Source organism: Cajanus cajan, chromosome 11 (genome assembly GCF_000230855.2).
Source record: "Cajanus cajan strain Asha chromosome 11, NIPB_CcT2T_4, whole genome shotgun sequence".
Taxonomy (NCBI): domain Eukaryota; kingdom Viridiplantae; phylum Streptophyta; class Magnoliopsida; order Fabales; family Fabaceae; genus Cajanus; species Cajanus cajan.
Window position 1 is genome coordinate 14,808,117 of NC_138527.1, and position 60,016 is coordinate 14,868,132.

A 60,016-nucleotide genomic window follows, 5' to 3' on the forward strand; every position below is an offset into this window, starting at 1 on the left:
TCTGCGTTGAGCGTGAGAGTGAGTTGTGCCTTTGGAAGGCTAATGTTGAACATGGGATTTTGCACTTCATGTAAGAGCTGAGTTGTACTTCTAGAAGGTTGAGGCTGAGTGAGAGTTTCTACATTGAGCACAGGGACTTAGTTTAATAAATTTCTTTTCTAATTAAGTTGGTTGCTTACATGATGGATGAGTTCTATGTTGAAAGCTTGTTGTTTGAGTTGTATTATCGTTAAATGATATTGAATAAGTTGTAGAGATGTGGTAGGATGAGGAACATTATGTGTTGAACACGTTGCGTGTTGTTGGAGTTGTTTATATGTTGTATGTTGTTGAAGTTGTTTACGAGTTATGTGTTGATCAATTATATGTTGAAAATATGATATTGTTGAAGCATATTGAAATTAAGTTGTTAAAGTTGTTATATGTTGAGTGTTCACTATGTATATGTTGTGAAATATGATGAGATGATCTAGTTAAGAGTTGTGAAGTGTATGATGATAATGTTGCTAAGTTGTTAGATGAAAGTTATGTTGTTATAAAGTTGTATGTTGTATTATATGTTGAAAAGATGTTACATTGTGATGGTTAAGTTGTAAGTTATGAGTTGAGTTGTTGAGCTATTGTGTAACACCCTAGTTTTCAAAATGGTTATTATTACTATTATTATTATTATTATGTGGTATTTGGTCATAAATTGGTGGTTATATTTTACTTCAATTGTAGATAATTTACACTCCATTTATGCTTAGAAAGATATGTGTGTTGTTGGACCTAATTAGATAGTTGTGAATTTTTTTAGAACCATTTCTCGCTGGGCTGACTGACAAGTATCGGTTTTTGGGGTATAACTTGGGCTGTGGTGGTCCAAATGATGCAAAATTGGTGTCAATGGAAATCTAAGAGAAAAACGCACAACTTTTACAGAAATAGCCATTTGCAAAATCGGTCGTTTAGGAGGTCAAAATTGGAATTTGATTGATACAATTGTTTCTCGCTGGACTGATTGGCAAGCCTCGGTTTGTGGGGTATAACTTGGTCGGTGGTTGTTCAAATGATACAAACTTGGTGGCTATGGAAAGATAAGAGAAAATCCTACAACTTTCATGAAGGAAATATTTTCAGATTCGGCTGTCTATAAGGTCCAAATCAGTAGCTAAAGTCGGTGAGGAAAAGAACATGGCACCCTCCATTAATTCACACCAACTCCATTAATTCATCCCACCAACTTTAATAATTCATCTCACTAATTCATTCCACTTAGTTTTGTCTAAGATTTTTTCATTATTTTCCATTTTTTTAATGTGTCTTGAAGGCTATAAATAGCCATTCACTTCTCCATTGCAAACCATCCCTCAATTCTCATTCTCTCTTCTCTTATACTCTCTTCTTCTCCTCTTCTTCTCTTTGAAGACCTAGAGGAATCCATAGGAGGTGGTTCTACCCTAGTAGAAGGAGCCTAGAGGAGGAAGCTCTTCTTTAGTTTCAGTGCCTGTTATCCAGGTAAGGGGGGGAGTGAGAAATATCGCTCTGGGTGTGGGATTGTATGCTGGGTAGTGGGATTGGCCCCCAATCCTGTGTTTGTTGTATGTTATATTGTTTGTATGTTCTAATTGCTTGGTTAATATGTGTGTATGAATAGAAATTCTGTTGAGATTATGATTGTGAAAGTTATGAATATGATATGATAATGTGAATGTGATGTTTCTAATGATATGATGTGATGATGAAATATGATGTGAAATGACATGAGATATGATTGACCATGAGATAGATAATGTGATAATGTGACAATGAGATATGAAATGTGATAAAGAGAAATGACCATGGAAAGTGATAAAGTGATATGAGAATGCATAGAGTCTTGTTTGACATGCATCATTTGCATAAAGTGATAAGGGTACGATATGGAATACGCCGCCAGAGAAGGCCCCCTAGTGTAAAAGCTGTGGGGATCAGTCCTTGGGGATGGCTCGGTTTGGAAGTCCCAGTCTCGCCCATTGTGTGCATGGGATGTATCTTGCGCGGCTTAGCTATCCCGACGAGACTCTGGTAGTATGTCCTTCTAGTGAGAGTGCGCAGAGGTTGTGTCCCGGCATGTACTCCTAGACTACTCTTTGTGTATTGCTAGCGGCAATATACTACGTGATAAGTGACTGGCGCCACATGCATGATAAAATGTAGTCCGTGTCCATACATGTGTCTTTTGATATTATATGACAAATGGATATGCCTTGAATGAGTAAGATGTGATATTGTTAATCTATGTTATATATGTTTTGTTTGTGTTTGGCTATCTAGTATATATATTCCTACACTGTGAGCCGAGTGAGATGTTTTCTCACTCCCTTTTTCTTTGTGTTGTTTTTCTTTAACCGTTATACAGGTGATTATCAGCATGAGGCTGAGGATGTTGGTGGTGAAGCTTAGGCTTCTTTATGGGCTATGCTCTGATAGGACATGTGACATCGGGGTATAGATAAGATTAGATTAGGTTGTTAATGTTATTTTAAATTACTTTGAAAACTTTGAGATTTATTTCTTTGTAATTTCCGCTGATTATGTTTGTTAAAAATGTGATACTCTTTAAACATGTTTGATTATTAAAGTTATATTATTTAAATTTATTGATTTATGATATGCGGGGTAGAGGGTGTCACATTTAGTGGTATCAGAGCCAGGTTGATCTAATCGACCGTGAGTTATGAGTCTACTATGCTTGTTTGGTAGATTAATAATGTGATGAGTTGATTGATGTGCTAATATGATGATTGATTATGTTGTGTGCATTGTGTTCTCAGGATTTGTTTGATAGACATGATATAATTTGATGATGCTATTTTTGATTGCTCTTTTCATAATTGCTTATTTGTTTGATACTTCTTGCTTACGTAAGAAGTAGTGGTTGAGTAGTATCACTCGTATGGTGAGCTTATGTACCAATAGTACGGATAAAGCCTATTGAGACCTTAGAATTAGGAGAGACATTAATTTGTCAAAAGTTTACGATTAATGAAATTTAGGAATCTATAGTAGTAGCGATTGAATCCAAGGAGGTTGTATATGAGAATTGGAGTTTTGATATTTTGATGAGAGGTTGAAACGTTCCTTGAGTATTGGTGCTTCATGTTAACTTTTATGGTTTAGGTAATATGTGAATATTATTCTCTAAGTCCTTTGCACTAAATATGTGAGCTGTTTTGGTCTAGGATTGTAATGGAAAGCTTGAATATGAGTTTAAGGTGGAAAGGAGTGAGTTTGGAATGGTTGAGGTATTTTGTGAAATGTTAGTACACTATTGCTGTATAATATGGGGATTATTTTCGTTAAAATTTTGTTGTGCCTGTATGAGTATCATATTGACAGAATCAGATTTTATGGTCTTCACAAAAGTAGTAGCTTTGGACGTTATCTTTCTAATGGAACTGGAATCAGGTAAAACGGAGGTATAGAACTCTAGTTATAGCTACTTTGGTGATCAAAGGTCTAGTTATAAGCGCTGAATATATCTGCTGCGGTTTTTGAAATTTGTAGCTAAGAAGATGATCTTTTTAGAATTCTATGTCTTCGTAGGAGTTGTAGCTTATTCTCTTATCTTTATTTTGAGATAGGTTTGAGATCATTTGAATAAGTATAACTCTCTAGGTATCATTTTCTTTAAACATTGTTGAAGGGATATGTATGGTTTCATGATATTTTTGAATCGTTAGGCAATGCAAGGATAAGAATTGATTTTGTTTTGGGGTGTTTGCATAAGGATTGAGAGGTTGTTTAAAGGTTGTATAATGCTATGTGATAAAGTTTGTTCATGTACATGCTTATCGATGGTATATTTGAAGGTTTAAAGTTGGTATTCTAATATGATTTAGTAAGCATGTATGTTGATATGTGGATAGATTACCTTAGGGATCAATTGGTGAATGTCGTGTGGTTAGTGAGATTGATCTTAGGGTGTGATATGATCATATTGTAGTTGAAGGTGGAGATATATTCAAGACGGTTGTATGTTAAGTATTACTATTTTATTTTATCTTATTTATTGATTGATTGATTGATTTATTTATTATTTTTATTGTATAAGATAAGTTTTCTAGTTCTTGTAAATTCCAGTTAAGGTAAACATGGATATGTCTCAGGTAGAAGTTGTATTTAAGTGGGGAGATATCTAAGCCAATTAGTGAAGATAAGAGTTTTATGATGTTAGCTTATTATTATTGGAGATTTATTGAAGGAATTTCTAAGATAGCTTTGCCCTTAACTACATTCACTAAGAGGAGTATTGTCTTTATGTGGGATAGTAAGTACGAGAGTAGTTCCAACTCTTAAGGCAAGATTGACTAGTGTTAATACTACTAGATTTTAGTAAGTCTTTTGTGGAACATAGTTATGTTTCTAAGATAAGATTGGATAGAGTGTGGATGCAAGAAGGAACAGATAAGTAGCTTATGATTCTAGAAAATTGAGAATTTATGAGAAGGAATTACCTTACCCATGACCTTGATTTGAAGACATTACCTATATGATTCTAAGCTTGAGGTATTTAGCGATCATAAGAGTTTTAAATATCTATTGACCAAAAGAGATAGTTAGAAATTTTTAAGGAATAAGATTTTGATCTTACTGGTTATTTGGCCAAAGCCATTGTGGTAACCAATGTTTTGAGTAGGAAACCTTTATATTTTTCCTTATGATTAGAAAGAAGGATCTTTTTAGGGATTTAAGTCTGACTTGTGAGATTACTCCTAGTGGTGAAAAACTAGGTGTGACTCGAGTAACAAGTGGATCATTGAGATAAATTGGAGAAATACAATTAGTTGATTCATATTGGTAACAAGATATGAGACTATAGAATAAGGTGATGGATAGGGGTTTGAATTGGTTGAAGATGGAGCAGTAAAATTAGTGATTTGATATGTATAACATGCTTAGGTGCTTGATCTTTACAGATGGTCATAGAAGTAATATCAATATTATGACAGATGCCTTGATTACGATGATCACTAATATATTTAAGGATTGGATTTGATTGGAGAATTTAGGGACTTATGATTGATGTGTGAGACTACCTTTAGGAACATTGAATTGACTATGGTTGAAAATAACTAGTGAATTAATGGATGAGATTAGAATCTTTTCTAGTGAACCAAGTGGAAAAGATTAGTAGGAATATGATTAAAATTTATAAAAAAAAAAAAAAAATTGGAATTGATGTTGTTTTGAGGTGCAAGAATAAATTTGGGTGCTTAGTAATCTTGAAATTAGAAAGATGATCTTAAAGGGAGGACACAAGAGTACTCTTAGCATCCATTTAAGAGCCACTAAGATGTACCAAGACCTTAGGAAAATATTCCAGTGGCCTAAGATAGAAGAATTTGTGTATGCTTGCTTAGTATGTTAGAAGGCTAAGGGAGAACATCAGAAACCTTCAGGTTTACTGCAACCTTTAGATGTGTCTGTGTGGAAATGAGATAGCATCTCGATGGATTTTGTAGTAGGATTAGCTAGGACATGGAAGAACTTGGATGATTATATGGGTCATTGTGGATAGATTAACTAAGTCTGCCCATTTTATTCCCATTAACATTAGATACCCTTTGGAAAGGTTAACCAAGTTGTACATAGGTGAGATTGTAAGGTTGCATGGGGTTCCTACTAGTATAGTTTCGGATAGAGATCCTAGGTTCACCTCTAGATTTTGGGATGGCACCCTATGAGGCTTTGTATGGTAGGAGATGTAGAACACCTTTGTGTTGGGCAGAATCTGGAGAGAGTGCCATATTAGGAATTGAAATAGTTCAACAAACTACTGAAAAGGTTAGGACAATCCAAAAGAAAATGAGAGCATCACAGAGTAGGCAGAAGAGCTACCATGATAAAAGAAGGAAAGACCTTGAGTTTAAAGAAGGAGATCATGTATTCCTTAAAGTAACTCCTTGGACTGGAATTGGTAGAGCACTTAAATCTCGCAAGCTTACTCTACGATTCATTGGTCCCTACCAGATCCTTAAGAGAATTGGTGATGTAGCTTTCCAAATTGCGTTACCTCCATCCCTATCAAATCTTCATGATGTCTTTCATGTTTCTCAACCTAGAAAATACATTCATCTCATATTGTGGAATCCGACAACATTCAGTTAAAGGATAACCTCACCTATGAGACTATACCTTTGAGGATTGAGGATAAGAGGGTAAAGAAACTAAGAGGTAAGGAAATTCTTTTAGTCAAGGCTATTTGGGGAGGAAACTTTGAAGAAGGCGCTATATGGAAACTAGAAAGCAAGGGGAGAGAAGATTATCCATTCCTGTTTTCAGGTAAATTTCGAGGACGAAATTTCTTAAAGGAGGGGAGAATTGTAACACCCTAGTTTTCAAAATGGTTATTATTACTATTATTATTATTATTATGTGGTATTTGGTCATAAATTGGTGGTTATATTTTACTTCAATTGTAGATAATTTACACTCCATTTATGCTTAGAAAGATATGTGTGTTGTTGGACCTAATTAGATAGTTGTGAATTTTTTTAGAACCATTTCTCGCTGGGCTGACTGACAAGTATCGGTTTTTGGGGTATAACTTGGGCTGTGGTGGTCCAAATGATGCAAAATTGGTGTCAATGGAAATCTAAGAGAAAAACGCACAACTTTTACAGAAATAGCCATTTGCAAAATCGGTCGTTTAGGAGGTCAAAATTGGAATTTGATTGATACAATTGTTTCTCGCTGGACTGATTGGCAAGCCTCGGTTTGTGGGGTATAACTTGGTCGGTGGTTGTTCAAATGATACAAACTTGGTGGCTATGGAAAGATAAGAGAAAATCCTACAACTTTCATGAAGGAAATATTTTCAGATTCGGCTGTCTATAAGGTCCAAATCAGTAGCTAAAGTCGGTGAGGAAAAGAACATGGCACCCTCCATTAATTCACACCAACTCCATTAATTCATCCCACCAACTTTAATAATTCATCTCACTAATTCATTCCACTTAGTTTTGTCTAAGATTTTTTCATTATTTTCCATTTTTTTAATGTGTCTTGAAGGCTATAAATAGCCATTCACTTCTCCATTGCAAACCATCCCTCAATTCTCATTCTCTCTTCTCTTATACTCTCTTCTTCTCCTCTTCTTCTCTTTGAAGACCTAGAGGAATCCATAGGAGGTGGTTCTACCCTAGTAGAAGGAGCCTAGAGGAGGAAGCTCTTCTTTAGTTTCAGTGCCTGTTATCCAGGTAAGGGGGGGAGTGAGAAATATCGCTCTGGGTGTGGGATTGTATGCTGGGTAGTGGGATTGGCCCCCAATCCTGTGTTTGTTGTATGTTATATTGTTTGTATGTTCTAATTGCTTGGTTAATATGTGTGTATGAATAGAAATTCTGTTGAGATTATGATTGTGAAAGTTATGAATATGATATGATAATGTGAATGTGATGTTTCTAATGATATGATGTGATGATGAAATATGATGTGAAATGACATGAGATATGATTGACCATGAGATAGATAATGTGATAATGTGACAATGAGATATGAAATGTGATAAAGAGAAATGACCATGGAAAGTGATAAAGTGATATGAGAATGCATAGAGTCTTGTTTGACATGCATCATTTGCATAAAGTGATAAGGGTACGATATGGAATACGCCGCCAGAGAAGGCCCCCTAGTGTAAAAGCTGTGGGGATCAGTCCTTGGGGATGGCTCGGTTTGGAAGTCCCAGTCTCGCCCATTGTGTGCATGGGATGTATCTTGCGCGGCTTAGCTATCCCGACGAGACTCTGGTAGTATGTCCTTCTAGTGAGAGTGCGCAGAGGTTGTGTCCCGGCATGTACTCCTAGACTACTCTTTGTGTATTGCTAGCGGCAATATACTACGTGATAAGTGACTGGCGCCACATGCATGATAAAATGTAGTCCGTGTCCATACATGTGTCTTTTGATATTATATGACAAATGGATATGCCTTGAATGAGTAAGATGTGATATTGTTAATCTATGTTATATATGTTTTGTTTGTGTTTGGCTATCTAGTATATATATTCCTACACTGTGAGCCGAGTGAGATGTTTTCTCACTCCCTTTTTCTTTGTGTTGTTTTTCTTTAACCGTTATACAGGTGATTATCAGCATGAGGCTGAGGATGTTGGTGGTGAAGCTTAGGCTTCTTTATGGGCTATGCTCTGATAGGACATGTGACATCGGGGTATAGATAAGATTAGATTAGGTTGTTAATGTTATTTTAAATTACTTTGAAAACTTTGAGATTTATTTCTTTGTAATTTCCGCTGATTATGTTTGTTAAAAATGTGATACTCTTTAAACATGTTTGATTATTAAAGTTATATTATTTAAATTTATTGATTTATGATATGCGGGGTAGAGGGTGTCACATATTGAGTTGACTGTGTTGTTTAAAGTTGAAATGAGTTGATAGTTGAGTTGATGAGATGATAACTATATTGTTGTACTGTGATGATGAGTTGTTGATCATTAGGACTAAGGGAGATGTTTTCGAAGGTTCTCATCCCATTGTGCATATTGAGATAGTTGTGGTGCTCTAAGAGCCAAATTTGTTAAAAAACCCTCCTCTGGAAGTTGTCTCTTGGAGTGGATGATGTTGTTCTCCTCTAGGACTTAGTTGATCCTATGTGTGGACAAGGTCAAAACACATGTGTATGAAGCGACTACGATATAAGGGTCAAGTCGAGATATATCGATTACAAGTGGTCAATTCGAGTAAAGTACGAAGTTAGAAACTTAGTTCCTAACCGAGAGGGTTAGAGTATTTGGAGGATAGTCAGTAGGCTAATCCCATAGATGGCTTAATTGAGCTAGCTAATGTTATGGTAAGCCTAAACCCAACTGTCCTATCCTAACATAGTACTATACTTTCTTATTTAAGTGGTAAAGTCTGAGAAACCGTTATCGTGTTGTGGACTTTTATCCAAATTTTTTGTTTACCTAACAAGCTCAAAAAGGTTCTGTGTTGTCAGGTCGGTAGGACCTAGCCACTTAAACTGCTCACCTTATATTGTAAGAGATCTTTAAGTTGAAATACATGATGATGCATATGTTTGATATGTGTTGATGTAATGATAATGTGTTGTTATGTGATGATGCATGTGTTGTAAGTTGTAGAAAATGTGAGTAGATATTGAACATGGAGGCCACGTAATGGTGGGAGCTAGAGATGTTTGTATTTTGTAGACTACACTTGGGGGTAGAATATTTTATAATTAGTTGTGTCTGTGTGTGCATATATATATATATATATATATATATATATATATATATATATATTTGTGGTATGTTGGGCCACCTGTGCTATATATATGTTTATATATTTGTATTATACTATTTTAGTATATATTTTCATTTGTTTAGTTGTTGTTCCGCAATGTGACGGCCAAGGCGGATCATTACATATCCAAAAATTATGGAGTTCAAAAATAATTATGAAAAGAAGTGTTTTCTTTGTATATTTGTATAAATAAGTTAAATTTTAATTTTTAAATAAATTATTAGTCATTAAAATAATTTTGTACTATAATATAAATTATTATTTATTATAAATATAAAATATAATTTACATGTTTAAAATATTTATCTATATAAATTTTAACTATAATTTATATATAAATATAATACTAATATATATAACTTATTACAAATTTTAGTTATATATAATATAATAATACATATTTATCATGTGTATTGCACAAACAAGTTAAATATGAATATTTGTCTTGCACATATTCATTTTAGGAATTTCACTTTAAAGAAAGTTTATAAGTTTTATATTTTGATAAGATGATATTTACAAATTTTTAATTTTATATCAGTTTCAATTTATATTTATTATATAGATTTCAAAATTAAATTAAATTATGCTAAAAATTTATGAATAATTAAAAATAATGTGTCATAATATAAATTTTCTTTTACACATATAAATATAATTTATTTATATAATTTTAAATTAGTAGAATTTATATATTGAAATATATAATATTTTTTATATGCATAATTTTTTGTAAATTTTATTTATATATAATAAATATTTAGTGTGGGCATTAAACTAAATAAATTTCTATTAATTTAAACCATTTTAAAAATATACTTCATTTCATTGATGGTTTAGTTTTAATAATCTTTTTTTTTTCATTAAAAATAATATTTATTTTTAATATCAAATTTCAATTAAATATAATTATTATTTTTCAATAAAATTAATATGATTAAATTTTATTAACTAATTTTTAATTAATGTAAATTAGTCTTAATGTAGTCAAGGTTGCGATTGAAACTAGTTTTTGACAAACTTGATAGATACTTATTAGAAATTTACCCTTTTCCAAAAATTTGATTTACAAAAATACAATTTTAAATAACTTATATATTAGGTTATTATTTATAATTTGAATGGTTTTACATGATGCTTTGAAGGCGAAGTTGGTTGCCAATATGTTAACATTAAATACGTGTTTTCAACAAGATGACATAGGTTGTGGTTAAAATTTGATTATGGAAAGGTTTTACATGCCTTTTATAGTCCTAATTTCGTATATTGGTATGTTCGTAGTTGATGAAAGCATTATTGGATTTTGTATTTTAAGATGTAGTTTTAGACTTCTCATATTTTTAAAGAGAATAATGTGCTAATAAATTTGTGGTATATGATTTAACACATATAAATAGTTTTGTTTGGTGGGACACTTTAATATATTTTATTTAGTCATAGTTTTTCTTAACTATTGCAATCTACCTTCTTTTGGTTTTTATTAATTTTTCTTGGGTAAGGTCTAGTTCCCCAAGTTCTTTTTTTTTTTCTTTCCTCTTTTATTATATTCAAATGTGTTGCAAATGAATGGTAGATTTTAAGATGTCAATATTGTTGGAATGTCTTTATATTATAATGATGCTTAGTATGTCAGACTTTTTATTTAGAAAAAAAAAATTGAAGGGGTTTTTTAGAAAAGTCATTTTTATGTTGTTAATTTATTAGATAATTATTTTTTAATCTCTTAATAGAAGTCACTATTATTTATTTTAAAATGAAAATTCAATATACTTGACAAACACGTGAATGGAATAAACTATGAGACACAAAATAGGCTAGAAATGACATCTAGCTAAAAGTGCTTTTTGTAAGCTATAACGATTGAAATCAGAGTTCATTTGTAAATAAATAAATATGGTAGGGAAAGGACCAAGGGAGAATATCTAAATTTCTATATTATTATTAATTATTGTAAAAAAAAATATTTTATATCTTTGTGCATTTTATTTTAAAAATAAAATAAAAAATAATTGAATTTAAATATTCACGAGTGATTAAACAGTTATTTAAAGGATATAAAAAGTTAAAAAAAAAAAATTTATTGAGAGAAAAAAAAAAGAAAGAAAGAGAAAACTAAATAAAAAAATATATGAAAGACAGAGTGACAAGGGGTAGAATGATTGTCAAAATGTGTACAATTAAAATAATATATGACCTTTATTAATAGTATATATAAAGGAGATTATTCCTTTTAGTGTACATATTTTTGATAATTTTATCCTTATAATTACTTCTCAAACCACTCTTTCTCTTTACATCATTTTTTAAAAACTACCTTCACAACTATACCTATTCAAAAACTTACTATTAATTGCTCACTTAGAACTATGGTCCTAGGACTAACCCATCCCACCTCCTATAATACCCTCATTTATTTTAGTTTCACCTAATGGAGAGATTTAAAACTTCTAACCCAAATAAAAGGAAGTTACAACCAAGGCCAAACGAGTTTTGACCCCTTACTTGCCACATTAAAAAATTAATATTGGTTTACATACTCAATATAAAATAAGAAACATATTTTTTATGTTTATTCTTTCTTAATCAATGTTCTTATCTTAATTTTATAGAAAATATGGTTATTTTAATATTTTCAATATCACAAATTTTAAGATAATTGTAGCTTAAGTTATCACATTTTTTTTTATAACAATGATGAACACAGGAGATTATCTTTTCTATCATGATCAATGAGCTTACATTAAAGCTAACTTTCATCAAGATAGGAGTTGATTTTGATCTTTATGCTAGAGACAACAATTGTAGATCTTTCATCAAACTTATCAATAATGCAAATAACACCTCAAAATAAGGCATTGTAAACTTATGATATTTAACATGAAACTTCAATTTGTTTGAGTTATTTACTTGGACAATAGTGCACATACATCTCACTTTTTATTTTATCACATCTTATTATATTATTTTTTTAATTTTCTCTTGTTGTCAATTTTCATTTTTATTTTGTATTATGTTTTTATTTTTATTTTTTTCATCTTAAATTTATGTTTATATATATTTTTAAAAATATTTTTGCCTATGATTTTTTTTGTGTTTTATTTTTAATTTCCTAGACAAAATAAAGTATTAACCGTTAGGATAATTTTTTAATAATTGAATTTATTATTTCTATTTAAAAAATATTGGCCCATGGATTGGCACTAGGTGAACTTTTTGGCCTTTTATTATAAGTGGGCTTTTTTCTCTCACTCACATGAACCAAGACTTTAGGGTTCGATGCGTCTTTTTAACAAACGTTGAAAGGGTTAGAAGTCTCACAGTGGACACCTATTCGTAACCTTGCAGAAGATATATTACATGCCCTTAGAGATCGCACTTATGCTTCTTGTATATACTGGTAATGGAATGTTTTATTCACTGTAACTTTAGATCACATATATATGGTTTATATTTCACCTATTTCTTTCTTTCATGATTTTTAGTTTGAGTTCAAACTCTTTTGTTAAAAAAAAAAAAAAACTTTATCATTAACAAAATATACCATTACTTATTAAAACCTACATACACCTTTATTTTTACATAGTCTAAAAAAAGTGTAAAAAAGAGTGTGTAAATAATCGTTTAGTAATTGTAGTTATAAAGATAATTTATAAAAATATGGGTGAGAAATAAAAATTAATTTGAGAGAATTTTACAGACAAAATTGTTCAAAAAAAAATGTGAGCATTCCTTCATTAATAACTAAGGAAAAAAGAGATACCCTATGTCTATAATTAAAAAATAAAAATAAAAAATGAGAAATTATGTAAAACCAGGATTTTTTTTTAAAATAAAATAAAATGAATAAAAGATGATGAAAGAGAAAGTAGTTTAGAGATAATTATAAAAATAAATATTAAATTATAGTTTTAATTTCTTTATTCATTTTTAATATTTAATTTAGTCTCACTATTTTTAAATAACTCAATTTAGTCCAGTATTATTTTTTCATTTAAATTGACATTAACAATATTAATGAAACTCAATAGAAGAAAATATTAAATAGTATTTGAAAATTAATGATTAAATTAAATCATTTAAAATAAATAGAAATATTTCCCTAATAATATATAGATATTAATTTTCAGTTTTAACCTTTTATGATGTAAATTTTAATGCATCTTTCTTGTTAATATAATAAACACTTGTCTATAATCAAATATGCATTACATATTAATCTGTCACTATAAATTATGAATTTATTTTATATGGATTTATACTTAGATGTAACAAATAAATAAGATAAAACCAATCACTAACAAAATGATATTTTTTAATCACGTTTTAATTTAAATAAAAAATATGACATGACATGAAACAATGATTTCAATCTACTTGCTATACAACTATATTTTAAATAAAATAGGCTACTTCTAACTTTGGACAAAGGGTCATGACACCTCCAGACGCAGTATACAAGTAGAAAAACTCAAAATTACTTTTCCTTCTATAACAATAAATTCTTCTTTCTTCCATTTGTTTTTTAGAATTCAAGAAAGGGCATTGAAATTCCTAAAAATGTGTTTCCAACTTTTATCTAAAGATAGGGGGAAATTCTATAACCATAGAGCTGACACTTCTCTTAAATGATAATATCTTCTTCTTAACTTTTTCAAAAGTAGACTTGCGCAGATCCCAACGGGGTGAGAAACTTGCCACCTTCAAGACTTGAGCATATTCCATTACAAATTTAGCAGATCGTAACTCTTGTTCAATGTCATAAAGTTTTCCAAACTTAAATACTTCAAGGTTAGATATAATACAAGAAGACACATTTTCAGGATTCGAATGTTCTGCATCAAATTGAAGTAGTTCTTAATGATCAAAAGATAACAATTATATTTCTCAATAAAAATAAAAAATGGAATTAAAAAAACTTTATAAATCTAATCAGTAGTATCACAAAATTCTTTTGTGAAAATTTTGATGATCTACAAAAGTATTTTGCAAAGTTTAGTGATTATTGGATTACCTGGGTAGACTCAATGAATCAATTACTAACCTGTAAAAGAAGAGTCTTCAAAAATGGTGTGTTTTGAAGGAAGTTCATCAAAATTTTACCAGTGATATTCCCTAGTTCGGGACGAGTCAACATTCCAAATCAGGAAGATCATCTTGTACTAGTGCAAGAACCTGAGTGACAATGGGAGCCAAAACCATTTATATCGGGGCAATCCAAATGCTATGTATAAAATGTAATGAAACAAAAACTATTCTAATAACAATAAACATCTCATAAAATAAAATGTCTCATTAGAAGTCACAACTATATATGTTATAAAGATTGGACTTCAACATAACATTAGCAAAGTAAAATGCTACTATTCAAGCAAGGAAATGTTGATGTCATTATCAAATTTCATTGTTGTTGATAATTCATTGCAAACACAGGGTGAAGCAAGGAAACATACCTTGGACCGCTCAAACTTCAGACATTTCACATTATTATTGAATTGTTTCAGAAGCTGAGAAGTTAAAAACGCGGCATTTTCCTCACTCTCCTGTAGATACTCCCGTGGATAAATATTAGCAGAGGCAATACGTGCTCTAGATAGGTCTATGTCTAACAAAATTGTGTCTGATATTGGTGAAACATAACCACTATAAGAGAATTTTGTAAGACGCGGGGCACAAAACTTCATTATAGTGTGTGAGTCAACAGATTCATATGCAGGAGTTATTGAAAGCACTTCAAGTAGAGGCACTTCAAAAGTGATATCCTTTACATTTAACCAACTGCAATTTTCTGCCTCATATTCTCTAAGAACTGGCAACTTGATGATCAGATTTTTGGGGTCATTAGAAGGTTGGCAAGTAAACGTGATTCTGGTCAACTTGAGGACAGTGAGAGTTGAAAGACAAACAAAGCTGGGAACTCCAATAGCACAACCATTCATATTCAGCACCAATTTCTCCAAGGACTGGGATTTCCAATGGGAATATGAGGAAATGTCGAGGTTTTTGTTTGATTCAATTAAAAGCTCTTTGACTCCCCGGTTTAAAATAGCTGATATCCACTGATTAATATGGTAAGAATGGTAATTCTTTGTAAGAGAAAGGGTGAAACTGTGGACGCTTGAAGCATCAAGGTTAAGTAGTACTCTATACACAGAATTTAAAAAGTGGGTTCTGCTTATAGATCCTTGGCATTTTCGATGTAGATAATGCTTTGTGCTATTTGCATTGATAGTTTTCTTGTGATCCATGATATCACCATCATATTGCATATTTCCTATGCTTCAAAGATCTCATCACTTTTATTTTTCGACCCCAACGTGCTCTCTTCATCACACGATTCCATGAATGATAGTTTGCACCGTTCAATGGAGGTGTAACAAGAACCATACCTGGATTTTTTTCTAGGTACGTAATAGATAGCAAGGGCTTGAAGGATTCAAAGATTGATCAATGAAGTCTCTATTTTGATGAGATACTGATTATGACATCGCAAAGAAGCATGAACAAGAAATAGAAGAAATGAAACTTCAAGAACAAGACGACGATGCAAAAGCAAAGCGGGTTGAACCCTCTTTGATACCATATTGGGAAAAATGAATGAGTTTAGTCATTAATTTAGATAATCGAAGTACATCTTATTTATTTATACAAGAGGCTAACTCAAAGCTAACCATAAGTGACTCATGGCCATTCAATGGCTAACAATAACAAGACTAATAATCCTAAATATCTTATCATATATAGATAGACCATATTTTGAGTTTGATCAAAGGGAAAGGAGTATTTGAATAAACTTCCATAAAAACACTTTTAAAAGAAACAAATAAGAAAAAAAATGTCTTTTACAAGTTAATTTATAAAGGTTAGCTAGCTCTGTCATATTAAGTTTTTCATAAACTTATTTTTAATTTATATACAAACTAGTTTAATTTATGAACAAGTTAATTTTATTATTTTCTTTTTGTTCGTTTCTCCTAAAAATATTTTTTATAAATTTATTCAAATATAATCTAAAAGAAAATTGTTTGAATAAAGTATTATCCTTTATAAAATCTCTATTAACAATTTCTTTCAATATCTTCTTAATTTTCCCCTTTTTATGTGACCATATATCTATTTCATCATTATTAATTATTTCTAAATCTATCGTGTTTAAAGTCTAACATTCACTGCCATCCAGTATGACTGGACGAATAGCAATATATATAATAACATTTTCTAAGTTTGGTAGTCTCCATTTCAACTATATATCCAACTTTATATAATGTGTGACAATGTGACATCTTTATTAATATCTTTATTATTTTGTAATTAATTTTAAATATTTAAAGTTAGAAATATATGGTATAACATTCTCTATTTTTTACTTTCAAATCATTTTCATTTAATTGGTTTTTTTTTGCCAAAATTGTAATGTATATACATTTTTTAGATAAACTTCTTACTTCTAATAGAGAAAATAAGGAGAAAAAGTGAAGTAAGTTTCTTCATAAGATAAAGTTAATTTATATATTATAACTTATTTTAATTTTTCTTTCTATTTTTATCCCTTAAAAATACTTTTAGAGAAATTTATCTAAACAAATCATTATACTTATTCAAGTAAAAAAATTCTTGACTGATTTTTCAATCATAATTATATCATTCACCAAAAAAAAATATATATAATTTGGAATATTGTTTTGTACATCAATGGCAACACATCGAAGACTAATAAGGAAGCCTTTTATATCATCTCTCGGATCGAGTTCAGAGGCTAATAGTTACTTCATAGTTAGTTCATCATATATGTCTTATATAAGGTAATTAAACATAATTGTTCTTTTTAAAAACTTTATGCAATATTTCTCTTTTCCTGGATCACGTTTTTAAAAGGTGATAAAAATTAGATGTAATATTATCATTCATATATTCAATAAATACAATAAAGAAATCATAAATTTAGTAGTATTTTAACATGTACAATGTACATGTTAAATGTTAATTATATATAATTAAAATTTAAAATAAATTATGCATATAAATAAGTATTATATTTAAATATATAAATAATTTTAAATATATAAATTATATTTTATATTTATGATAAATAATTTATATTATAATATAAGATTATTTTTTATTTATTTGATAATTTATTTTAAAAATATTAAAATTTAATTACAAATAATTATAATAAATAAAATTGAATTAGATATGAAGTTAAAGAATATCTAAATTAAAACCCCTCTTATTAATTAAATAAAAATATTTAAAAATGTTTCAAACAACATAATTATTTGTGTTTTATATATAAAAATTTATTTTTCTCATAATATTTTTATTTTATTTTATATAAAATAATGTTGGTCTTCCAAATTTTGCTTTTAAATTTTGTAAAAATATTTTCTTTGATTTTTACCGCTTCAAAATTTAAAGTCATTATTTTTTAATCTCTAATATTTATTTTAAGATAAATAAATAATATTAATTTAGAAATCAAAATTTTCTTAAGGAGTTAAATATTCTTTTCCTTGAAAATATTTTCTTTAATTTTCATGTCTCTAAAATTTAAAATTATTATTTTTAATTCATTACATTTATGTTATATAGGAATGATAAATGACACATAATTTAGAGGTGATTTTTTTTTTTCTTAAGGAGCATGTCCGCATGAAACCACATCTGTGTTATTGGGTGTTACATGAGATGGTCATATAATTACCATTTTCTTGAGGCATAAGCAGTTAACCAATGCCATATGAAGATAAAGTTAAAAATTATTGATTTTGAATTTTAGATGATGATACTAGTACAAAAATGACTTTTAAAATCGGGGTTTTAAAATCGGTCATCAGATAGCTGATTTTAAAAGTTATGCAGTGACAATTTTGTAAATAATGACATTACTTTTAAAATCGGCTACGTTATGATCGATTTTAAAAATCTCTGACGCTATTTTTAAAATCGGCTCCTGAACAGCCGATTTTAAAAATAGGACTTTTAAAATCGGCTCTTAAACAGCCAATTTTAAAAGTGGGACTTTTAAAATCGGTTCTAAACAGCCGATTTTAAAAGTTCACTTTTAAAATCGGCCCTAAACAGCTGATTTTAATAGTCTACTTTTAAAATCGGCTATTGAGTAGCCGATTTTAAAAGTATCACTTTTAAAATCGGTTATTGAACAACCGATTTTAAAAGTAACATCAGAGAGTTAATTATACTATCTCTGCTCCCATTGCTTCAATATCATATATTCTTCTCTTTTACTCTCTCGGAATCTCATCTGAAGTGTGCAACTTCTCATTTTCTCGGACGAATACAACAGCGAGGTAACATTCTTGTCTCATGTGTCTTATTCCGTTGTTGCTGGGCGAACCTTTAGTCTGGAACGGCCCCAGAACGGGCTGTTTTGCAAGCAGAACGGTCTGTACCACTTGCAGTACGGCCCATTTTGCAAGCAAAACGACCTGTACTGCTTGTAGAATGGGCCGTTCTGAAAGCAGTACAGGCCGTGCTGCTAGCAGAATGAGCCGTTCTGAAAGCAGTACAGGTCGTGCTGCTAGCAGAACGGGCCGTACTGCTTGCAGTACAGGCCACTCTGCTGGCATTAATATTCCTTTTTTTCATCTACAATGGCAGAGCCTGATGATAAATGACACTCTCAGCTCTGTTACTTGGAAATTGGAAATTCGTCTAGCACACTCAAGAAATTCACTTGCACATTATAAAACAGTACCACATCCGAATCGAGAGAAACAAGAAAATGAGTAAAAATAAAGAAAGATCAATAGAAGTTTGATGGTATTAACTTCAGAAAGTTCTTGTTTGCAGCAAAGATAGACCAGGACAATATGAAAGTCATGCTGCATTTACACTCCCAGGACTGTGTAGAGTTATTTCAGGGATAAATGTATTTGATCCCAAGTTCAACATAGCTGCACCCGGAGCTGATCAGTCAGTCTATTTCCCTTATACAGACAAAGAAAAAAGACTCACTCAATTTCATCCTGCCATTGAAGACCTATTGTATGGTAAAGTGGATACCAATGAGCATATGTAAGTGAAATAGTTGCTACTTTTTTGTGGTTAATGTTCATATAAGAATTACTATATTTATCCGAATAGTTAAATTTCTCTCTTGAATATACCATTGAAACAGTGGATATCTAGAAAATAGAAGAAAACCCATCATCTTCTCAATGGCAAGGCTTGATGTTGTGAAGGACTTAACCGGATTAGTTGAGTGGTATGGGAAGAACCAAAGATTGAGAAACATGGTGAACCTTGTCATAGTTGGAGGCTTCTTTGACCCTTTGAAATCCAAGGACAGAGAAGAAATGGCATAGATAAGGAAGATGCATGAAATTTCAACAGAAATCATTGTTGATGGGATCTCTGGCTTTCACATTGATCCCCACAATGGAGAAGAATCAAGCAATAAAATTGCTGATTTCTTTGAGAAATGCTTAGAAGATTCGACACATTGGAATGGAATTTCAACAGCCGGATTGCAGCGCATAAATGAATGGTTCAAATGCAACTTTTATTTCTTAGCTTTTAACATCGGTCATGTATGACCGATTTTAAAAGTCTCACTTTTAACATCGATCACTGTTGATCGATTTTAAAAGTGAGACTTTTAAAATCGGTCAGCGACCGATGTTAAAAGTCCTACTTTTCAAAATCGACTCTTTTAAAATCAGTCAAAAAACCGATTTTAAAAGTAAAAAATGACCGATTTTAAAAGTATTTTTTCCACTAGTGTGAAAACCCAAAAAAAAAAATAAACATTTACAAGCACTAAAATCCAAAAAATTACTGAATTTATTATGAAAGTCAAAATCATATTTAACTTATTTATTGGAGGCATTAATAGGCTGATAAGTTGCTATACATGATCACAGGTGGTCTATCATTGCAGGAAGGTTGCCTGGACGCACTGAGAATGAGATCGAGAACTTTTGGAATACACATTTTAGTAAGAAAGAAGGAGAGAAGACCAACATCAATGAAAAACCAAGCACAAGTGTAGCCACAATTAGTAAAATGCCTAGTTTTCAATCTTTCAAGTGCACCAAATTGTGTAGTGATTCTACAGAATCTACCCACTCTGTGATTAAACCTAAAGTTGTGAGGTTAACCAAGTCAGTCATGCCAACACACAAAGGATGGAAAAGCCACAACTCTTGATGCATCCACTTTTATGTAAATAAGATAAGAAAACTATCATAAAAAGTTATTTAGGAAGTGTTTGGTAAATATATATATATATATATATATATATATATATATATATATATATATATATATGTGTGTATTATTTTATTTTCTTACTTCATTAAAATTTGATATCTAATTTGCTAATTTGTTGTGTTTGATTTATTATTTTTAATACTATTTTTAGGAAATATTGTTCTCGGAAATGTTTTTTGCAGAGGTTAATTTTCATGGAATTATTCTCATTGGAGAAGTGAAAAACTAACTTTATGAAGTAAAATTAAAATTTTAATGTAGTAAAAACACTACTAGAAAAGTGTCATTTTCCTGCGAATTTTCCTACAAAAAAATATTCGCAAATATTTTTTGTGAATTTTCTTGCAATAATAATTTCATAATTTTTTTTTACGAATTTATTTAAAAATAATAATTTACAGATATTTCTTACAAAGTTTTTTATGAAAAATAATCTACAAGAAATTTTTGCAAATTTTGCTACAATTTTAATGATCATAGAATTTTTTTTCATGGTAAAAATTTGCAGAAAATATTATAAGAATTTTATTTTGTTTTTTTTGCAGATTTTCTTGTAAAAATAAATTTGCAAATAATGTTTACTAAATTGTAGAAAAATTTTGCAAGTAGCTTTTCCTGTGAATTTTTCTAGCAATTTTAATCCGCGAGAAAAATCAAATAAATATTTAAACTTATAAGTTTAATATTTTAAAAAACTTCAAGTTTCACATCGATTAAAAATAAAACAATTAAAGAGTATATAAGTTGGGGAAATACTTAGCTTACAAGTTGATTTGTATAATTGAATGTTAAACTTATAATTTACAATCTTAGAGTTTAAAAGATTATGTATCACATGTTGGAGGCGTGGAAACAAATGCTTCGGATAAATTTATTGTGAGCATTTGAAAGTTGAAGAATTATTGATAGAATTTGTAGTAATTTCTTTAATTTTTTTCGTAAAAAATATTCCTGTAGAATTTCTTGCGAAAAAATTCGCAAGAAACTTTTGTGCAAATTTTTTTCGCAGAAAATTTCTTATGGATTTTAAAACTCGCAAAAACATATTATCCATGAATGTATTACCTGCAGATAAAATTTCGTAAAAAATTTGTAGGAATAATGTTTGATGTGGATTTTAATACAAAATTTGCAGGAAAAATCGCATGTAATAAGAGAAATTCTAGTAGTAAAGGATCATCTTACCTTTATTTGCTTATTTAATGCAATAAAAAAATTATTTAATTTCAAGTAATATTTATAAACATTCTGAGAAACATTTATGAACAATATAACATCACAAATTTTTTACTAATATAATTGTTTAATTATTATTTATTTTAATATTTATCTAGGTTATTTTTTATAGTTGTTTTAATTAATTGAAGGAGTTTTATAAAATATTTTAGAGACTATTAATAATTATGAGTATTTTAATTAAATAATAAAAATTTATGAAAATTGTTTTATATAATATTTATTAGAGAAATGTGTATTTTTATGATATTTTGTTATAATAAGTAATTGGAGAAAAATATGTGGTTTTATTATAATTATTTATATATTTTATTTTAATTATAACAGTGTTGAGAAAATATATTTATTTTATATATTATTGATCTTTACTAAACTGGTCAAAAAAAAAAAAAGATAAAATGACAAAAGATTGATAAGCTGACCTAGAATACGTCAATTCCTGGTATCTTCGGTTAATCCTTTTTGTTCATATATATTTCGACACGTGATAAGAAAGTGTTTATTATTTGATGCGTGGAAGACAGATGAAACACAAATCATTTTTCTATTTTTCCTCTTTCAATTGTAAGATGTACTATTTATATCAGACACTGAGATCAAGTTCGGTATTCAGTTGCTACTCGACATCGGCTAACGTAAAGGCCCATAGTCTATTGGGCCGCAGCTAATCATAGACCCAGATTAACCTTATCCTTGCCCAGAAGAAAAAATCCTAATTTACATCGAAGCACATGCATTATATATATGAGACATCCACCCTATCAAGAACTAACTTAAGCATCAGAGTCTCTTTTGCAGGTACCCATCTCATCTCGAAGCAACTAATATGTACTAAGCAGAGGAGACTCGCCGATCTTGCTAGTAAATCGTTCAAACACCCAATTTAAGTTAAGAACATAAGATATATACTACATTAAGACTTTTTTATATTTTTATTATTTTATTTTTGTTTTAATAAAATCTGGTCAAAATTGATTACTAATGTTTAGGATTGTATTTCTCCCCCCTTGTTGAAATAAACTCGAGGAGATACAGAATTATCTTTCTTTTGGCATTATGTTGCATTAAACAAATTAAAATTGCACAATTCTAACCAACTACTAATACTCTTTTAGCATTTGTTTAATTTGTTTATTTTAAAAATATATTTTTTTTTAATTTTTTAATAAGTAAATTTTATCTAAATTTTTTGATAATATTTTTATTTTAAGTTTAAATAAATTGGTACATTAATTCACATATATCGCGAGTTAACAAAAACAACACACAGGACTACTGGACCGAAAAACAACACATAAAGATTAAGGGAAGATGAGGAAGAAGAGGAAGCAAAATACACATACATACTATTTAAATAAACCACGTAGCTTCCTGTATACATGTTTATTTAAAAGCTTTTGAAAGATTAATGCTAACTCTAACAATAAATGCCTTCTACTTTCTATAAACTTATTTAAATATATTATATATATACTTTGTTATGATGCAGTTAGACATTCGAGAAAATCAGTAAAATAGATAGTATTATATTTGAGTGTAAAATATAAATTTATTGAGTAGAATAAATCTACCAATACTTATTCTTAGAACAAGTGGATTTCTTTTTCTCTCTATATATGGAGGAATGATCCACTTACTCCATTTAGTAACTCATATTTTATATCAAATTTTTGTAATTTAATTGTTAAATTAAAAATTCTTAATATTTGGATTGTCTTTAGATTTTTCAAATTTTGAAGATCGTTTTATTAATTTAAGTTGACGAATAATTATAAAAATATTTTATACATTGATTCTTTTTCTTCTCTCTTCTCTTTCTCTCTCTCTATCTCTCTCTCTCTCTCTCTCTATATATATATATATATAATATATATATATATATATATATATAGTCAAAATTCATTTACATCAGATGTAAGTGTTTATACTTGCAATAACTTCTTGTGTAATGGAAATTTAACCGACCTAACAATTAAATTATGTGATATTATACTCAAATCATGTATATCAAATTCACATGATTCCAAAATTATTTACTTGTTCATCTCATTGCTTTATTTAAATGTATAATATGATATTTAAAATATATGTAAATATCTATTTTTGTATAACAAATCTAAAAAAAGTTAAAATCATTTGATATACATAATCTTTAGTATAATATCACATAATTCAACATTTACCTCGATTAAATTTGCATTATATAAAAAGTTATTAAATGTATAAATTTGGTGTAAGTTTTACATTTACACTTGGCGTCAATAAATCCTAATTCACAAATACACACATCTGTCTATTTATCTATATGTGTGTATATTTATATATACATATATATATATATATGTATGTATATTATGACTGTTTTGCAAAGAATCCAAAGTGAGAATTGTGCAGAGTTTGTTTCCTTCTCCCTCATCTTTTCTTTCGTGAACCAACTATAGGTAAGAAAATTTTTGAATTGAATGTTGTTTGATGAATAATTGTTGTTTATTGCCCAAAATCCCCAATTATATGAAATGGTGTGAAATTATGAGATGATAAGTTGTTGATTTTGGTTCTTGAAGGTATTTTAAGAGAGTGTGATGATCTTTGAAATTTGTAGTTGAATGTTGTGTTTGGTGTTGGTTATGGGTTGTTTATGGTGTAGGTCTGTTAAATTATGCATTGCATGTCGGCTTGTTGGTTTGAGCCAATTTGAGAATTTTGCTAAACGTCTAACTCAAGTAAATGGCTCTTTGTCCTGATCCCACCGAATGTTGCATTGGTAGCATCAGGCGTGGATTGGTGAGGAACTCTCTAACTTGGTCACATTGAGCATGTAGTGATAGGCGCTAGACATGATTAATCAAGGAATTCTTTGACTTGGTGATGTCGGACCCCAAGATGAGTGGTGCTAAGTGTGATCAATATAGAGATTCTTTGCTTAGATGATGCCAGATGCCAATGTTTGACATATGACATGATTCAAACAGAAGCTTTCTACTTGAATGAGATCGAACATGGTTTAATTAGGCACATTAGCACTATTGACTTAGAGGCTCTTTGCCTCATTCTTACCATACACAAGTGGATTGGTGTTAGGCGTGGGTGAGATAGAGTCTTTTTGCCTTAATTAACACTAGGTTTGCGAAAAATGGCATTGGGTGTGATTTTGTGGATGAAAACTTGGTGTTTTAAGTTGTTTAAGGGTTGATGAATGATGATACACTTGCATACTTAATGTTGTATGATGGTAGCTCATTTTGCATTGATCAAGGACAATGTATAGTGATGTTTATGTTGCTAAGTTGTAAGTTGATTATATTTGATTAAGTTTTTAAGTTGTTAGGCATGTGGTGATGATGCATATCTTAGTTGAGATATATAAAAATTAGACGAGAGTAAAGTTGTTTTAAAAATTAAAACATCTCATTGTACAGATATAAGTTGTGGTGCTCCGAGAGTTCAAGTTGGGAATCCTTTATTAAGTAAATTGGCTTTTGAATTAGTAGCTGTTTTAAGTTATCTCCTCTAGGTTTTATGTGGAATCCATATGGGGGACTGGTTGAACTATATGTGTATAAAGTAATCAACTAAGTAAAGTATGAAGTTGATGGGTAAAATCCTTAATTGATTATTGAAAAGATGCATTAGTATTTGAAGGGTAGTTGATAAGTTAATCCCATATGACGCTTAAAAATGTATGCTAAGGTCGTAGTAGATTCACACCCAAGTTGTTTTAGCATAACAATAATACTAGACCTTTCAAATGTATTCTCAAGACCCAAACATTTTCTTTGTCACAAAAAAGGGCTACATATCAAATTTTCATTTTCCATTTCATCATGCACCTCTCCAATCTCTCAACTAGTTCATGTGATGACCATACAAAAGAAATCACCAAACAATCCAAGTACATACCATTTTTTTGTTTTAGATATCAATGAATATGCAAGGGAGCATCACATGAACTACTTGCTAGCAACTGTTTTAAAGGAATAGCATTACATGTTAATAAGTGAAAGCATTAACATGACCCTTTTCATTTGTGTGAAAAAGAAGATTGATTGGGTGTTGAGAACACATTGAAAAGGTTTCTCCAATGTAAGACCAACCAATGGAAACAGGGAGGGAGTGGTTATTCCTAGTGATCGGAAGTGAAGGATGTGAGCAATGAGTTGGAGAGAACAATGAAGGGAAAAGAAACATACATGTAGAACATGGTGCTGAATTCCATGTCACATAGGCTAATGGCCTGTAATAGGGGAATGGGAAAGAAGAAAGAAGAAGAAATGTGGAAGAAACAAATTGGACACTTTAGATATTTATAGGCTCTTATTAAATAAAATATTAAATTTGAGTCTTATTTAAGAAGTGAATAATCAAATAAAGATTAATCATGGATAAAGTGATGAATATGAAGTGAGATGAGATGTGAAATATAGGAAAACAGAGGGAAGGGTGTGAATTACAGCTCGAAATCCGCACACGGAATCTCCCTCCAGCTAATAACACAATCATGTACACATATGTGGTCTAATTTACTTCTATCTTCAATATGTGACATTATTTGTGTAGTCAGTGTACTGATCCGTAAGCATGCTCACAAACAACTGTCTCACCAAATAGTCCAAAGCCATTCAGTAATTATCATTTCAATTGAATTTGACAGTAGTCACTAGTCAACATTGGCTCCTCCACGTGACCAATAAGGTTAAATCCATAAATATATATATTTTTCTTTTTATGGCCACTCAAGTTAAATTACATGTAACAATATAAGAGGAAATTTTTTTTTTTAAAATGTAGGAGTTCACAGCACAAAGTACAATTTACAGGTTGATTGTTTAATCAAAATGTACTGCGGTGTAAAAGTATTTTATATTGTAATGTAATTACGGTAAAATTGTTCAATTTTATAATAATTATTTTAAAATTATATTTAAAGTAATTTAGATTAATTAATAATATTAATAATATTTTTTAAAATATGTTATTAATATGAAATATTTATTGTCAAAGAACTTAATTGGTCACCTTTACTGAAATATTCATTTTTAATCACATTTTTTTTAAAACTTCTGTAGGAGAACCTAATGGGTCACTTTTATTAAGATCTTCCCTTCTAATTACATTTTTTTTTACATAAAATTTGAACTTGAAACCTTATTTTAAGAGATCAAATCTAGTACTATTTGAACCAACAACTTGTTGATATATTAAGATTTATATTGAGATGGTGTTAGCTCTAAGTTTCAAAAATTTCATAAACAACTAGTTTTTAATTTTTAAAAATCAGTTATAGTTTTTTTTTTTAAAAAAAATTAGTTTTAAAAAAGCATTTTCTTTTTATAAAAACAATCATCATGGTTTTGTTTGTATAAACTTAATCTCTTATGTTATAAGTACTTAAAATTTAATAAGTTATCACATTTAGATATACACATTGATAATCACTTAACAATTTTAAAGTGTTTGGATATATTATTATTTAAGCACTTATACGATATTATCTCATTTTAAAGATTAAAAAATAAATATTAAATCTTTACTAGAAATAAAATAAATTTTTTAAAAAGTAACTAAATACTTTTAAAAAATGTCATTATATATCATAATAATATTAAAAATAATAAAAATTACTAGTCATCATTCATCTAATTTTAGTTTATAAAAAATTAAATTAATAATAAAATATAAAAAATCAATTATATATATAAGTATGATTAAAAATTAAGAATAATAAATATAAAAATTAAAAATTAATTCCATGTATTATATAAAATCATGATTAAAAAAATAATAACAATAAAAAAGACTTAAGTATTTAAATATTGATTTCATTAATGAAAATTATATGACGAGTAAAAACAATAACTCATACAATAGTAACTGAAATAGGGAGAAAAAAAATGTTACGTACAAAGGTAATAGAGAAAATTTCAATAAAGCGGATATGTCATTTAAAAAAAAAAACTACAAAGATTTTTATTATAATCAGTGAATGTGAATTTTCGGGTGAAGTGGTAAAAAATTTTTTAGAAGAAATGAGATAAATAAATAAAGAGAAACAAAAGTTTTTGAAAGAAGAAACGAAAATCTTTAGAAGAAATAATGAAAAATAATATAAAATTAGTTTTTATGAAAGTATATAAAAAAATAAAAATAAAAATTATTTACGTTTGTGACAGAATTTAAATGAGTTTTTTCAATTAAGTTTTCATAAAAATTAAGTAATATGTTATATTGTACAACTTATAAAAATAAGTTTAAAATAATTTATGAATTATTTATAAGATATCTTTTATACTTGTCGAAATACTCTTATAAATACTAATAAAATAAAATAAGTAAAAATAAGTTGTTTATCATCTCTTATAAACAGGTTTCATGTTAAAACCAAACATTAATTTGTGGTTGCAGGGTATGATTTTGTTTTCTAATCATTATTTTAACACAATTGGGAATTAATCCTAATGGAAGATCTTCTATGTATTCAATCTTCTCTTAAAGGATCTTTCATCCAATAGAGATGAAGATGCAAAAAAAAAAATTACTGGTGGAAGAGGAGAAGAAGATGAAGGTGTCACTTCATGAAGAAGATAAGCCTAACTATTGTATTGTCACAAGGAGAAGTTCCTTGATGAGAGTACTAATGAATTTATACTCTAAAAAGAGAGAACTCTAGATACTTTTAAGAGAGAAAATGAATTTTTCATTTAATAATTCATCAAAAATGATTACAAGAGGTGTGAAAGACTTATATAGAGTGAGTTAGCTTGTGGTGCATAAGGATGACAATAGGATAGGATAGGACAGGTTTTTTAATATTCTCATATCCATCCTCGAGTTTGTACCTTATCATCATCCCTAATACTCAGTGGGTGTGTGATGGAGGTGAGTAGAAGAAGTGAAACACAAACTCCTCCTAAGCTCCTCCTAGGCTCGGATCTTCTTCAATGGAGATGGAAACACACTTGAAGAACACGTAGAGATGAAGAACTCTTGCAGAATTGGAATAAGGAAGCATCCAAGCTCAAGCTCTCAAAGGATTGCTCACTTCAAAGAGAAGGAAACTAGGTTTTCCTAAGGGTTTTGAAGGCATTCTCTTTGGGTTTCTCTCTTGGAATTTTCGGTGACTCTTGAGGGAATTAGCTGAAGATTGAATTCAGAAATTCTCATATATTCAAAAGTGATTACAATAGGTGAAGGAAAAGCTTAAGTAGGCACTGATTTGAGACACTTAGGCGCCTAAACCAAAGCTACACAAAATGGCGCCTAAAGTTTGAATTCAAATTTGAAATTTGAATTCAAACTTTGGTGCACATGTGCTACTCCGAAATTTTAGGTACCTAATGTGCATCTAGGTCTGATTTGAGAGTCATTTAAGGTTAATTTGAGTGTCACATGTTCAGCCACCAATTGGTGCAAAACATGTGACTCAAATGTAACTTAAATGGCTTCCAAATTAAACCTAATTTAACCTAGTTAGCCTACTTTAGTATTTCTTATATTTTCCTAATCTAATGACCTAAATACAATGGTCAAACAAATACAATGGAAAGGAAAAATTACAAGAATGAAAATGAGTCCAATATTGGGTACCAAAAGCCCAAAGGCCCATGAAGCCCAAAACTAGGCCCAACTAGCCTAAAACCTAAAATGCTACTCTATGTGATCCAAAATACAAGACCAAAATATATGATACCTATACTAACATGATGTATACAAAACATATGAAAATATCTATAACAAAATATGGCCCATGAAAAGTTCAACTTGGGCCTCCCCAGGCCCATCAGGCCCATTGGGCCCTGACTGGCCCAAACCTTCATGTCTAGCCAACTCCTCTGGGGTCTTTGAGTGTGTCACCTCTTGCATTCTCAAGTATGATTCCATCATCCCCTCCCTCTTGAAAAGGATTTGTCCTCAAATCTAGAGGATGCATGGAAGAAACATTAGCACCTACATGTAAAACATGCAAGGAATAAGAAGTGACATGGTAAGAAAAAAGATCATGGATCCTAAGAGGAGTCCTACTTTCTAACCTAACAAAGAAAGATAAAATATTATACTCTCTAGAAATAGGCTCCTCTCCTAAGCATAACCTAGAAGTAAAACCTAAAAATGTGAGAACACTATGACTAAGACAACGAAAAGACTGATTTTTAAACACTACAGTATCTTGCCTAAAATACCCTAAATGGTAACCTAGGCTTTTCCTAAAATATAAAGAAAAAATTACTAGAAAACACCCTAGACAATTTTGGATTTGATTGTTTACTAGATACTCATAATCATATAAGCTATATTTATCTTGTAGGGAAGGAAACATATTAAGTTCAAAAGAGTAAGAACTTCCCATAAGATCAAACATAGAATATAGATTATTACAAATTTTATCTACTAAACAATGTAAACCAAAAATTTGGTGCTTTATTAAATTCAAAGAAATACTTCCTTCCTTGTGCACCTTCAAGGAAGTAGTATAAGGAGTAACACTAGGTATAGTCCACTCCTTCTTCACTATATCTCGAAGTTGAGAAGAATTCTTTGCTTGAAATTCATTTTGTTCCTTATTCTCAACTTTAAGATAAGTGGCAGCATTAGGATAAGAGTCAAGACTTTTATGAATAAAGAGAGTTCTTTTCAAGTCTTGTTTAGTAATAAAATAACTCTCTTTTGTCACTAAGGTCTTAGTGGAGTCCCCTTTATCCACACTCTTTCCTTCTTTCCGTTCTTTGTTTCTTTTTCTTTTCATTTGTTTTTGATCCTCAAACACTTGGAATGGTGTTAAAGGATTAAAAACAATTTCCTTATTTTTATGAGTGAAGGATATTTTGTTAGTAAGGCCATCATGTATAGTTTGTTTATCAAATTGCCATGGCCTACCAAGCAAAATATGACAAGCTTCCATAGGGATCACATCACACAAAACTTTGTCTTTATAATCCCCTATAGAAAACTTGACCTTCACTTGTTGATTCACCTCCAATTCCTCACCTTCATTGAGCCAATGAAGTTTATAAGGGTGAGGGTGAGGAATGGTGATAAGTGCTAACTTGTTAACCAACCTTGTACTATAACAATTTGAACATGATCCACTATCAACAATGAGAGAACAAGTTTTTTTAGAAACTAAACATCTTGTGTGAAAGATGTTCTCTCTTTGTGATATTGAAGTGGGACAAGGTTGACTTCCAAGAAGCCTTTTGACCATAAGAAGATCACCATCAACAGGATATAGCTTTTCAATTTGAGGGTCTTCCTTACTAGTCTCACTATCACTTGAAGTGGTAGAACTAGCTTCATCAAGACTACTATAAATGTCTTGTCCTCTCAAAATCATCACCTTTTTAGTGGGGCATTGAGAAGCTATATGGCCTCTCCCAAGACATTTAAAGCATTTGATGTCACTAGTTTTACTACTAGAAGTGACAACATTTTTATTTTTATTTTCTTTTTCTGTCTCTTTTTCTTGACCCTTACTAGAGTTTTTAGAAGAGTCATATTGACCCTCCCTCTTGTAGTCTTTCTTGATATAAGAGTTAGTTTGAGTTTTTCCTTTTCTCAAATTTTGTTGTTTCACCCTTATACAAAGTTGGACCAAATCATCAAGGTCCCTATAAGGGAGTAACTCAACTCTATCTCTTATATCAAAATTTAGACCACTCAAAAATCTAGCAATGGTCAATCTTTCCTCTTCCCTTATGCCAGCCCTCATGAGATACAACTCCATCTTTTGTCTATACTCCTCCACACTCATGTTCTTTTGTTGGAGTCTTTGGAGCTTATCCATAAGCTCCCTACTATAATAAGAAGGTATGTGCCTTCTTCTCATAGCACTCCTCAACTCATTCCAATAAGTGATTGGAGGGCCATTGTGAAGTCTTCTCTCTCTCTCTAAGGATGTCCACCAATACATAGCTTGTCCTTGGAAAGCTAAGGTGGCCAAGGGAACTTTTCTTTCTTCACCTACTTGGTGACAAGTGAAGATTTGCTCCACTTTCATTTCCCAATCCAAGTAGGCATCCACATCTTCCTTTCCATGAAAGGGAGATCAACCCTTAATTCCCTCACTTTGGGTTCCTTAATGACTCTTCTAGGGTGGGGTTGGTAATAAGCATCCATATGCAAACTACCATCATTGTCTTGGCTTTGTAAGTCATTGGAACTCTTGGTTGAACTTGATGAATTTTTTTTACTTTTGCTTTTATGAATTTTTTTCAAAAGTTTCTCTTCTCTTAGCTTGATCTTGTTTATCTCTTCCTCCAAAGCAACTAGTTGTACTTCTCTTTCAATTTTCTCTTTTTCTTTTTGAAGTACCTCTTGTTGCTTCCAAAGTTTTAGTGCCTCAACCTCCTTAACAATTCTTTTAAAACTTTTAGGAGATTCAAAGTCACTACTACTTTGAGAAATATGACTCATGATTAAGCAAAGAGAATTTTATATGCTATGCAAAAAGTTATAAAATGTTTTTGATATTTTCTAGGAATGAAAACAGCACTTGGAAGTCTAAGTGTACATGTTGCACTATCAAGGGAGGTGAGCTACAAAGAGCCACTTAATAACCAAGCCTTTTCAAGTGGAAATCACTAAACTCCTTTGTGGTATTTCCAATTCCTCAAAACTTTTCACAAAAATTTTGTATGTTTTTCTCAATTTGTTTGTTTTGAAAGCTAAGCTAAACATAAGCAATTAAACTACACAAATATAGTCGAAGTAAGGCAGCTAAATAAAGCAATTAAAAGACAAAGAACTTGAAGGAAACAAGATAAGGAACTAGACGGATTTTCCTAAGTGGAAGCTTGAAACATATGAAATTTCCAAGCCACTTCCACTAGTACTACACGTGAGAGGCTATCAAAAATTTAGATATACCTTACCAGCTTCTTAATACTCTCTCCAAGCTTTACAAATTGATTTAAAATACAAGAGATTTAGGCAAAAATATAAACTAGCCTAGAAAGCAAGTAAAAGGTGGCTTTAGTGACAAATTAGTGACGGATTTTTGGTGTTCAAATTTCCCACACTTATTCAAGTGTTTAATCCGCCACTAATCCTTCAAATATGATGCTCCTGGACCTGCAAAAGAAACACAACAAAGAGGTTAATGGTGGCTGCTCACAAGGTGAATGGAAAGGTCACTCAAGTGAAGAAAGTTTAGGAGAAGTTTTGGTCACTAAATTAGGTCTTAGTGTCCAAACTTTTCCTACTCTTTGTTGAGCAATGCTTGATCCTTGAGCAAGGATTTGAGGCCACTTCCAGCACATGAATTTAATGAAAGAAAACTAGACAAGCAATAAAAGCACAATTTGAAAAGCTTATACCAAAAATGAAGAGTAATATGTATATATGACAAGACTCAAAGAGGTTCAACAAGTAAAACTGAAAATAAGACTCTAAAACAAAGCTAGCACTCAATTAGAAAGGTTCCTAGATAGGTACTAGAATAGATGAACAAAACAAAATTTTTTTGAAAGCAATTGGATAAGTATAGAACAAATAGTAGTCAAAACAATAACAAGGAATCAAGTGAATTTTCACCAATATACACCTCTCGGCCTTTTCTATTTAAAATGCTTTAACTATTTTTTTTATTCTTTCTTTTTCCAGTATCAAATTAAGATTCCAGAAAGTGTTTTTGCCTTTTATTTCAAATTTTTCTAAGATTCCAAGCTATAGAAACCGAGACTACAAGTTAGCCAAAAATTAGGTCAAAATTCAAGTGAACATGAGAAACTAGTGCACTAGTCTTTAGGTTTTGATTTGGATTCCTTATGAACTCTTTTCTTTTGAACTTTTGAACACTTTAGGCTCTGTTTTTACTCTGTTTTTCCAGCCTTAATGTATATTTTTTTTTTAAATTTGAATCCAAAGATAATGCACTAGAAGTACTTGAAATTTTGAATCACAAAAATTTTTTTATAAGATTTTCAATGGAAGGTGATTTGAAAACTTTAAGAACACAATGGAAACCTAACTCTAAGGAAACTTGCTAGGACTAATAGCAAATCATGAACACAATAAGGTAAAAGCAAAAGCACATATAGGTAGGCACAAATGAACAATGACCGAATCAAGAATGTAGACACAAAATTCAAAATAACACTAGGTTACACATGCTATTCAAGGAATTTGCAACATGTAAGGACTAAACACAAACTTCTAAGGCAAAACAAGGATTCAAAAAACAAAATCTAATGCATATGCATGAGGTCCAATCACGGACACATACAAGGAATGGAGAGACTCAAAATAAAATCAAAATTAGCACAAGCAAATAATTCCTAACAAGTTGATTGAGGAAGAAATTCAAGAACAATCAATAATGGATCTATGAACACAAGAACATCACAATATAGATCCGAAAATTGAAACTCAAACAAGACACAAGAGCACACAAGAACAACACAAAAGACGGACACAAAAGTGGAGGCAACTTATCTCCTTGAAGACCTTGCTCTTGATACCAAAATTGATGGAGGTGAGTAGAAGAAGTGAAACACAAACTCCTCCTAAGCTCCTCCTAGGCTCGGATCTTCTTCAATGGAGATGGAAACACACTTGAAGAACATGTAGAGATGAAGAACTCTTGCAGAATTGGAATAAGGAAGCATCCAAGCTCAAGCTCTCAAAGGATTGCTCACTTCAAAGAGAAGGAAACTAGGTTTTCCTAAGGGTTTTGAAGGCATTCTCTTTGTGGGTTTCTCTCTTGGAATTTTCGGTGACTCTTGAGGGAATTAGCTGAAGATTGAATTCAGAAATTCTCATATATTCAAAAGTGATTACAATAGGTGAAGGAAAAGATTAAGTAGGCACGGATTTGAGACACTTAGGTGCCTAAACCAAAGCTACACAAAATGGCGCCTAAAGTTTGAATTCAAATTTGAAATTTGAATTCAAACTTTGGTGCACATGTGCTACTCCGAAATTTTAGGTACCTAATGTGCATCTAGGTCTGATTTGAGAGTCATTTAGGGTTAATTTGAGTGTCACATGTTCAGCCACCAATTGGTGCAAAACATGTGACTCAAATGTAACTTAAATGGCTTCCAAATTAAACCTAATTTAACCTAGTTAGCCTACTTTAGTATTTCTTGTATTTTCCTAATCTAATGACCTAAATACAATGGTCAAACAAATACAATGGAAAGGAAAAATTACAAGAATGAAATTGAGCCCAATATTGGGTACCAAAAGCCCAAAGGCCCATGAAGCCCAAAACTAGGGCCAACTAGCCTAAAACCTAAAATGTTACTCTATGTGATCGAAAATACAAGACCAAAATATATGATACCCATACTAACATGATGTATACAAAACATATGAAAATATCTATAACAAAATATGGCCCATGAAAAGTTCAACTTGGGCCTCCCCAGGCCCATCAGGCCCATTGGGCCCTGACTGGCCCAAACCTTCATGTCTAGCCAACTCCTCTGGGGTCTTTGAGTGTGTCACCTCTTGCATTCTCAAGTATGATTCCATCAGTGTGAAATTTGTATTTCATCCTCGTCTTCGTCTCACACTCGCCCAAAAATTAGTTAAATATTATTTTAAAAAAATGTAAATAAAAAAAAAACAAATTTCAACATAGAGTAGTAAATATAAAATTACATTAATTAAGTTTTATGTAACATAAATTCAAAATAGGATAAGAATTACATAAATGTTAAGTATATTCTAAAAATAATAAACAATCACAAATAATTGAAGTTTATAAGGACGGAGACACGTGATGTCATGCTTAGAGGCCCAATTTAAAAAAAAAATCAAGAAGAGTGGGTTAAGTTTGAAAGTGGAAGGCCCAAGCTCATTATCCAAGCTCATTATTGAGCTAGGATTTTCTTTTAGTCCATTTCCTTTTACTTGTAAATATTTCTTTGTAATATTGTATTTTATTTTAACCTTATATATTGGGTCAGTGGAATGTTATTTCCTTTCATGTCTTATTTGGGGTGTAATTAGTAGAATAAGGAGTGCAACTAGTAAGTAGCAGATGTAATTAAATGGGTTGGTTCTTGTGCCTAATAACTTGCCTACCCACACTAGTTGGATGACCACCATGATTTTCCATACATACACCTCACCTTAGGCTAGCCAACTCCATTTAGTCACATGTCTTGCTTTAGTTACCCCATTAAGATCTAGAGCATATGGTGGCACATGGGAGCACATAGCCTTGCTTTAGGTTGCATATTTGAATTTGAATTCAAATGTATTGGTGCACCCACCTATCATGAACCATTGTAACATCCCGATTTTCATACTTTATACTAATAATATTTTAGAAATTATTTCAATATTTTAATGAATTTATTAAGGGATCTTTAGTATCATTTAATTATTGATATGAACACTATTTATTATAAAGCATGATTTGTAATTATTATTTTCATTAGTGATATAGAATGTATTTTTATGAAATGTATTTATGAAGGATTATGTTCATGTTATTTATTAAAAAGGAGGAAAGGTGTTCTAATTATATTATTTTATGAAAAGGGAAGGGAGGACGTAGTAGTCTTATGCTAATTTATTATTATTATTATTATTTATTTTATTAATTGAGAAAAGGGAGTTAAGGGAAGTTATCAGAAGTTACAGAGTCATTTTTCACGTATTCACTTTTTTGTTCATTTCCTTCTTACGCCTTCTGAAGAACAAGGAAAACCTAGAGAATAAGAACAATCGAGTTTCACTAGTGCCTCATCTTCTGCTCATCAAGGTAAGGGGGAGTGTTAAATCTCACTCGTGAGTGTGAGAATAATTGTTGGGTAGTAGGATTGACCCCCAATCCCTTACCTGATGCATGCTTCTAGGAACAGGCTAAATGTGAAAGTTTTATGTTTGAATGATTATTATTTCTGTTGTGTTCCTTGTTGAATGTTGAGTATAATTATGTGAATAATTTCAAAAATAGATAAGTTTTGATATGATTTAGATTGCTTTGTGGGTTCCTGTGGAAAATCCTATGAGAACAATTAGGAACATAATCTTATGACAAGAATCGAGGTATTTTATGCGAAATTGAGTATGGATTAGTGTTATAGGTGTTAATTGAAGTATTTATACCAAATAAATTGTGTAAATACGTGTTTATATGTGAAAAATCATGTGATTGCGAAGTCTGGGTTTGTAGGTTCCCGTTGGGGCACCGGATGTAGGAGAGTTAAGTTGGGCTCAAGAAAGTTAAGTCGGGCGCAAGAAGTCTCGTCGGGCATGTGTGAAGCTGCGCCAAGTAGATCTCTCTGCTTTAGGCGCAACATTAATTTTGTCAGGCACGCTCAAGACGTGCTACTCTGCTTTTGGTGTAACATTTAATTTGTTGGACGCAAGTTGGGGTGCGCCGAGCGCAACCCTAGTTCATGTTTTACATGTTTTATATGCTTATAAATGGTTAATTGATTGTGTGATGTACAATTATGGATCTAATGTGAATTATGTGCCATTGTGAATATTATTCATGTGAAAACTAATGTGTGTGACCATATGACTTTGACTATGAGAATGTGAAACGTGATGATATGAGATAAGACATGAGATTCCATGACAAGTAAAGTGAAGAGTCCTTGACATTGTGAATATGTGACATGCATCATATGAATTTATGTGACAGGGGTACGATATGGAGTACACTGTTAAGGAAGGCCCTCCAGGTGTGAAACATCTTGGAGGAGTCCTAGGAGATAGCGCGGTTTAGAAGGCCCAGTTCTGCCCGTTTGTGTGCATGGGACGTATCTTGCGCGGCTTCCCTATCCCGACGAGACCCTAACAGTACATTCTTCTAGTTGAGAGTGCATGGTTGAGCCTGCATGTACTCCTAGACTACTCCAGGTGTGTTGCTTCGGCAATATACCATGTGATATGTGATGAGATATGTGATTGGCGCCACATGCATGCATTTATGAGTTGACTCCATGGCATCATTGCATGCTAAGTGATTGTGCATGTGTTACTATTTTATGTGTAGCCTATGTGTGGGCCTTGATTGTGATTGCTTTGTGTATGTGTTATATGACAGTTGTTTTTGCACCTGAACCCAAGTGAGATGTTTCTCACTCCCCTGTTGTTTGTGTATGTTTGCAATTGTGTTGCAGGTGATCGTCAACAGGAGGATGTTGGTGATGAAGCTTAGGCTTCAGTATTGGGTGTGCTCTGATAGGACATGTGATATTGGGGCATAGATAGGACTAGTTTAGGACTTCATTTTATTATTTTGTTTTGAAAAACCTTAGTTTTATTTCCTTCGTAAATTCCATATTTGAACTATGAATTATGCTTATGAATGTGAATCCTTTAATCCTATGTTATGAGAACAATTGTTTTAATTATGAAAGTTTTTACTTGGAAAATTATGTTTCATATTTATTGTATATTTATGTTGGGGTAGAGGGTGTCACAACCATGATTCATCTCTTACCTTTGGTTGTTTAACTTGCTCCTTAAGTTACCTCACTCTCTTTCTCTCTCTCCCTCTTTCTCTTTATATATATATATATATATATATATATATATATATATATGTATGTATGTATGTATTTATGTATGTACGTATGTATATATGTAGACACATATATATTCTTTGTAATTGGATGTTGCTCTAAGTGTTATTAAGATTGGAGTTTCCTAAATTATCTCTTTAAAGTCTTATTCTCTCTAAGGAGTACCACACTTCAAGATCTTCAATCAAGGAGTTTTTCATTGTGGTAAGATCATCATCTCTCGCTCATCCTTTTTCTTGAAAGGTGGTGCACCTCATCTCTCTCTTCTCTACATCATTTGCTTGCATGTTTTTCAATTTAGAGCTATGGATGAAGATTTGAGGAAGTAGGAAGAAAGTTGAAGAATTTGTCTATCATTCTCCACCTAGTTTCCATCATTTTGGTATCATAAGCCTTGATTTCATCCATGGAGATTTTGAGTTCTAATTTTTTGTTCACCTTATTAAAAAAATTTCTTATATGTCTCATTAGTATATGTTGCATAGATCTAGTTTTTTGTATGATAATTCAATGGATTTATATTTGTCTCGAAAATTTTGGTTCAAAAATTTGTAGATCTAATATTATATAAACCAAATCTTATTATTTGATTTTAAGCTTCTTGATCTATATGTTTTCCTTTTTGTTTTAGTGTCTTGTTTGTTATGAGTAGCATGAGAAAATTGTAAAATCGAAAAAATATATTGTGATTTCAATTTTTGTACCCATGAATCAAGTTGTTTAGAGTCATATTTAGTCATTAATTATCAAATGTTTCCTAGTGTGGCCTTTAATTTTGTTTTATCCATAAATTTCATATGTAATTTGTGACTTGTCGAGAGCTTTAGAATTTTTTCTCTTCATGATCTTTGAGTTCATGCATGCTAGTAGATCATTGGCATGTTCTTAGAGTTGGGTTTCTAAATTGTCTTGAAGTTGTCATAACTTTTTCCCCTTTTTTTTTTTGCATTCTTCTTGCTTCTTGCACTCAATTTTGAATTTTATTTGGTGAAATGAATTTTAAATTCAAATTTTATAGTAATACTGCAAATTGGACATGATTAGTTGTGCAAATTATTTGGTCTAAAAAGCAAACACAAAGAAAAAACAAAAATTCACCAATTCTAGTTCAAATTTTGAGTAGTTTGCTTTTTATGAGATTTTGAGTTCTATTTTTTTTTTGGAATCTTAGAACAAATATTTGATTAAAAAAAAGTCACATATTGCTCCAAAAGAAAAGGAAAAAGTGTTAGTTTTGATAAAAAAAAACTTGGTGGAACTTTTATAAAGAAACTTTTGCAAAAATATTAAAAATGTTTTATCACATATTTCACCACTTAAAGTTGCATTTCATGATATGAAGTAAGCTTGAGTGATTTTTTTTTTTCTTGATTTTGTAGTTCAATCTAGTTCCATTCTTAGGAATATTTCTTTGAGTTCTAGTCTTTAAATTTATCTTAATTTTAACTTGTCAATTCAAGAAATTCTTTGAGTTTGTCAACATCAATTCTTTTTCAATTTTGCTATTTCTTAATTTAGCTTTTCTTTTTTGTCCTCTTTTAGTGTTATTTTTTGCGCTAAATCTTCAAGTGAAGGATAATCCAAGAACCTTGCTATAGGGTAGTGGCTTGGAATGTCGATGAAAGCCTAGGAGGACTTACTCTTTGGTGAAGACTCTCTTTGGAGATACTTGAAGACCAAACACCAAAAGAGTGGCCAAACAATAAAGAAAATTTGCTACGCTAATGAGTTTGTTCATTATGTAGGAGAAGTCTTAGACCTTTTAAGATTGTAATAGTTTAGGAGTTCAATTTTCTTTCATTTTTCTTGTAGAAGCCTTTCCACTTAGAAGTGATTTTGAAAGGTTCTAAGTGTCTACTAAAAACTTCCATTTTGTTTTTTGTATTATGTTAAGTAATTTTTGTGTAGTATTTGTGGAAGTGTGTGTTAAGTCTCATTTATACATAATTTTATATAGGAATTATTGAACAATTCCACTCACCCCATGCACTCTTGCAAATTAATTGTTCTCTTTTTGATTCAATTTTTGTGCAGATATTGAGTGAAGGGTTGAAGTTGAAAATCCATTGGATTGGAAATTAAAAAAGAAAAGGAGCAGGAGAAGTAATATCACGTTGGGCGCATACTACCACCGCCGGGCTTGAGAAATAGAGAGCATTCAAAACTTTCTGGAAGACATTGCGCAGGGCTTAGCCTATCCGCGTCGGGCGTGATTCGAGACAGAGAGTGATTACCTCTCTGGAAGACCCTGCGCCGGGCGCGAGGTATAATGCGTTGGGCGTGTAAACCTTATCCTGACTTGACCAGTTTGTATTTGAGCAAAGCTTCGAGGCTTTTTCGCCTCATTCACACATTGGACGACTTCTAGGAATTTTGGAAGGAATTTCTGGTGCTTGGGACCGTTCGTTTATGTGTCTTTCCTTTGGTTCTTCCATCTTTATTTTGGTTTCACCCTCATTGTTTTGAGTGGTTTTACCCATTATTTTGTGAGGTTAGATGTAACCAACGAAACTCTTATGTAATCTTCAAGTTATTAATGATATATATATATATATATATATATTTTGTTCATTCATTGTTGTATTATGTTTCTATTCTTAATGCTTGCTTTGAATTGATTCTCCTTTGCTTGATATAGAGTCCATTGGGTATGGGAAAATAACCTTTGAAACTAGCTCTGAAACAAATGCCTAGTGGGAAATGTATTTAGGAATGGAGCTTGGCCCATTAGTAGTCTTAAACCGTAACCCATAATGCAGGTGTATGTATTGGATACTCAAGGAATTGGTATTCATTACTTGCACCTAGGCTCTTGCTCTAAGGGATTAGGTTTGAGTAAACTTATGGGTTGACTAAGCAATGAATGTAACAAGAGAACAAAGATTGATCAATGTGAAGTTTGGTGATATCTAACCCCACAATTTTACAAAATCACAATACCATTTCTATCCCTTCCACACACACACAAAAATAGTTTTATAGGTTTTAAAATTCCAATAGTCATAATCTTTACTTCAAATGCATGACAATCTATGAAAAATTGGAATTATTTTTTAGTCAAAAATAGTCATTAAATGCTTGTTTTACCTAACTAGTCCCTGTGGAGATGATTTAAATTTACTACTTGAACAGCCGGTATACTTGTCGTGTTTGAGTTCGTTGTCAGAGTTAAAACAATTTATGATAAGAACAAAAGTTAATTTCAATGGAAATCTCAATAGTGTGTTGAGTGATTCATAAGTATCCACCCAACTTTCACATAGGACACATCTAGTTGCATATTTCTTTTGTTTATATATATTTTTTTGTTATTTTCTTTGTTTTGCATGCTAAGAGTATTAAGATGTTTCTAAGACTTATTTAACACTTTAGTTTGCCTTAAAACATTTAGGATAAAAAAAACCTTATACCTCAACCTTTACATTACATCATGAGTAAGCACTCACACATAAGCTCACATAGTGGTAGTGGTTCTAGTTCAACACCAAGTCTTTCAAAACTAATGGTTGGACTAAAAGCACTTAAATTATGGAGAGAAGATGAAAGGGTAGAAAAAAATAAAGAAAAGAGAAATAAGAAATGAATGCTAAGCTAGAAACAAAGCTTAGAAAGATAAAAGAAAAAAGATGCTTTTAAAAGAAAAATATAGAAAGAAACATGGCAATGGATCTTCTAATGGTTCTTCCAAAAGCATGTGTAATCAAAGTGGTAGTCTCAGCATAAACGAGTACTACCAAAACTAACCAAGAAAACATAAGTCTAGAAATGAAAGGGAACCTAGAGTTAGGAAATCCAAGGTGAATCTCTCATACTTCCATGGTAAATTTGATGTAGAGACTTACTTGGACGAGAAATGAAAGTAGAACAACTCTCCACTTGCCACCAAGTGAGTGAAGAGAGGAAACTTCCCTTAACTACCCTTAGCTTTCAAGGGTATGTCATGTATAGGTGGACTTTCCTAAAAATAGATAAAAGACTCTATAATGAACTGGGTATTACCCATGCTCAATTAAATTGAATATTTCCTCTCAAAGTCAATATGGATTCAAACATCACCAATATCTACGAGTTTATTATCATCCCTAGTGGTAGGGGTGGAAAAACGAGCCAGCTTGAACTTTATTGATGAACAAAATTCATAAATACTTCACACTATTATCATGATAAAAAATATAGAAAATCAAAATTCTTATTTATGATTTTTCATAATTTCAAATTTCAATCAATCAACACATTAGATAATTTTTTTTAAGATGTGTGATGATATTAACCTTAAAGATAGATATGCACAAACCTCTAAGACACATCAAGATTGTCTCATAATGTAATAAAAAATAAAAATATTTTTAAATTCTATTTTTTTACATAAGTGAGATAAATAGATATATTTAAACTACAAATGGACTCACAAGAAGACCTGTTCTCATAGATGCAAATCTAACATCCTTTACTTACCTACCTCTTTAAATGTATTAAAAAATGCTTTAATATATAAAGAAACTTAATTTCCTTACCTTAAGTTCCCTAATCAAAGTGAGACTTTTTTTTTATTAAATAAATGACATAGAAATATGCAACATCAACGTGTCAAACTCACCTTTTTAACTTTTTCCCCTTTTACACTGAGCGGGTAGTATATGTTAAAAAATTATTTTATAATTTAAAATTTAAATTAAATATTTAATATAATTATTTTCTTTTTAACATTTCAAAACGGAGGATATTGTACAGTTTTGTTTTTATTCTCTTCCTGACCACGTAATGTTTTTTGCTTTCAAATTGGTTAGCAAATATGTATCCACGTTTTTGCTGTTACCGAAAAATGAGGCATGATGATGCACTCTTCGTTATGTATATAATACACTAATAGTGTACACATAGACACAGTTCACTACGTGAGAAAAAAGGCAGTTCTCGACACATTGAAAATTACACAACAAGCTTACTTTATTTCTCACTCAATCTTATTTTTACAATTAAATTATAATTTTGGAGCGGTGTTCTTTAGTTCGGGGATCTTTCGCTGCACTCGAATGGTCTAACGGGTTGACGTATCTTGGGAGAGGAGCGCACCATAAGGCTCAAAATTACCAGTGCAGTGGGGGCGTTTTCTCTCTAAGGATAGCGCTCTGCGTGCTTCAACCCAGGCTACTCTAAACTCATTATCTAATGATTTTATTTACTCTTTGTATTTAATTAGTTGTTACTGATTGCTCTGTTTTAATTTCATAATATTCATTGTGTTGTTGCTATTGGTTTTATTGATAAATCTAAATATTTGTTTTTATTGTGCTCTATTAAATTTATTTTTCCAACAATAATCCCCCACTAATTTAAAATTTAAATATAGAAAAAAATGATATATATATATATATATATATACATATAAACTTAAATATTTTTAATGGAGCATGATATATTATATTTTCAGTACAAGGAACCTTCCGGGTATGAGCCTTATACCTAGTGCATATGAACTTCCATTTGAGAGAATATGGAGACATAATTGTCTTGAGCCATATCCCTTTAACCAAACTTTAGAACATAACATGTATAATAAAGGTGTTCATTTGAGTTCTAATCAGTGGAGCGCATTACGGCCTTGCTCATGTATCTTGTTTCGTGAGTATCACTTAGAGATTGTCCATATCTCACAGTGGCGGCCCCACCACCACACTCACTAGGTGAACCCTACCAAGGGTGGTCTGTGACACCCACCCCTACAACAATTGTCATTGGGTCCATTAAGAGGTATTTTAATTTTAACACAATAAATATAAATATTTGAATACCTCAACCTTATTACTGTCACAGTTTACATTAGAGTACACCACGCCATAGGAATGGAACATGCAAAAATTTTGCAATTTATAATGGTGTACTTAGTTAACAAACAATTTCGTTATTACCCATTGAACTCCATTTATGGGATCGCCATTTATGTGGAGACGGGTGTCCATTGTTGCAACTAGTTGATGGACTTTAGTCCCATTCCCCTCGACGATTCAAGTACTTGTTGACGCGTCAACCCTTTTGTGAGCGGATCCGCAAGATTATTTTCAGACCTGATAAAATCAACAGAAATAACACCATGAGTTATCAAATTTCTAATAGATTTGTGTCTTATTCTCAAGTGCCTTCTTTTTTCATTAAAGTTTTTGCTAGTAACTTTAGCAATGGCAACTTGACTATCACAATGCATTGAGATTAGAGGTATAGGTTTATTTAATAATGGCAAGTCATATAATAAATTTTTAAGAAATTCAGCCTCACAACTAGCAGTATCTAAGGCAATTATTTCAGCTTCCATAGTAGAACGAGAAATAATAGTTTGTTTTGCAGATTTTCTAGCTACTGCACCTCCAGCTAAAGTAAAGACATAACCACTAGTAGATTTAGTTTCATCAGAGTCAGAAATCCAATTTGCATCACAAAAACCTTCAATAACAGCAGGATAACATGCATAGTGAATGCCATAATTAACAGTTCCTTTGAGATATCTAAATAACCTTTCTAGAGCAAGCCAATGTGAGTGATCAGGATTATGAGTATATCTTCCTAACCTACCAACAGCATATGCAATGTCCGGTCTTGAGAAATTAGACAAATGCAACAAGGAACCAATAATTTGAGAATATTTAAGAGGAGAGACACTTTCACCAATATTTTTCTTCAATTTAATGCTAGGATCAAATGGGGTAGAAACTGGTTTCACATCAAAATAATTAAACTTTTTTAATATTTTTTCAATATAATGTGATTGTGTCAAAACAATACCATCATGATTCTTAATCAACTTAATACCTAAAATAACATCAACAGGACCAAGATCCTTCATATCAAAATTACTAGACAAGAAGGACTTCACATCATTTATAACAAGTAGATTACTACCAAAGATTAAAATATCATCCACATAGAGACATAAAATAACATGAATTATCATCAAATTGTTTCACATAAACACATTTATCACTATTATTAAACTGAAATCCATATGAAGAAACAACTTGATCAAATTTATCATGCCATTGTTTAGGAGCCTGTTTTAAACCATACAAGGATTTAACAAGCTTGCAAACTTTATTTTCCATTCAAGGTTCTATAAAACCTTCAGGTTGATTCATGTAAATTTCTTCTTCTAAGTCACCATTTAAGAAGGCAGTTTTTACATCATTTGATGAATTTCCAAATTATGAACACATGCAAGTGCAATTAAAACTCTAATAGTAGTAACTTTAGAAACAGGAGAGTATGTATCAAAGAAATCTACACTTTCTACTTGTTTATAACCAATAACAACAAGTCTTGCCTTAAACTTATATATGGAGCCATCTGTTCTCAATTTTTTCCGAAAAACCCATTTACAACCTATACTCTTGCAACCAGGAGGAAGGTCAGTCAAAAACCAAGTTTTATTGATTTTAAGAGAATCTATTTCATCATTAATAGCTTCTTTCCAAAAAGGTGCATCAACAGATCTCATAGCTTCACTATAAGTTTTAGGATCATCTTCAAGTAAAAAGGAATAAAATTCAGGACCAAAATCTTTAGCTTTTCTAATTCTTTTACTAATTCTAGGTTCAAAATCCTTGTTAACAGTACTACTAGAAGGTAAAACAGAGCTAGAAGTATCATAAACAGGTTTAGACAATTTATTTTTCAAAGGAAAAATATTTTCAAAGAAAACAACATCTCTAGATTCCATAATTATATTATTAGAAATTTCATAAACTTCAGAATTAATAACTAAAAATCTATAAGTAGTACTATGTAAAGAATATCCCAAAAAAACACATTCAACCGTCTTGGGACCAATTTTTCTTTTCTTATTGTACTATCCGACCTGTGAAACCGAACTCCGAGCTCGGTACCACGGCACAGGATAACCTCGGGTACACATTATATGACGTCAGATCGGCACATGAAGTAAATCATAACTGATCCCAAAGGATCTCGCCCTAGGCGAAATACATTATCCAATCATAATATATCTTATCTCAGGCCCAGAGCCCAAAACAACCTAATTCACACCAAGGTACGTGCATTATTAATATGAGACTCATATTCACACAAACCCTAACTTTAGCATCGGAGTCTCTTTTGCAGGTACCTCCCCCATCTTGGAGCACCAGTACATCATCAAAGGAGGCTCACCGATCTTACTGGACAGGTCATCGCCATAACCAGATTCCGGTAAGAACATTTGGCGCCCACCGTGGGGCCGATCGCGACAGCTCTCATCAGCCACCTGTATGGTTTCTACTAGGAGCCACATCAGACGAGCAACGGACGACGTAAGCCACTCAGTCACCATGGACAGCGATGCAACAACATTGAGAAGGCTGATTGATCAGGTCGAACAGATGCGACAACAGCACGATGCCGACCTCCAGAACATGCGCGCTCAGCATGCAAACGATCTCGCGGCTATGCAAGCAGCCAATGAAGCAGAACTCGCAGCCTTACGTGCTGAAAACGAGCATATCCGCTCTCAGCTTCCTCGACACCACTCCAACCAGCCTCCCCGCGAGAGCAACACACGCGAGGAAGAGGCACATTCAGCCACCCAATCTCGGGCAACGACCAAGGCACCAACCTCGCGGCCCACCACGCATCGATCTCACGCCCCGACGTATAAGTCAGGGCAGGACACCAGCAAGGCCGCCACCCATGCTTTCGAAGGCCAAGAACCTTTCCGCCGTCACCCTTTCGTGGACGGCATCATGAAGACTCCGCTACCTCGCGGATGGAAACCCCTCCACCTTGACCGCTACGACGACACAACTGACCCCGACGAACATATTGATTCGTATACAACCCAGGTAAACCTCTACACTAACAGTGATGCTATACTGTGTAGGGTTTTTCCGATCTCACTTAAGGGAGCGGCACTTCATTGGTACACCCAACTACCTGCCGGGTCCATCGACAGCTTCAACACATTGGTAAGGCGATTCTTGGCACAGTACGCCACCTGCCGACCCCATCATACTACCTCGGCCGCCTTGGCCAACCTCCGACAGAACGACGACGAGCCCCTACGAAGCTTCATGGAACGCTTCTCCAGCATCTCGGTGAGGATACGAAACTTGAACCCCGAGGTCGCCCTACACGCCATGCTCATGGCACTCAAACCCGGGCCTTTCGTCGATAGCCTATGCCGCGACGCCCCCCGCGACATGGATGAACTCTGCGCCCACGCAGCTGGATACATCCAGATGGAGGAACACTCCGCTTTCCGCGACCAGATTCGCGGAGAAACCCCAGCAAAACCAGAGCAAGGGCACAAAGACAAGGTCAAGGTCAACAACGACAGCCATTTCAAAAAATCCATTAGAGCAAGTAGAGGAGGGAGGTACGACTTCTACACCCCCCTAAACGCACCTAGGGTGCACATCCTAGAGGAAGCCAACAACAACAACTTGCTCGCCCTTCCACCACCAGGCAATACCCCCAACAACGCTGACACATCCAAGCACTGCCGATACCATAGAAATCATGGTCACACCACGGAGGAATGTCGCACGCTCCGAGACCGCATCGAGGAGCTCATTCAAGCGGGTCACCTCGGCCAGTACGTACAGCGACAACAGGGTGGTAGAAATAGCCATGGAGGTCGGGGACGCGGAAGGAGACGAGGTTCAGGAACCCACACCGATGCACCCTCGGGTCCCCAACAAAACGCTGGTGGTGCAGTGCAAGCCGAGATAAGCCAGGAGACGGAATCCACCCCGTTGAGGGGAGTCATCAACACAATAGCAGGCGGCTTCGCTGGAGGAGGCGCCAGCAGCTCTGCCCGAAAAAGACACTTGCGGAACGTCAACTGCGTTCACCCCACCACCTCAGCTCCGCACCAAAGTTCACCACCGATTTCTTTCTCCGACGAAGACTACGCCGACCTCGCCCCTAACCAGGACGACCCCATGGTCATCGTTGTGGAAATAGCCAACTGGAAAGTACAAAAAACACTGATTGACCAGGGAAACTCGGCTGATGTCCTGTATTGGCCAACTTTCCTAAAACTAGACGTCCCCCACTCTCTCATTCAACCTCACACGGAGCTTCTAGTCGGGTTCGTAGGAGAGCGAGTCCACACCCGGGGGTACGTAGACTTGCTGACGACCTTCGGAACGCCACCAGATACAAGACGAGTCATGGTTAGGTACCTCCTCGTGGAAGCCAACACTTCCTACAACATCATCATCGGGCGACCGACTCTGAACCAACTCGGAGCAGTCGTCTCAACTCCACACCTCACTATGAAGTTTCCAGGGAAGGACGGCAAAGTCATTTCAGTCAAGGCTAACCAAAAGACAGCTCGGCAATGCTACGCCGCAAGCCTGAGAATCTCTACTCCAAGCAAGCAAAACAAGGGGAATTCCCCCACTTTAGACATTTAAATTTTAGCACTTCTTTATTTTCAGTACGCATATATTGTGCACTCTTTTCCCGCCTTGGTCCTCGACCAAGAGGGTTTTTAACGAGGCACACAAAACTATCAATAAAATTACGCGTTTCGCACAAAATTACCTAATTACGCGTTTCGCACAAAATTACCTCTTCCATCGCTCTTGCATAAACGAAATCACGTACTCCAAAGGCCTACACTTACCAGCATTTCCGAGGTCAAGTATGAACCTCGCCAGTTTCATAAGGTCGAATACGAACCTTACCAACTTTTCCGAGGTCAAGTCTGAACCTCGCAGGATTCGTAGGGTCGAAAACGAACCTTACCAACTTTTCCGAGGTCAAGTCTGAACCTCGCAGAATTCGTAGGGTCGAAAACGAACCTTACTAGCATTTCCGAGGTCAAGTCTGAACCTCACCAGTTTCATAAGGTCGAATACGAACCTTACCAACTTTTCCGAGGTCAAGTCTGAACCTCGCAGAATTCGTAGGGTCGAAAACGAACCTTACTAGCATTTCCGAGGTCAAGTCTGAACCTCGCCAGTTTCATAAGGTCGAATACGAACCTTACCAACTTTTCCGAGGTCAAGTCTGAACCTCGCAGAATTCGTAGGGTCGAAAACGAAACTTACTAGCATTTCCGAGGTCAAGTCTGAACCTCGCCAGTTTCATAAGGTCGAATACGAACCTTACCAACTTTTTTGAGGTCAAGTCTGAACCTCGCAGAATTCGTAGGGTCGAAAACGAACCTTACTAGCATTTCCGAGGTCAAGTCTGAACCTCGCCAGTTTCATAAGGTCGAATACGAACCTTACCAACTTTTCCGAGATCAAGTCTGAACCTCGCCAGTTTCATAAGGCTGAATACGAACCTTACATGATTATCCGAGGTCAAGTCTGAACCTCGCAAGTTTCGTAGGGTCGAATACGAACCTTACAAACCTACCCGAGGTCAAACCTGAACCTCGCAGGACTCCCAGGATCGAAAAACCAACCTTACAAACTTTTCCGAGGTCAAGTCTGAACCTCGCCAGTTTCGTAGGATCGAATACGAACCTTACAAACCTACCCGAGGTCAAACCTGAACCTCGTTAGGTCCGCAAGGTTAGAAATAAACCGCGACGCACTTACTCAGTCAGAATTGCGAGCAATCCTCACACGAGATCGCTCCTCCCAAGCCCAAAAACGAAATCAAGAAAGACCTAAAACACGGTCAACATCAAGTGAGACCCAAACAATGACTCCCATGTAGGACTAACCGCAAACCTACACAATAATTACTTAGTCTAAACCCGAAGTCAAACGCGAACCTCTCCACGGTTGAGATCGATATCCGCCTAAGGTTAAGATCGAACTCCCAAGCGAAATTTGACTCAGAAGCATAATCACATACAAAAATATACACACAGGCACCAAACGTGTACCTCAAACAGCGCGAACACCCAAAATTAAACGCAAAAGGGGACAAGGTAGAGAAAAATATATACATATAAGTAGCATTCAAAAATTCATTACATGAGCCCAATGAAAAAATCAAACAGAAAATTACAAGGGCAGCCTAAACAGAAGCACCCTCACTAGAGCTGTCATCGGCGTCGTCCTCCCGAATCAACCTCCCAAAGCGGACGGTTTTCTCCACATGCATGGAAGAAAAATCGAATCCGGGCGCAACAAGTCGGGCCTGGCGAGCAGCCTTTTGGAAGCCCCTCCTATGCTCAACCATGACGGAGCGCTCAACCTCGGCAAGTCTCCTCTCCACGGCCGCCTTGCCCTCAGTCAGCTCGGACAGCTCCGCCTTCAAGGTAGCAATTTCATCCTCATAGCCACCCTGAATGACCTTGCCGCGGAGACGCTCCTCGGCCGCTGCTGCCAACTCCCCCTTGAGGGAAGTCACAGTATCCTCCAACACCCGTACCTCGTCGCGGGAAGACGTCACCTTGTCTTCCAAAGAACGAGCACGTTTTATGGAGAAAGCTGCAAGCTCCTGCAACTCCCTCACCTGGGCAGCATAAGCCTCGTTGGATCGCAGCGCAATCTCAAGAGACTTTTGGGCCCGCGCGAGATCACCACGGGCAGAACGGAGCTCGACCTCCTGCCGCCTCGCCTCGCCAACGACAGCACTAAGGGCCTTATTCTCCTCCATCAAAATCTTGTGGGCCTCCTTCCAAGGTTGGAGTCGCCCCTTCAACTTGGCCAGTTCTTTCTGCTGCCCGGCCAAAACCTCCTGCTGCTGACTCCACTTGGGCTTCCAATGGCCCATTATTCCCATCACCCTTTGCAGCATAACTTGGGCAGCATCAAAACTGTTCGCGGGGCCGACCTCGTCAATCAACCCCTGATCCTCGGAACTCAGCGACCCCTGAGGAAAGAACTTCTCCGTGGTCACCCCTGCACTCCACAGAGAATTCAAGTTCGCGGAGGCGCTCAAATGGTCCAACCGCACGGTGTCAACACCTTTACCAAAGCGGTGGGCCAAATACTGAGCCGGAGGAGGACCCCGCGACAAACCCTCCGGGGGCACCGAAGCCGCAGCAGAAGCCGGCGTCCCCTGCTCAACATCCTGCAAGTCCACCACGGGGACCCCCGAGCTCGCCTACAAAAATCAGCCACACGTCAAAAACAAACACAAGGGCCATGGAAGAGTCACCAAAGAAAGTACACAAACACTACTTACCTCGGCAGCCTGTACAGCAGGCTCAGCAGTCCGAGCTTCCCCAGCAGCACGTGTCACCACCCCGGCAACATTTCCTACCTGCGAAAAATCCCCCCTAAAGTCAGGTAACCAACCACTACAGCAAAGGGTAGACGAAAAGCTTAAAGAACGGAAAACTCACCACCTCGGCAACTTGAGCAACATGCTCAGTTACCTGATCTCCCGTTACGGAAGCAACCACCCCGACCTGCAAAAGGAACCAACCAACCTCAATAAGTCCAACCTAGTCAAAAAAGGCACTTGGAAAAGCGATATCACTACCTCGGCAGCCTGTACGGCAGACTCAGCATTCCGAGCCACCTCTTCAACAACCACCTGGGACGGCAAACTCTCAGTGAGGCCCGCCGTGTTAACATCGGTGGTTCGGGAGGTCGCCTCGCCGACACCCGGAGGGACAGAAGGGCCAGCAGCCCCTTTCTCCTCCCTCCTCCTCTTCCGGCTAGCTTTGTGAAGGGGAGCCTCCTCCTCTGGATGGTCGGGAACCTCGAGCTCAGCAACTCTGTAACGATGCTTAAGCTCCTTCCACAACTTCCCCATATGATCTGCAAAACAAAAAAGGGAAATTTGAAGAAAAACAAGAAAACAAATCATCCAGCGACCAACCGAAGGCAAAATACTCACTCTCTAGATCCCTCTCCCTGTGCGCTGACCTCTCGAGCGACAGGATGAACTTGCAATCCAGCGGCCGAGGAAGCGCCTCAAGATTTTTGATGGCTACCAACTCCGCAGCCGTCAACGTCGATTGATCCACCCCATGAAACATAGACGGTTTGGGGCACCAATAAAATGGGAACTTCGGCAACCCGCCGAAGTAGAATGCAGCATCCTCCCTCGGGTCGACATCCACTAAGGCGACCCGGAAAAACTCCTGTTTGAAGTTTTTATACGATTGGGAGTAGAGGGTGAACAAACCTCCACCCTTACCCCCATTCAGTGACAAAATACCGTAAGGAGGGACACCCAGCTTCAGCTGGTAAAAATGAAGAAAGACGGGAAGAGACACCTCTATCCCTAAAACTGTACAAAGAACCTCGAAAGCCCGCAAAAAACCCCAACTATTGGGATGCAACTGACAGGGAGCCGCATTGATGTGACTCAAGAAATCACACTCAAACTGAGTAAAAGGGAGACGAACACCCAGATCCCTGAAGAAGCACCAAAACACATAGAAATGGGGAGAGTCAGTCGACTTCCCCATAAACACACCTTCTCCGGCCTGACAAGGGTCAAGCCGGAGCATTGAAGAAACGGAAGGGTCACAAACCCGCCCCGTTTCCCAAACGGCGTCAACATCAGCGCGCGAGCGAAACACACTCTCAACCCCAGCCACGTCGCGCCTGACCCAATCATAACCAGGAACCCCTGGCACTAGATCCTTGGGAGGATCAACCTTCGCGGCAGCGGCCTCACTGGTGACCACCGCCTTACCCCGCGCTCTGCCTCTCCCCCTAGCAGGCGCAGAAGAACCAGCACCACTCCCCCCAGCCATATAAGAAGAAGAAGAAACGAGACAGACCCCACGAAAACCCGGAGAAGAAGGAAGAAATGAGAGGAGCAGGAAATACCTGGTACTATTCCTCAGAAAAGTTACCCTAGCAACAGCTGAGTCACCGGGAACGACGGTGAAAACTGAAAAGATGAAAACGGAAAGACAATGGAGGACAGAGAGAAAAGCGTGCACGAAAAGCCAGAAGAAGCAAGAAGTGAGGAGAAAAGAGGCGCGGGGAGAAGAAAAGGTTCTACCCAAATTCAAACGGCCATAACACGTGTCAATCAAAGGGTACACTTGAACACGCAATAAATGAGGCCCATTATGACAAAAGGAGCCATCATTGCATAACCGTCACACCCATCAACGCGCAGCCCTCGGTTACTGAAACGAGAAACGACACGCGGCGCAAATGAATAGGCCAGCGTATCCAAAAAGCCATTCCCCCTGGTGAAGCTCGGACTATAGTTCAGAGCTCGGCACCTCGATGCAAAATGATCCCGGGCGTGTAATGTGTGTTGACAGCTCGGTATTTATGACCAGGAACCCTCGCTCCTGACTGAGTTCACCACTTAACAGCAGTCCTAAGGTCGAGTCCGAACCTAGAGACTACATTCTCCCAGCCGGGGTCGAATCCGAACCTTGAAGACCACACATACTTAGCATATAAAAAAAAATGGTGAGGTCTGACCATGAAGCATAAGCCTCAGAAACATCTCATCGGCCCAAAGAGGTCACGCCATCAAATAAATGAACGCACGATCTGGCCACCACGACACCCTCACATTCCCAAAAAAGCGGAACAACAAATCGACAACATGTACCAATGTAATGAGCTGAAACACGACCCTCTAACGAGCCTGACCTTAACTCCTCGACCCATGGTCTTCGGAGCTCGGGGGGCTAATATACTATCTGACCTGTGAAACCGAACTCCGAGCTCGGTACCACGGCACAGGATAACCTCGGGTACACATTATATGACGTCAGATCGGCACATGAAGTAAATCATAACTGATCCCAAAGGATCTCGCCCTAGGCGAAATACATTATCCAATCATAATATATCTTATCTCAGGCCCAGAGCCCAAAACAACCTAATTCACACCAAGGTACGTGCATTATTAATATGAGACTCATATTCACACAAACCCTAACTTTAGCATCGGAGTCTCTTTTGCAGGTACCTCCCCCATCTTGGAGCACCAGCACATCATCAAAAGAGGCTCACCGATCTTACTGGACAGGTCATCGCCATAACCAGATTCCGGTAAGAACACTTATTAATAGGAATATTCACCTTTGCAAGACACCTCCACACTTTGAGATATTTCAAATTTGGTTTTCTATTTTTCCAAAGTTCATAAGGGGTTTTATCGGAATTTTTATAAGGAATTCTATTCAAAATGTGACATGCAGTAAACAAAGCTTCCCTCCACAAATTATCAGGCAAACCAGAACTTATAAGCATAGCGTTAATCATGTCTAATAAAGTACGATTTTTTCTTTCAGCAATCCCATTAGATTGAGGAGCATAGGGAGGAGTGACTTCATGAATTATGCCATGTGTTTCAAAAAATTCACCCATTTCATTAGAAGAATATTTCCCTCCTCTATCAGAACGAAGAATAATTTTAATATTCCTTTCTAATTGATTTTCAACTTCTGCTTTATAAACCTTGAATTTTTCAAACAACTTACTTTTATGAACAATCAAATATACATAGCAATATTTAGAGAAGTCATCAATGAAGGTAATAAAGTATTTCTTTTCACCACGAGTAATAACACCATTACTATCACATATATCACTATGAATGAGTTCAAGAACACAAGTTTCCTTTTGGACAGAATTTTGAAAAGATTTTCTAGGTTGTTTGGCTTGAACACAAACTTCACATTTTTGTTTCAATTCATTAAACGATTTAGGAATAAGATCAAGTGTCATCATTCTTTTAATAGAATTCAAGTTAACATGTCCAAGTCTACCATGCCAAATATCACAACATTCAACATTTGAAATAGAAGATGAAGAAATGCTAGAATTTTTATTAATAAAAGAAGACATAATACTAAGTTTAAATAAACCATCACATATATATCCTTTCTGATGGAAAAGCATGGGCTAAAGGCCCAACCACTAGAGCTATGGCCAGGAGGTTACTTGAAGATTTGACTGCTTCAGAGCTTAGTGGGCCCAATGGGCTTGGTGGGCCTAGGGTGCTTCTCACTTGGGCTTTGATTGATTAATCACCATGAGTAATTGTATTTTATTAGTATAGGAATTTATTTTGATGTTGGTCTTGTATTTTGACCATAGATTAGAGTTTAGGTGTTTTGGGCTTAATTTGGGCTTCTTGGGCTTTGGGCTTTTGATACCCAATATTGGGCTCATTCTTCTTCTTATATTTTTTCCTATTCATTGTATTCATTAGACCAATGTATTTCAGTCATTAGATTAGGAATATATGAAGAATACATTAATAGGAGAAATAGGTTTTATTTAAGCATCATTTAGAAATAATTTGAATTGAATTTGAGTCACATGGATGGCATGGGATGGATCCGGCCATGTGAGCTCCAAATTCAATCCAAATCACTCCTAAATGACACTTAGATGAGGGCAGCATCCGTGTGAGCATATGAGTTGGCCAAAGTTTGAATTTCAAATTCAAATTTGAAATTCAAACTTGGCGCCAACTAGGTTTACCTAGGTGCCGCCCAAGTTAACCTAATTTTCCCTCCTATAAATGTATCTTTTCCCACCTTGTAACACACTTTTGAATATATGAGAATTTTCTGAACTTGTCTTCAGCCAAATTCCCTCAAGAGTCACCGAAATCATCCAAGAGAGAAAGCCTTAAGAGAGTGCCTTCAATTCCCTTAGGAAACCTAGCTTCCTATTCTTTGAAGTGTGCAATCCCTTGAGAATTGTGCTTGGATGCTTCCGTCAATGGATTAGAGCTTCTAATCCTCACGTTTTCATCTTCTAAAGGTGTTCAAGTTCTCGGTCCTAGCTCCTTGATTGAAGATCCGTGCATAAGGAGAGCTAAGGAGGAGCTACATCTTCCACTTCTTCTAATCTCTTCCATCAATTTTGGTATCAAGAGCAAGGTTTCTTCAAGGAGATAAGTTCTTCATTTTGTTTTTGTGTCCGTGCTTGTGTTGTTCTTGCTGTTCTTATTGTCTTGTTAGAGTTTCAATTCGGATCTATATGCTTTGTTTCACATTTTGTTCCATAGATCCATTGGTTGATTGTTTTTGATTTTCTTCCTCAATCAACTTGTTTAGGAACTATTTGCTTGTGCTATTTTGATTTTATTTTTGAGTCTTTCCATTCTTGTATGTGTCCGTGATTGGACCTCATGCATTGCATTTAGATTTTGGTTTTGAATCTATGTTTTGTCTTAGAAGTTTGTGTTTAATCCTTACATGTTGCCAATTCCTTGAATAGCATGTTTAACCTAGTTTTATTTTGATTTTTGTGTCTACATATTGGTCTCGGTCATTGATCATTTGTGCCTACCTATATGTGCTTTTTGTTTTACCTTATTGTGTTCATGATTTGCTATTAGTCCTAGCAAGTTTCATTAGAGTTAGGTTTCCATTGTGTTCTTTAAGTTTTCAAATCACATTTCCTTGAAAATCTTCTAAACATTTTGTGACTCAAAATTTCAAGTGTAATCCTACTTCTAGTGCACTCTTCTTGTGGATTCAATTTAAAAAAAAAATGATGATTAAGAGGCTGGAAAACAGAGTTTAAAACAGAGCCTAAAAGACCTAAAAGTTGAAAAGCAAAGTAGTTCAAAAAGAATCCAAACCAAAACCTAAAACTAGTGCACTAGTTTATCATTCTCACTTGAAATTTGACCTAATTTTTGGCTGATTTGTATTCTCGTTTTCTATAGCTTGGAACCTTAGAAAAATTTGAAATAAAAGGCAAAAACACTCTCTGGAATCTTAATTTGATACTGGAAAAAGAAAGAATTAAAAAAAAATATATAAGACAATTTAAATTACAAAAGCCGAGAGGTGTACATTGGTGAAAATTCATTTGGTTCCTTGTTATTGTTTTGGCTACTACTTTTGCTATACTTGTCCAATTGCCTTCAAATTTTTTTTGTTTTCTTCATCTACTCTAGTACCTATCTAGGATTCATTCTAACTGAGTGCTAGCTTCGTTTTGGAGTCTTAATTTTCCAGTTTTACTTGTTGAACTTCTTTGAGTCTTGTCATATACATCTATTACTCTTAAATTTTGGTATAAGCTTTTCAAATTGTGCTTTTATTGCTTGTCTAGTTTTCTTTCAATAATTCCCTGTGCTGGAAGTGGCCTCAAATCCTTGCTCAAGGATCAAGCATTGCTCAACAAAGAGTAGGAAAAGTTTGGACACTAAGACCTAAAAATTTGACCTAATTTAGTGACCAAAACTTCTCCTAAACTTCCTTCACTTGAGTGACCATTCCTTTCACCTTGTGAGGCAGCCACTTTAACCTCTTTGTTGTGTTTCTTTTGCAGGTCCAGGAGCATCATATTGAAGGATTAGTGGCGGATTAAACACTTGATTAAGTGTTGGAAAATTTGCACAACAATCCGTCACTAATTGGTCACTAAAGCCATCATTTACTTGCTTTCCTAGGCTAGTTTACATTTTTGTCAAAACTCTTGTATTTTAAATCAATCTGTAAAGCTTGGAGGGAGTATTAAGAAGCTGGTCAGGTAAATCTACATCCTTGATAGCATCTCACGTGTAGTACTAGTGGAAGTGGCTTGGAAATTTCATATGTTTCAGGCTTCCACTTAGGGTTATCCGACTAGCTACTTGTTCTTGCTTCCTTTAAGTTTCTTGTCCTTAATTGTTTAATTTTGCTGCCTTGAAACGTCTAGAATTGTGTAGTTTATTTGTTCACGCTTAGTTTAAGTGTCAAAACAAACAATTTGTGAAAAAGCATTCAAAATTTTTGTGAAAAGTTTTGGGGAATCAAAGATACCACAAAGGAGTTTAATGATTTCCACTTGAAAAGGCTTGGTTATTAAGTGGCTCTTAGTAGCTCACCTCCCTTGATAGTGCAATTTGTACACTTAGACTTCCAAGTGCTATTTTTGTTCCTAGAAAATCTCAAAAACATTTTATAACTTTTTGCATAGCATACAAATTATTTTTGCTTAACCATGAGTCATCATTCTCAAGGTAGTAGTGACTTTGATACTCCTAAAAGTTTTGAAAGAATTGTCAAGGAGGTTGAAGCACTAAAACTTTGGAAAAATGATGAGATACTTCAAAACAAAAAGAGAAACTTGAAAAAGAAGTACAAATCATGGCTTTGGAACAAGAAATCCAAAAGATTAAGCAAAGGGAAGAAAAACTTTTAAAAAAATTGAATAAACCAAAAAGTCAAAAAAGTTCCTCAAGGAGTTCAACCAAGAGCTCCCATGACTCTCTTAGCCACAATGAGGATAGCCTAAATCTTGATGCATATTATCAACACCAACCTAGGAGAGTCATTAAGGAACACAAAGTGAGGGAATCAAGGGTTGATCTTCCTTACTTTCATGGAAAAGATAATGTGGACACCTACTTAGATTGGGAGATGAAAGTGGAGCAAATTTTCACTTGTCATAAAGTAGGTGAGGAAAGAAAAGTTCCTTTAGCCACCCTAGCTTTTCAAGGACAAGCCATGTATTGGTGGACATCCTTGGAAAGAGAGAGAAGACTTCATAATGATCCTCCCATCACTTATTGGAATGAGTTAAGGAGTGCTATGAGAAGAAGACATATACCTTCCTATTATAGTAGGGAGCTTATGGATAAGCTCCAAAGGCTCCAAAAAAAGAGTATGAGTGTTGAGGAGTATAGGCAAAAGATGGAGTTATATCTCATGAGGGCTGGGATAAGGGAAGAAGAAAGATTGACCATTGCTAGATTTCTAAGTGGTCTTAATTTTGACATAAGAGATAGAGTTGAGTTACTCCCTTATAGGGACCTTGATGATTTGGTCCAACTTTGTGTAAGGGTGGAACAACAAAATTTGAGAAAATCCTCTTTTAAAGGTAAAACTCAATCTAGCTCTTATGTTAAGAAAGACTACAAGAGGGAGGGTCACTTTGATTCCTCTAAGAAATTTGGCAAAGAAAAAGAAAAAGAAAAAGAAAAAGAAAATGAGAAAAAAAATATTGTCACTTCTAGTAGTAAAACTAGTGATATCAAATGCTTTAAGTGTCTTGGGAGAGGACACATAGCCTCTCAATGCCCAACTAAAAAGGTGATGATTTTGAAGGGGCAAGACATTTATAGTAGTGTTGATGAATCTAGTTCCACTACTTCAAGTGATAGTGAATCAAGTGAGGAAGACTATTCCATTGAAAGTGCATATCCTTGTGATGGTCAACTTCTCATGATTAGAAGGCTTCTAGGAAGCCAACCTCATGAGTCCCATCTTTCACAAAGGGAGAACATTTTTCACACAAGGTGTAAAGTTTTAAACAATGCTTGTTCTCTCATTGTGGATAGTGGGTCTTGTTGCAACTGTTGTAGCACAAGGTTGGTGGAGAAGCTTGGTCTTACTATTATTCCTCATCCGAAACCATATCAACTTCATTGGATTAATGAAGATGGGGATATTAATGTTAATCAACAAGTGAAAGTCAAGTTCTCTATTGGTAACTATGAAGACCAAGTGGTTTGTGACATAGTTCCAATGGAAGCTTGCCATATTTTGTTGGGAAGGCCATGGCAATTTGACAAGAAAACCATTCACAATGGCCTTACCAATGAAATTACTTTCACTCATAAAGAAAAGAAATTTGTACTTCATCCTTTGTCTCCTTCACAAGTGATAGAGGATCAAGTACAAATGAAAAAGAAAAGAGAAGAAGAAAAAAAAACTTGAATAAAAAAAAAAGAAAAGAAGGAAAAGAAGTATAATTTTTCAAAGAAGAATGAAGAGAAATCTTTTCTAAAAGAAGGAATTCAACAAGAACCTTTAAAAGAAACTTTAATTGTTGAAAAACCTTCTTACATTCTTCTTTGTAAAGATATGCTTCAGTGTCATAATTTAAGTATTGAACTTAGTTCTTTATCTCCTCAAGTTTCTCATTTATTAAAAGAATTTGATGATATATTCCCTAGTGAAGGTCCACAAGGCCTTCCTCCTT

General features: G+C 34.0%; 2 protein-coding genes and 1 long non-coding RNA gene across 3 annotated transcripts; 2 read left to right on the forward strand and 1 right to left on the reverse strand.

Annotated features, from left to right (window-relative positions):
• Positions 1–612: 612 nt before the first annotated feature.
• LOC145953100 (uncharacterized) lies at positions 613–8,350 on the forward strand. Its single transcript, XR_014430650.1, has 3 exons — positions 613–1,500; positions 2,384–7,226; positions 8,110–8,350. It is a non-coding gene; the product is annotated as an uncharacterized LOC145953100 (long non-coding RNA).
• Positions 8,351–13,866: 5,516 nt separating this feature from the next.
• On the reverse strand, positions 13,867–15,560 carry LOC109787985 (F-box/FBD/LRR-repeat protein At2g04230). Its single transcript, XM_083067332.1, has 3 exons — positions 14,745–15,560; positions 14,467–14,515; positions 13,867–14,126 (listed from the first exon to the last, which is right to left on the reverse strand). The coding sequence occupies exons 1-3, from the start codon at positions 15,558–15,560 to the stop codon at positions 13,867–13,869; spliced, it is 1,125 nt and encodes a 374-aa protein (XP_082923458.1).
• A 31,004-nt stretch (positions 15,561–46,564) lies between these two features.
• On the forward strand, positions 46,565–48,652 carry LOC145953392 (uncharacterized). Its single transcript, XM_083067333.1, has one exon. It carries the CDS (start codon positions 46,565–46,567, stop codon positions 48,650–48,652), a length of 2,088 nt encoding a protein of 695 aa, XP_082923459.1.
• Positions 48,653–60,016: the final 11,364 nt, after the last annotated feature.

Coding starts and splice junctions, on each gene's coding strand:
- LOC145953392 (XM_083067333.1), top strand. CDS start 46,565: ATGGACAGCGATGCAACAACATTGAGAAGGCTGATTGATCAGGTCGAA.
- LOC109787985 (XM_083067332.1), bottom strand. CDS start 15,560: ATGCAATATGATGGTGATATCATGGATCACAAGAAAACTATCAATGCA. Junction 14,516..14,744: donor TGAAGTTTGAGCGGTCCAAG/GTATGTTTCCTT, acceptor TTTTATACATAG/CATTTGGATTGCCCCGATAT. Junction 14,127..14,466: donor TGGCTCCCATTGTCACTCAG/GTTCTTGCACTA, acceptor AATTTGATGCAG/AACATTCGAATCCTGAAAAT.